Source organism: Pinus tabuliformis, chromosome 8 (genome assembly GCF_031772625.1).
Source record: "Pinus tabuliformis cultivar Carrire ecotype Pingquan chromosome 8, CPIR1, whole genome shotgun sequence".
In the NCBI taxonomy this organism is placed as follows: domain Eukaryota; kingdom Viridiplantae; phylum Streptophyta; class Pinopsida; order Pinales; family Pinaceae; genus Pinus; species Pinus tabuliformis.
In genome coordinates, this window is record NC_142294.1 from 689,662,336 (window position 1) to 689,734,424 (window position 72,089).

Consider the following 72,089-nt stretch of genomic DNA (forward strand, 5'->3'; position numbering starts at 1 on the left):
GTGCTCCAATACGCAACTGCCGGAGTTGCTGGATGCAAGCTAATGAATATCCAATCTATTCTGTTACCACAGATCTCTCTTGTTCTGAACAGCAGTTCGAATCACAACTGGCAATTAACAATATCCGGGATTTTGATGCGAGATTTTAGGAATCGCAATTTCCAAAATCCGGTGTTGTCCCTAAGAATCCGCGCAGTCTATTCTTAGTTATTCTCTGTGGAAAGAGATTCCATTCACAAAACTTCACAAACCATTGGTCATAACACAGATATTCTAACATATTTAAATTGAAACCACAGTTTGAACCAATTCAGGGAATTGTCAACGCATTAATCTACACACCATTTACACATTGGGTGCAAACACTATTTTTTTTTATTCATAAGCACTAATAAAACAAAGATTTGCTTTGATGCCTTTTCACCAAGAACGATCTCCGGTTTTCTTCAAAAACACAGTCTTCTTTATTAATCGGAGCTTTTCACCCATACAAACAACCACACCACACTTACTCTACCTCCCAAATCTCTTTTCTTATTATATTTTTTATGTATTTCCTCCACTAATTGCTCTAACAAACAACTAACATAATCTCCTCTTATTAAAGAAAATCTCAAATAAAACAATTACATTTATTACAATAATAACAAACTATATGAAGAATCGACCTCCTCATTAAAACTGAAATTGAACAAACAGTAATAAAATTCACCCTGTCAAACCACAACATGTGGACAATTTTCCACATTGCTGGTCAGTTCTAATGCTCCTGCATCAAACTCCTGGGGAAGAAAACTGATCTTGTAGTTGTTTGGAGTTGATCCCCATTCTCTGTAGCTCTGCTGACATCCTCTACTAGTTCCTCTTTCCACTTGGTCAAATACTGATCATGAGTCTGACTCCTGGTTCGCTTTAGCGCTTTCTTTTTCCTTTTTCCTACTTTGGGCTTTCGTCTATTATGGCATCTCTTTGTGGTTCTTCTTCTGGATTTTAGTATAGGTACCATTCTGCAATACATGACTAAATCACCTGTTTGGAATTCCTTTTTCCGCCTCCTCATATCTGCTCACTGCTTGTCTTTGCTACTGCAATCCTGCCATCTGCTTTTGACATCTCCCTCAAATACGCTTCTAGGAGTTAGCCAATTCACATCTACTTGGATTTTCTTCGGATCCAATTTCAGCTCTTCTTTAGAGACTGCATATTCCTTCAAATCTTCATTCTTCACCCTGATGGTGATTTTATATAAGGCTCGAGAATTTGGATTCATGCTCCATTCAACTTCTTCCTTCAGACTGAGTGCTATTGGCACAGCACATGGACTAAGGCTTCCACTGATTAGCCATTTATCCATCAACTCTTTCACTTGTGTTCTAGCTTCGACATTTTCCTGCATTACCCTGTAGGCTACTTTATTCGACAGACTGACTCCCGATATTAGATCATTATGTTCACTAATACTCCTGATGGGTAACAACTCATCCACAACAATATCAGCACAATCATTCAAGAAATTCTGAATTTCTTCAGGTAAATCTTCTAAATTTGTAGAAGTTAAAATTACCTTGGGTTTGCCAACACTAGTAAGATGCATCTCCTTACCCTTCTCATCTTCCTGCAACAAGATCTTCTCATTCATCAATGTAACATTGTTTCCAGGTGCTTCTTTATCAACTTCAGCTTTCAACGGCAGTAGTGTATGCTTATTCCCATCTTTTTCCAAAGTATAAGTATTTCTTCTGCCATCATGTATGGCATTTCGGTCAAACTGCCAAGGCCTCCCTAGCAATATGTGGCATATATCTATCGGCATTACATCACATGAAATGACATCATTATAAGTACCAATCTGAATTTCAACTTGACATTGTTCAGTTACAAAAATTTGATGGCCCTTTTGAAGCCACGATACTTTGTAGGGAGTGGGGTGTATTGTTCTCTCCAACTTCAATTTTTCCACCATCTTTATAGAAACCAGATTGTCAGTACTACCGCTATCAATTACCAATTTGCAACACTTACCCCTTGACTTACACATAGTTCTGAATAAAGTCTTTCTTTGAGCTAGTTCTTTGGCTTCCTTAGCTCCTTCCAATAATACCCTCTTCAGTAATAGGGATTCTCCGTCTTCTGGTGGTTCCTCTTTAGCTTCAGGTTGACGAATCTCCTCTTTGGCTTCAGCAACATTCACATTGCGCTCGTTTGTTGATCTCTGATGAGGACAATCCCATTGTATATGTCCCCAATCACCACATATGTAACATCGTACATCTCTTCCTCGCCCTTTGCCTCTGGCATGAATCTTCTGCGGCTAGAATCTCCTCTTTGTGGTGCTCTATTGCTCGCACTCCCTGTCTCATTTTGAGACTATTGAATTTTAGATTCAAATGTTCCCCCTTCTTTTGCCGGATTCTTACCTCTGTTCCTCTGGTTTTGTTTGCGTACCAGCTTTTCCTCTGCCTTCAAACTTGCTTGATAGGCATCTTAAACAGTTTTTAAACTTAACAGGCTAATCTCGTCTTGGATGTCATACCTTAGCCCATTAACATATCTGGCTACTTTCTCCAAATCATCTTCTACATGCCATGTTCTGATGCTTAACCTGTAAAATTCTTCAGTATATTCTTTAACAGACATTCCTTTTTGCCTCAGATTTTGCATCTACTTAAAAAGATTCAAATGATAGTCTTTAGGCAAAAACTTGGCTTTCAGTTTGCTTACCATTTTATCCCACTACTTGATCTTAGATTTCCCCTTTCTCGTTCTTGATGTTTGTAATTCGTCCCACCAGATGGTTGCATGGCCCTTCAGTCGAGTGACTGCAAATTTTACCTTCTTGTTCTCTTCAACCTCTTCATAATCGAAATACTGATCTATGGATCTGATCCAATCCATGAGCTCCTCGGCATTCAGACTCCCTTCATACATAGGAATCTCCATTTTGGGTTTGCTTCCAACCTTTTCCAGCATCTTGATGATTTTGACATTGTCATTCTCTTCTTCTACTTCCACATCTGCATCAAATTCTTCTAAAGAACTCTCAGCTCCCTCATCAGGCGCTCTTCTTTGGGCTGTCTCCATTGTCTCCATTCGTTCACACAATCTCCGCACTTCTTCTATCAAAACTTCATTTGGTTCTGGTCTCCCGCGACCAATTCCCCTTCTTGGAGGCATTCTCTGCAATACTTCACAATAGCTTAACAGGCTCTCATACCAAAAATGATGAACCTGAAACTCTGAGCGCACTCCACTTGTATTACAAGCAATAGCTTTTAGTATACATACAAATCAATCTTATTGACTTCTAAAATGCCGGAATGCTGATTTAAAAACTCTGTTTCAACTTAAACATAAAAACTGGATTCTTTTCTTGTTTCATACAGAGCGCAGCCATATAACTCTTTTTAAAACATATGACAGATCTAAACTTCTCACCCAGTCAATTGAATAACGCCTTTTTATATGAGTCAAAACCCAAAGTTTGCTTCATCTTAGCACACATATTTAAATAAAAGTCATAGAGTCTAAACACAACACGAACATAAACATGCAAAAGCACTATGTATTCATAAACACGACATTATTCCCAAAACACCAGCATGGCCCTCAAAATTTCACATAACTCTGTATGCACTTTCTTCCATCTGCAATGATTTGGAATCGCACTGTGTTAATCATTGATTTCTCCAGAAATGGTTATTTTCGAAACCCAACGCATAGATAGCCACCATATTCTGTCCAATATCGAATCCACTACATTTTTTAACTCGATATGGCAAAGTAAATTGCGTTTTCTGTGCTCCAATACGCAACTGTCGGAGTTGCTGGAAGCAAGCTAATGAATATCCGATCTATTCTCTTACCACAGATCTCTCTTGTTATAAACAGTAGTTTGAATTACAACTGACAATTAACAATATCCGGGATTTTGATGCGAGATTTTAGGAATCACAATTTCCAAAATCCGGTGTTGTCCCTAAGAATCTGCGCAGTCTATTCTTAGTTATTCTCTGTGGAAAGAGATTCCATTCACAAAACTTCACAAACCATTGGTCACAACACAGATATTCTATCATATTTAAATTGAAACCACAGTTGAACCAATTCAGGGAATTGTCAACACATTAATCTACACACCATTTACACATTGGGCGCAAACACTATTTTTTTTTCATAAGCACTAATAAAACATAGATTTGCTTTGATGCCTTTTCACCAAGAACGATCTCCGGTTTTCTTCAAAAACACAGTCTTCTTTATTAATCGGAGCTTTTCGCCCATACAAACAACCACACCACACTTACTCTACCTCCCAAATCTCTTTGCTTATTACATTTTTTTAATGTATTTCCTCCACTAATTGCTCTAACAAACAGCTAATGTAATCTCGTATTATTAAAGAAAATCTCAAATAAAACAGTTTCATTTATTACAATAATAACAAACTATATGAAGAATCGACCTCCTCAGTAAAACTGAAATTGAACAAACAGTAATAAAATTCACCCTGTCAAACCACAACATGTGGACGATTTTCCACATTGCTGGTCAGTTCCGATGCTCCTGCATCACTCTCAAGTAGTTTTTTAGCCCTTTTCCACATCTTTCTTATGTTATAGGACGGGTGCTCTTTATGGAATTCTAGGCACATCATGATTGGTAATGTTCACTCTCGCCCTTTCAAAATTCTGAATTCTAGCTAATGAAGGGGGATAAATTCTTAAAAAATGACCTTTACTTGCTGCCCTGTGCTGATTCCTTCTTATGTCCACCTCACAAATGTACCTAACTACTGAAGACATCTTTCTTACTTGGGTGATTGAACGGTGAGTTGCACCCATTGGATGCATGCGAAGCTTCTTGATTGGAATCTGGGCTCGCATTGCTACTAGCTGAGTAATACCCTCTCACAACTCCTCTACAAGAAACACATAATCTTTCTTAACTAAAACTAAGAAGGACAAGAGAAATATTATTGGTAAAGATAAAACAAATATCCACTTAAAGCTCATACTAATATTTCTTAATAAAACATGCTCAAAAGGTAGAATGATTGTTTCTTGTGTGTGAAAGACATCCATGTCTACCATGGAGAAATATTGTTTTTGCATGTAAAAGACCAAAACAATACTATCAAAACAGAAAACTAATGCATTGTGCTGTCAATTATCATGGATATGATATTAACGTCTAAGTTGCAATACAAGGTTCTTAAAAGGCAAGCAAACCATCTAATGCTGTAACTAAAATCACGTTTCCATCATCGATATTTCCTCACCTCATCTTCAACCAAAAGTGAAACTTGTATTAATTACTTGGACCATATTCCATGGCACCTAAATTTTGGAATTTGTGAGGAGGAAATACAAAGTCTTACAATCTACCAAAGTTTCAGTTAAAAAATCCAGTAGGGACTCGAAGATAGCTAGTTATCTTTCACTCAAGCATGTTCTTAGATGGAAAAGACGAGCTTGTAAGGTGTTCATAAGTTCAGAATTGTGTGGCTTAATTAGTGTTCTATGTGCTCAGACCCCAGCAAGGTGGCCTAGATTCCTCAGCTTGCTGATGACGTTGCTCCCTACAGCACAATCCGCAGGTGAAAGTGTTGTGGAATTGTTTGAGTTTTCTTCAATATGTTAAAGTCTGAAGATGCATGGCTGTATTTAACAGTAAAGGGATTCTCAAGTATAGTATGCAGGTTAATAACAGCTCGAGTGGTCTAAATAGAGGCACAAGAGCGAAGCTTCCACATTGACATATCACAAGGTTTTATACTTCAAAAATTGATAGAAATCCTTATCAAATTCCTGGAGGTGCCCAAAATATATTCAAGGCATGGTTTGTTGCGTTGCTTTTCTTTGCATTTTGATTGGTCCAACTTCAGTTCTATGTCAGCGTTTTGATGTTTCTATGTAATGCTTATTATATGTATTGAATGTAGATTCATGTGTGATGGAATACTATAAGAGGTCTAAATGTACAAACGACAAAGCTAATTAGCGATTCCAATCGGCTTAGAAAAGAACTTTTGGATTCCCTTCTACTCGAGAGTAATGAAAACAAGCAGCATTTCATATGGGCTTGCATATCACGTCTACACAGTCTAGGGAGCTACTTGTTGCTATACCTTGAGTAATGGCATAATTAGAAAAAAGTACCGATATGTTATACTTTCAAGACTACGGAACATAATATATAAGAAGCAATGTTAGGTTTTTAAAATGCAATATATAAATTTCTTACCATAAATAAATGCATACAAAGAGAGTATAATTTAAAAGAAAAAATATAATTGAAATTCTGAATATATATATATATATTTTCCAATTTTATATATATAACATTTTGAAATAATGAATTAAATTAATGTATATATCCCAAAGTATAAGATATATAAATGTGTAAGAAATATTTTTATATAGAAATAGAGAAAAAAAAGTTTGCTGAAATTATATTTTGAATTTTATTTGTACTTATGATCTTAATTAATTAATTAATATAATTATTAATAATTAAGTATAATTATAATTAATTATTAATTTTAATTTTAATTATTAATATATATATATATATATATATATATATATATATATATATATATATATATATATATATAGTTATTAATTATAATTACAATAATTAAGTAATTAATTGTTTACAAATTTTAATTGTTCTCATGATCTTAATTAATTAATTAGAATTAGAATTAATATTATATATATATATATGAATATTGATTATAATTATTATTATATAATATTGTAGTATATTAATTGTTATTATTCATAATTACAATAATGAAGTAATTAATTATTAGAAATTAATTAATTATTAAGTACTTAGTTATTATAAATTAATTAATTAAATAATTATTTTTTTAGAGAAATAATATTAATTATTATCTAATTAATTAATTTTTTAATTTATTATTATTATTAATAATTTAATATTTATAAATTATTAATAATTAATTATTAATAATTATTAATTTATAATTCATAGCTAACCATTATTTATTTGTTATGATTTATTTATTATTTATTAATTAATACTTATTATTCATTATTAATTTATTTAATTTACATTAATTAATAATGCTTTACTAATTTATAGAACTCTATTTCTATGTAGCATAATTACATTCAAGTTGGTTCTCCTCTCTGTGTTGGAAGTATTAAAAAAAAAATAGAAATATGTATGGTTTCGTGAGATGTAAATCTTTATACCGTAAATTATGGCTGTCTTATTGTGAAAAATTGAAAAAGAAAAAAAATGTTATTTTTGTTATAAGAGATATGTGATTGATGATCGTAAAGTGATGCGAACTCTAATATTTTTAAATATATAAACTAATTTATATGATATTATAAAATATATTAAATTAAAATAAACTAAATTTAGGAGAATTTTGTAATTTTTAAAATTGATTTTTATTTTATATCATTAGATAAAAAATTGTTTATCTTTTTCTAAAAATAAATGAATTGTAATTTAGATAGATAAATAAAATATTATAATGTATAAATTAAAATAAATATAAAATAGGTAGTCTTTAATTATTTTTTTATCAGTTTAAAAGGGTTATTGATAACTTTATATACAATGTGAATGTGGTTAAGGCATTTCTGGTGAAAAGTCATCAATAAAGCCATTAAATTTTTAATTAAATAATTTTTGTATATTAGATAAATATGATTAAAAAAATGTTTAATTTAATAAAGATTTAAAAAAATTTATCTATTTTGTTATATATATATATATATATATAAATTTTTATGAGATCGACTTCTGGATTAATCACATCATCAATTTTTGGTCGACGTTTCAAACCATCTTATGTGGTTCATATTTAGGATGTCAACCAATAATTGATGATATGATTAATCCAAAAAAGAATCTCGCAAACGATATGGATGACAAAAGTCTAAAATCAAGTATTATTTTTTTCCCAATTAACTTATTGATTTAATTTATATTGTAGTTTTTAAATTTATTTGGTATTGAAATTATTAAATAAAATAAATAGAAAGTCAAAATAAAATATAAAAATATAAAAATAAATATTCTCTCAATAAGGGAGGCCAACGATAGTTAAGCATGGCCAACTATGGTCCAACAATGTTTATTTAACTGTTTATAATATTTATCATCGCGTTTATATATGTTGGTTACAATATTTATCTTAGGTGTTATCATAGGATTTTCTCAATATGAGAATCAATCTTGGTCAACATTGGTGAAACATGGTTCACCATGGTCAATTCTAGTCAATCATGGTTTACCACTATCAATAATGGTTCAATGTGACATTATGACAATGATTATCTCAATATGAAAATCAAGCGTGATTCACCATGGTCAAGCATGATCAACCATGGTCCAACGTTACATTGTGACAAAGATTGTCTCAATATCAAAATCACTCATGGTCACATTCTAACGAAGATTGTGTCTTGGTCCAACGTCACATTATGACAACCATGGTCAACCATGGTCCAACGTCGCATTGTGACGAAGATTGTTTCGATATGAAAATCAACCATGGTCAAACATGGCCCAATGTCACATTTTGCAAAGCTTGTCTCAATATGGAAATCAATCATGGTCAGGTATGGTCCAACATCACATAATGATAAATATTGTGTCAATATGAAAATAGACCATGGCCAATAATGGCCAACCTTGTTTATTTTAGGGTTTAGAATATTTATCTTAAGGTTTATATACCTTGGGTTTATAATATTAAACCTTGCATTTTAATATTATTCCCTTTGGTTAAAACTCTCTTGGTGTTTTCAATATTAATATATTCCATTTATTAGTCCCCTCGGCTTATAATATCAATCCCCTAGGTTTATTAATCTGAGGGTTTATACTCCTAGGGTATAATATTATTCATAGGATTTATAATATTAATCCTAAGGTTTAATATAAATCTCTTAGGTTTATAATCATGGCCAACCATGGTCCAATGTCACATTGTGACAAACATTGTCTCAATACGAAAATCAATCATCTTTAAGTATCATCAACCATGGCCAATCATGGTCAACCATGGTCCAATGTAACATTATCACAAACATTGTCTCAATATGAAAATCAACCATGGTCAATCATGGTCAAGCATTGTCAAAGGTCAAATTATGACAAAGATTGTCTCAATATGTAAATCAATCATGGTCAGCCATGGGCAATATGAAAATCAACCATGGTCAACCATCATCGACCATGGTAAACCATCATCAACCACGGTCAACCATCATCAACCACGGTCAACCATGCTCAATCATTTTCAACCATGCTCAAATGTCACATTGTGATAAATACTATCTCAATAAGAAAATCACCAATGGTCAACCATGGTCAACCATGTTCAATAATCATGGTCACATTGTGATGAATATTGTCTCTTGGTCTAACATCACATTATGAAAACTATGGTCATGCATGGTCAACTATGGTCAACCATGGTCCAATGTCAGATTGTGACAAAGATTGTCTCAATATTAAAATCAAGCATGGTCAAATATGGTCAACCATAGCCCAAAGTTTCACTGTGTCAAATATTGTCTCAGTATGAAAACCAATCACAGTCAACCATGGTCCAACTTTGCATTATGACAAATATTGTGTCAATATGAAAATCAACCATGGTCAATGATGGTCAACCATGTTTATTTTAGGGTTTATAATATTTATCTTAGGGTTTATATACCTTGGGTTTATAATATTAAATCCATGGGTTTAATATTATTCCCTTGAATTTATAATATCAATCCCTAACACAACCATCAACAACCATGGTCTTTCATGGTTGACCACGGTCCAATGTCACATTGTGACAAAGATTGTCTCAACATGAAAATCAACCATCTTCAACCATGGTCATATGTTGCATTATGACAAACATTGTCTCAATATGAAGATAAATTATGGTAAATATGAAAATAAAACATGGTAAATCATGGTCAACCATGGTCTAATGCCACATTGTGACAAAGATGTGAAAATTTCTGAATCTACACATTAGAAATCCTATTGCAATCACTTTTTTTATCATCTCCTACTCCTTATTACATTCAACAAGCTATTCAATTTATAAATAGTGATGAAAAAAACTACACCATACCACAATGATATACAAATCATAAATTGAAAATATACGAGAAAAACACACAGGAGACACCATTATTTTGGACAACACATCCCCAAAAACACCCAAAGGGAGAAAATTAGTGCAACAAACAGAGAGTTTGTATTATTAAGAAAACAAAATCTGAGTACAACAGGTTTCCTCTCACACCAGCTAATCTTTCAGAGAAATCTTGGCAGCAAGAAATACATATGAGCATTTACCTCGTTCTCCAAGTCACAATTGATCACTCAGTGACCTATCTCCAACAGGCACTACGAAAATCCCATCGCAGTCCCTTCGTTGGCCAATGTCTTGCCTCTGGTAGACTGTGTCACTACTTTTGCCGGATTGATTTGCTCAGTGAAGTGTATTGTTTAACCTTCGTGGCTCAAAACGTTACTTTCTCAGTGAAATCTCGGACTATTGACAATTATCCTGTAGTGCCACTGCAAGAGACCCTCTTGGCCTACGTCAACTCTGTGTGAGCCCCTTCCTGGGCTGTGTAGGCCTTTGCACTACCTATTTGATGCTACCTCTATCTCTCAACATAATACTTGTTGGTTCGAGACTCCCTTCCATTCCAACTCTCTGATACTCCCCTTCTCACTACAACTTAGATCACCTATTCGATTTTCTCATCAAACTACACCCCAGAAAAATCAAGGTGACTCATCACTTGGTGTATCTATAACTGACCCTCAAGCCTCCTCTTATAGTTTTCCTTTTGACAAATCAATGACCAAGATTAAGTCCCTAATCAACGGCTAAGATTAAAACAGACTTGATCCTCATCACTTAAAATTTTCTCACCCATATTCTTATTAATACCCATTAATATTTTTATTTTCCCAAGTTTAGAATTAGGAACCCATTAAAAATATTAATTTTTTAATAACTCCTCATTCGTGTGGAATTTCTCGAAATTATTTCTGGTTCTTGGATATCTCATGTTTCCTAGCCCCTCCACAAAATTTCAAAGCTAGAGAATAATCGATTCTACCAAAAATCAACACTCCCTCTTAGCGAGGAATTTGCTCTAGCAATACTTCTCAATAGAAGTATTACACTAATCCACTGCATCGGTCCTCTGTGTTGCTGATGCTTAGTCTACTGCCCTTCATCCACTACATTGCTGCATCCTGTACTGCTGCACATGAAACTGCCACTGTCACTACTACATATGTACTACAACCACCTCTCAGTATGCTCCATCATGTTTCCCATAACACTGCCATTGCTAATGCTACACTAGAACTCACTTGCTAAAAAGTAAGCAACTAAAATGGCCAACCAAAAGCTGACATACTAGCCAGTGTGGATGCCTCGTGATGTTGAAGCTACCTCTACTACTAATTTATCCTGACCGTCTGCTTCTACTGCGCTGCTGCAAATTGCTTTGTGCCTTTTGCACTGCTACAACATCCACTATGTTGCCTCAGACTTTGGCACTCTAGCTTAGCCATTGTCACTCCATCACACCTCACTCCAACTAACACCTATCATTTTTCTACTCTTGTTAAGGGCTCTCGTAGCCATATGTGATCCAAGAATTGGGCACCACAAGGATCTTGCTCATTCATGTATTTTTATCAACTACAACTCCATGTTTCCCCACCTCTTCTCCAGAGGTGCATGAGCACTCCTAGCACATTCGTCATTCTCACCTTCACTGTCAACTTTCGCTGGAGCAGCCTTCGAGTTAGAAGCCTACTCCTTGCCCTTCTTTTGAGGGCACTAAGTTGCAAAATGTCCAAGTTCCCTGCAATTGAAGCATTTGACCTTGGAAATATCCTTTTTCTTCCCCTTTTGTTGCCCTTCCTGTCCCGATGATGCGAGAGTTGCATCCTCCTCCTCCTTTACCACTACTCCCTACCTTGGTCAGCCTCCTGAAGTTTTCCTGTCAAGGAGCTGCCCACATCTCCTCCCAATTGGGGAGAGAAGCTTTGCCCAAGACACTCTGGACAAATGTCTCGCAGTCTTCAGTAGCTACATTCAGGGTAGTCTTGACCATGAACATAGGATATGGTGTAGACCCCATAGAATTCAGTTGGTATCGAATCCCTTGCAACCTAAGGAGGAAGGGATCAATCTCTTCTCCCTTCTGCATCTCGTACTATCTCAGCCGATTCTCCAATAGCATCTTTCGTTGAACAAAATACCCCTGGTACAAGGTGGTCAATGCCTCCCACATCTCCCTTGTTGTTTCCTCCTTAGCAATGTGTCGAACCACATGATATTTGACCGCATCTAGAATCATGCACTTAGCCTTCGCCTGAGCCTCCTCATACTTCTTTAGCGGATCAGTGTCGACCAGAATAATAACTAATTTCAAGGCATAGTCCTTGATGCAATGTTTTTCTATGACTGCTAGGATCTTGGCTTTCCAGATGACAAAATTGGATGCTCCATCCAATCTGTCCTAATCCCTCAGTCTATTGACTGCCATCTTTCCTTTTAAAAAATAGGACTCGTTCTCTTCTCCCTCTCCTACTACTAATCTAGCAAGAATTGAATCTAGATTTCTTTGGCGCCAAAAATACTCTAAGGAACAAGCTCCTGTAGACTCCCTCCAAGTCCTTATTTCCTTCGCGGAAATCCTCCTTCCAAATGTCAAATCACTCGTATCCAGTCCTCATTTACTGTTGTAACCTAGACCTAGATTTCTGGCTAGAAATATATCAAGGCAGTGACTCCCTCTACCTTGAGTTTGTCTCCACAGACACTGTTCTGCACCAACAACAACAACGTCCCACCAGCTCCATTGATCGAATGTCCTTTACTCCTCCAGCCCTAGCAGCTGACTGAATTAAGCCTCTCAAGCTTTGTGCTAGCCAAGAGAGCTAACGCAGTCACTGTGTGAGATCCTATCGGGTACTGTGTCAACCTCTACAGGCTAGAAATGTTGACGTAGGCATTGCGTGAGCCTATGCGTCACTCCTTCAACTGCTCCTCTACCTCTAAAACAACAATGTCAATTGGGACAACTACTTCTCTAGAGAAAATTCACTGGATCTCCTGGTTAATGTGTTCAGTGTCCTATGATCTGTAATCCTCTGACACCATGTGAAAATTTCTGAATCTACACATCAGAAATCCTAATGTAATCACTGGTTTATCATCTCCTACTTGTTATTACATTCAACAAGTTATTTAACTTATAAATAGTGATGAAAAAAACTACTGCATACTACATTGAAATACAAATCATAAACTGAAATATATGAGACAAAAACACAAGGGACACTGTTATTTTTGGACAACATGTCCCGGAAAAAAACTCAATGCGGGAAAATTGGTGCAACAGATAGAGGGTTTGTACTATTAAGAAAGCAGAATATGAGTACAACGGGTTGCCTCTCACACCAGATAACCTTTCAGAGAAATTGCAACAACAAGAAATACATACGACAGTTTACCTTGTTCTCCTAGTCACAAATGATCACTAGCTGGCTTGACTTCCGTAAGCACTGTGAAAACCCTAGTGCAATCCCTTCGCGGGCCAACATCTTTCCTCTAGGAGACTACGTCACTCCTTCTACTGGATCAATTTGTTGAGTGAAGTATATCGTTCAACCTTCTCGGCTCAAAACCTTTCTTCCTCAACAAAATCTTGGACTATCGATGATTATCCTACATTGTCACTAGAAGAGACCCTCTTGTCTTGCGTCAACTCTGTGTGAGCCCCTTCATGGGTTGCGTAGGCCTCTGTGCTACCTCTCTAATGCTATTTTTGCCTCTCTGCTTGGTACTTGTTGGTTCGAGACTCCCTTCTTATCCAACGCTCTACTAGTGCTCCTCTCACTACAACTCAAATCACTTATTCGATCTCCTCAGCAGACCACACCACAAAAAAATCGAAATGATTGATCACTTGGTGTATCTCCAACTGATCCTCAATCCTCCTCTTATACTTTTCCTGTTGATAAATCATCAGCAGAGATTAAGTCCATAATCAACATATAAGATTAAAACACACTTGATCCTCATCACTTAGAATTTTCTCACCCATATTCTTATTAATACCCATTAATATTTTTATTTTCCTAAGTCTAGACTTAGGAACCTATTAAAAATATTAATTATTTTAATAACTCCTCATAGTGGTGGAATTTATCCAAAGGATTTTTGGGTCTTGGAGAACTCATGTGTCCTAGCCCCTCCACAAAATCTCAGAGCTAGAGCACATCTACTGCTACCCAAAATCAACAAAATATTGTCTCAATATGAAAATCACAATCATGGTCAACCATCATCAACCATTGTCAATTATGGTCAATGATCATCAATAACCATGGTCACATCATGACAAATATTGTGTCATGGTCAAATGTCACATTGTGACAACCATCGTCATCCATGGTCAACCTTGGTCAACCATGGTCCAACATCACACTGTGAAAAGGATTGTCTCAATATGAAAGTCAACGATGGTCAATCATGGTTAATGATCATCAATAACCATGGTCACATTATTATAAAGATTGTCTCATGGTTCAATGTCACATAGTGACAACCATGGTCATCCATGCTCAACCATCATCAGCCATGGTCCAACGTCGTGTTGTGACAAAGATTGTCTGAATATGAAAAGCATCCATGATTAACATGGTCCAACGTTGCATTGTGAGAAATATTGTCTCAATATAAAAATCGCCCATGGTCAACCATAGTTTTTTTAGGGTTTATAATATTTATCTTAGGGTTTATATACCTTGGGCTTGCAATATTAATCCTTTGGGTTTTGGGGATTTTAGTATTGATACCTTGTGTTGATTAGTGCCTTGGGTTTATAATATCAATCCCTTGGGTTTATTAATCTGATGGTTCATATTCTTAAGGTATACTATTATTGATAGGGTTTATAATATTAATCCTAGGGTTTAATATACATCCCTTAGGCTTATAATCCATTGAGTTTAAAATATAAATTTCTTGGGTTTATAATATTAGTCATAGGGTTTATATTATTAGGGTTTAACATTAAGTCTAGGGTTTACAATATTAATCCCTTGGGTTTAATAATTTTATAGTTTATATTCCTAATGTTTAATGTTAAGCAATTGGGTTTTTAACATTAATCTATTGGGCTTTTAATTTTATAATTTTAGGGTTTAATATTCATCCTAAGGTTTAATGCTTTTCCCTTAGGTTTTTAATATTAATCCATCGGTTTTATTAATTCTCTAGATTTATAATATTTATAATATTTATTTAATATTTTTAAATTATTTAATTTAAAATGAATTATTACTATTTAATTATTTTTATAATTATTATAATTATTATAGTTAAATATAATATTTATTTAATTATTTAACATTTTTAAATTATTAAAAAAATTACTATTTAATTTAAAATTACTTATTATTATTTAATTATTTTTATAATTATTACAATTATTTATTATAATTTTTAAAATTAAATAAATACTATTATGTAGATTTTTTAATATAAATAAATTTATATTTAAATTAATTACTTTATATTCATTATTTTTTATTAATATATAATTAAATTATTAATAAAAAATATTTTTAATAACAATATTTATTTAATTTAATTATTTAATATTTTTATATTATTTAATTTAAATATATTTATTATTATTTAATTATTTATTAATATTCAATATTTATTAATAACAATAATCCTAGTAGTAATAATTATTTGGTGATAACAATAATTGGTTTAAAATGATTGTGACAAATTTTAAAATAATAATAATATGTTTTATTGCAATTTTTTTTTAATATTATTTTTAATATTATATTTATTTATGGTTTGTATAGTGGATACAAATCAAGCTTTCGGTTTATATCAACGACATCTAATTAATTAAATATAGTTGTGCTAATAAGTTAAATATAATATATATAGAGATAAAAAAATGTGTTGGAAGAATAGTTATGTTAAAAGGCTTCAAGGCAGCCAGTCTCTGCCTTAGCAGTCACAATCTTGAACAATGATAAAATAGAAATACGCGAAATGGCATTGGGGCATCATACATAATAGATAACATTATGTTACATAAACTGTTCAGAATTAATGATAGCATTAATTAGTGTGAATTTGAAAATTTCATCATTTGTTTATACTTATCCTAATTCAGCTTCATATTTTTCATATTTTCCTTGGTAGGAAACCAAAAAAAACTAATTCATCAATAAAAAGAGTCAATATAATTAATTGGTCAAAGAAATATGATGATGACATAATATGTCACAAAACATAATTTATAAGTTTTATACTATATCAATTTACATGTAAAACTAATAGTAAATCTCCAACCAGTTACTATAGTCCTTGAGAACGCCGAGCGCAGGGACCAGGGACTAATAAAGGGATTTGCATAACGATAAAATATTTATTATAAAATGTAACGTATACATTTTATTAGATATAAATGGTTGATAATGATAAATGGTCAAGTTGAAGCGAATGCTATGATTTAGCGTAGGTACCGTGACAATTATTGCAAAGGTGAGGCAACTCACGTTCTCATACCAATGTCCTTGATTTTTTAAGATTTGTACAGGTTGAATTGAAAAAAATTTATACCTGTATTTTGGAGATGTATAAAGATTTTTTCCAAAATGAATATAAATTAAAATTAAAAATTAAAAATATTGATTTAAATAGTAGTATTATAGAAAATTGGGGAATTTAATTGCATCGATTAATATTTTATTATTTTTATTTACGTAAAGAATTTTAAAATTATAATAAACAAAATCAATATATTTATAGATATTGAAATTGGGTTAATGTAATGCGTATCACAAAGTTAAGAAGTGCTAATGAAAATAAAAAACTATATGTTGAAAAAATTAGAAGATATTTAATAAAAATAGATATATACTTTTATTAAAAATATGTTTTGGAAAAAATTGGTAGATGAATTTTGTAGAATAATTTTTAATATTTTATAGAAAAAAATTAATATCGTATAAATATACATATTATAAATTTATAATAAAAGAAAATTATATATTAAATTATCTTAAAATTTTATTATAAAAAATAGTATATTAAAACAACTATAATGTATATATTATAATATCTTCTTTAATCATAAAATTTCTTACTTAAATTTATAAACTCTTTTAATATTCTCCATTGTTTTTTTATAGGACACTTATACTTTTATTTTTTCATGTTAATTTTTTAATTGGCATTGTATTTTATTAACAATTTATCTTTCATGCATGTTTACTTACACTAATATTTTCTTTTGTTGGTAAGTGGTGTGAGTCATTTCAGTCCTTAGATAACTGCGTGCTTAATATTTGGTTAGAGAAACGATTCAGGGACAATTAAGACGTCAAAGTCACGTGAGATGTCTATATCTTTAACCTTTAACTTGAAAACCCATGGCCCATCGGCATTTAAGCCATAAAAATCACCTACAATTCACACTAGCCACATAATTTCAAATTGGTAACCTTCACGTCAAATAATGCCCTACCAATACACCCCATCACCGTGTATTCTACTCCCCATAAATATTATTGCTATTAATGTATCTATTTAAAAATGATCTTGTGATTTGTGATTTTTTATTTTTAAATTATCATCTTTATATATTAATAAAATATATAAAATAATAATAATAATTATATTTCTTTTTAGAAATTTAAATAATTATTAGCTAAAAACCTTTAGATTTATCAAAATCATTCCTAATCAATTTTTAATATAAATCAACTTTAAGTATCCCAACTCCTTTTCACTACAACTGAATCGTAAACCTCAATCATTATAGGAAGCACAACCTTAACAATGATATATACATATGAAATTTTTAATATAAATAATAAAATATAAAAGATTATATTTAGTAAAATATCCTATGTAATTTAATATATTATAAAATAAAATAACTATGAAAAAAAATTTATTCCCGACAAGAATATGATATAATATTTTAGGGAACTAGAGCCATATAATTTGATACACTTTACAATAAAGCTCGATACATGTGAGAAAGTGATGTACATACTTTATAAAAGTATGCTTTATTTTATAGGGTGATCCTCTTGATTTCCCTTGGCATAAATGTAAATTCATATAATATAATTAATAAAAGGGTTATGTCATTTGATTAATAAAAAATCAAAAAGCTGGTATACCGAATGAAATGCAATATATAATTTAATACATTATGAAGTAAGTAAAACTACAACATAAAAAGCTGTGTCGGAATAAATGGTTTATAATATTTTACGGAGACTCGACATATAATAGATTATTCACTAAAATTTAATATAAAGTTGTAATAGAAAAAGGTTGTCTGATGTATAGTGTTTTATAAGAACAAGAGACGAGGAAATACCCTGACTACATTAACCTTGGATGTTGAACAATTCTCATGGCACTTAGATCCTTCTCGGCCGCTTGTACCTACCAATAATTATTTCATTCACTATTAAAGTTCAAATAATACAGCAAGGAACAACTGAATTTATTATTAATTTTTTTCTACCTCATTAAATTTCATATAAGATTGTATTTAGTAAAATGAACACTGTAATATGTTTAGTAGAAGTTTTATAGTGATAATAAAGATATGCATAAATAAATAATACAAAAAAATTCAGAAATGTATATACATAATTATATGAGAAATTTCTGTAAATTTTCAAACTCGCCAAATTTTATTAATAATATTTATTGTGGTACAAATTAGTTGGAGAAATTGAACTTGGGATTGCACAAGGCAAGCTATAAGCACCAGGGGATGAGTATGAGAAAGCCAAAGCGCTGCAATAATCAACACCTCCAGAAACCTATGTTGTTGCTTCAAAACGATAATGCTGCCTAACTTTGCCCCCTGATTTTTCCACTCTAGAGGGCCTAGAAAATTCTCTAAAATTAGGAGAGTGCTCCTTGCCCAAAACCCAAAAAAACCGATAAAGGGTTTCCCTTAGTTCCAACTTTTGAAATTTAACCCTTCACAGCTTCGCCCTCCAACAAATTCGAATTCTGTTACTCTGGTTACTCCTGTCAATATCTTCTCTCCAAGATCTAGAAATCCTCCTAAATTTTCCCTCTCAATGATTTCCCAGCAACCCAACTCCAAACTCCCCCAGATGAGGCTACCCCAAAAGAGTCTCACTCCAGTGATTGTGCAATCATGGAGGAGATGATGCAGTCTTGTGTATGATAAAGTGACAGTTGCGTGTAGGTTGGTCCTCTTGGCTATAGCTGCCCTCCACACTCATGAAAATGATCAAATAACGCTCTTGTAGCTTCTCTGGTCAATTCCCCAACAACGCAGCTCCACAAACAACTAGTGAATCCTCCCCCTATGTAGTGGTGGCTCCCAGACTGCGTGCTTTACTCCATAAATGCGTGGGACCTATAGTTGATGCCTATTCCAGTCTCAGTGATGAAGGAAAGCCTTCCTGGGGTTGTACTCGAAGTCCATCGGGAAAAGGTTGAGCTTCTCTCCTTGGGAAGCTCCTGTGCTAAACAACACAATATTGGCTCAGTTGAACAACTAAGCCAAATTTGATTTTCAAATAGACAAAAGACCCTATTACTCCCTCATTCCTTCCTTTAATAATTGTTGGCCATGCCTTCGTTGTGGGTCCCTCCACCAATTCGATTTGCGTCAAGGAATTCAAATTCTTTCTTCCCCAAGTGTGTAAATTATGTGGGCTCCATATTGCACTATCAATTTAATATTTCATTTTCTCTAATGTTGGTGGCCTCCATCTCTCCAAAAATTAAGTGGGGACTCCCTCCACCGACTTTCCGTAAGTTTACATAGCAAAATATTTCCCAAAACCCAATTGCAAAAATAGAAATTCATCTTAGCAAAATTAATTTAATTGGGGACATTACAGACACCACGGACCAAATTCGGTGGTTTGAGGTTATAAAAAAACAACAGTCTGTTGATGTATGCATGTTGATATGTAGACAATTTGAGTTTGTAAAAGACTCTTCAAATATTGAGAGTGGAAAAAGTCTCAATCGTTGAATTTATAGAATCTGCAATGGAGTTAAAAATGTATGCAATTTGCAATATAGAATTGCAAATCTACAATAGAGTTAAATATGTATGCAATCTGCAATAGTGAATGATGTTTGTAAAAGAGGATCAAAGCTAAGTTGTGATATTTTTAGAAATAAATCATATTTAGAATGATAATTTTTTTTTGTATAAGACTTGTCAAATTTCTAGAGTGGAGAAATCCATAATGGTTGAATATTGACTTTATAGAATCTATATTCGAGATAAGAATCTTTTGAATCTGCAATCATGAATATTCAAGAGATGAATAGGTATTTTATAAATTATAATAGCAATTTATTTAGGTAAACACATTAAATCACACAATAGTGCATCAATCACATAAATCATTCAACATATGATATTTACATCAAAACCCATAAGGAAAAAAAACCACGTATCTTCCTTGAATTGTAATGTAAATGCAAACACCAACTTCAATTTACATAAGATTATAATTAAATACAAACATCAACTTCAATTTACATAATATTGTAATGTAAATGCAAACACAAACTTCAATATACATAAGATATTCTAAGAACCAACTCCTTTTTTTTCCAAGTCCATTTTTTTGCAATCACGCATTTGCTTGAAGAACCAACTACCACTATTTGCAAACACCATCCTTTTGGAGGCACAAAGCACCTGAACATCATAGAAACTAACTGAAAGGAGACTCCAATCTTTCAATCTATAAGCACCAACTTGCTACAACCACTAAGATCCCTCTTTCATACACATTTAGATTTAGATCTATAAATCTTTAATTAAAATATCATAGTGACACCAATGTTTATACTAAGATTACCTTCCTTTTCAAATATTTTCCAAATCAATTTTGCACTACTCATGTGACCTAGGTGTTGACCATTGGCATAAAGAGAACTCACGACTTGTCAGCCTACCGTTCGTTCAATGGTATAATGACCCACCCCACGTTTACCCACTTTCACAAGCTCTCCAAGGTAAACATGAGCTCAATGCTACTATGACATGACATGACTTCCAAATTCCAGTTATGAAACTCAGTCCTACAAACTAAAATCTAAATTCCATCCCTTAGGGACTACAAATCACTTAGAGGTCTAAGAACAACCCTATTTGATAAATCCCAAATCATAAACTGTTTTTCACTGGCCCAACTCCCTAACCGCACCCTTCACACCTCATGCATGTGGTTATGAGACCCCAACCACACCCATGATCCTATCTCCCAATGATTATGACCCAAAATCCCATGTTCTATGCATGTAGTTGCAATATCTATGCCACTTTTTTAGGCAAGGTTCCATACCACTGCAAAAAATTGTTTGTACATTTACAGAAACATAAATAGATAACAAGACTAAACATTCAAAACTTGAACTAGATATTGACCAAAACATGACTAGTACATGATAGACATTTTGGAAAACATATGATAAACATATAGGGTATAGGTCATAAATGCATATGTGATTCTAACCTTATGAACTTATTCTGAGAGTCACCAAGGGGCTATATGCCCTATCAAGCTAGCTGCGACAACACTTTTTAGCTTATGCATTTTTCGACCCTTCAAATACTTGAGAAATATAGAACAAGAGCCATAGCTAGAGCACATCAAACAACCATGCATATAACCAACATATAACCAGAATAGGGACCATGGAAAATATGCCATAAAATCAACATAATAACAAGTGCTCATAGATCACAATAAGGAAATAACTCGTATTAACATATGAAAATTCCAACCAAGTCAGGGACTTCCACGTACCAACCAACCATAGATTGAGTTGAACCAAATATTTTCTTTAGCTAATCACCTACGTTCCTTATTACAAGCATGAATGTGGGATCTCATGGGATAAACCAAGACATAATCAAAAAGGGAATCTAGAGGTTAAACCACCTCCATCCTCAAGTTACCATGATCTCACCTAAACCAGTTTCGACATTACAAAACCGTCCAAGCTTGGATGTCTCATAATTCCTACACCGTATCTTGAGGATTTTTCTTGTCTCCACCCATCTATCAAGGGATTCCCAAAGAAAACCATCTCCACCCCCAACCCTTGGGATTTTCCTGAGTCCACATCACATAGTTCGAAAACCTTTGAGAAATCCAAAGCTCATCCGAGAATGAAATCCATCACACCATGGTTATCCAGGAAATGGCAAGGCATGGATGAAACTATTGTCAAACCAGGAAAAGCCCATGCCAATGGTAGAAAATGAACGAAATAAATAAATTAATGTACCATGCATTCAAATCCTCGCAAGGAAATCACACATGAAACCTTTTTCCCACAAAATCATCCTACTAAAGCTACTGATCCAACCTTCTCTTTGTGGTCCCTTTCTTTAAACCTCTTCTTTCATTTTCCTTCCTTCTCCAAATCCAAGTGAATATTAGAGTGCTCTAAGAACACTCTAAGAGTGCTAGAATATATGAGAGTGTAAGGAGAGAAGCAAGACTAAATTGACCAAAGCTAAGCCAAAAGTTGTGTACTATTTATCTTATGCCTTTTCATTATTGGTATCTCATTTTTCTTCATCTTTCCTCTAATTTTATTTGCATGCATATTTGTGTCACTTCATCTCACTTTTCTTCTATTTTCGTTATTTCTCATAAATAATGCCAATTTTTGCTTCCTTTCCTTTGTCAATGCCTTTTCCAATTTTTGTAGCCATTAATAAACTACAAATGATTCCCACTACAATGTTTTCCCAACATTAAGATTAGAATATGTGTCCCTTGACCTTGGTCTTATCATATTGCCTTTAATATCCTTTGTTACATGAAACTTTAACCCAAGGTTGTTACAAACCCCTCCCCTTAGGGGAACACCATAATCAATTTTATATGAAACATATGACCAACAAACCATTGAGAACAAAACATATTTCCTATAAAGATCTATAACATAACTCGATGTAGTATTTACAATGACATCTTGATGAAAAACAAATAAAAATACTACTTATTGGAGCTTTATAACACAACTCATTGTGGTATTTACAATAACAACCACAAATGCATATATACCCAAAACTCATTTTCTTCAACTAGAAAATAATGAACGATACAAAGCCTGCATCTAATAAGCCATCTCCATGTAGCTTCATCGGGCACAAATTGCTACCACTACACTTTAACTTTCTCTATTGCTCGGTGCTAGAGCATGAGTTATTTCCACTGCAAAATGCATTAAGGTTTTGGCTATAACTCTCCTTCTGGTTTCACTTGTAGTACAGACTAATCAATCACATGATCAACATACTGCACATATATATTCAGAAATGAAACATGGAAAACATCATGGAATTTCATTGTTGGTGGCAGTGCAAGCATGTAGGCCACTGGTCTAATCCTCTCAAGGATCTCGAAAGACCCAAAATATTGAGGTTCCAACATGGCACATGATCCAATCCTCAAGGAGCTCCTATTGGGCTTAACACATAAATAAACATGCTCCCAAACCTAAAAATCCTTGAATGCTCCATGTTGATCTGCATAATTCTTATGCTTATCCTATGTTGCTTTTAAGTTCCTCTTAATAACCTGCATCTCCAGCTCCATCTATGCCAACATATCGTGTCCAATCAACACCTTGTTTACTGCATCACTCGAGCTAATTGGAGTATTAAAATTTTTCCCATAAAGAGCCTCAAATGGACTCATCCTCAAGGATTCCTAATACCCATTATTATATGGAAACTCTACCAATGGAAATAATCCTCCCACCTCCTGAAGAATTATGTTAGCCCTCCTGGTCTATGCATCTATTTACAGATGATAAGTTGTATTGAAGGCTAACTTTGTCCCCAAGCCTACAAATAAATCCTTCCAAAACCTAGAAGTGAACTTGGTATATCTATTTGATATGATCTTATTAGGAGCACCATGCAATCTCACTATCTCCCTAATGAAGATGTAAGCTACCTCACTGGATGAATTAGTAGACTTCACTACAATGAAGTGAGTTACCTTGCTCAACCTATCAACCATAAAAATTATGGAATCATGATGCTTCAATGTCCTTGATAAACCTGTAATGAAGTCCATGGAAATAACCTCCCATTTCTATTCTAGAATCAGAATGCACTGCAATAAGCCAACTTGATGCTTACACACAACTTTCACCTACTATCAACCCAAACATCTAGGAAAAAAACTTGGCCACCTCTTTCTTCATGTTTGGCCAATAATAGAATTTTTTAATGGCTGTTCAAGTTTGACGATATGTTGGGTGGCAAAGATATGGATTGACATGAAATTCCCTCAATATGAGCTTCCTCAACTCATTTTTATCTCTCACATAAATCTTGTTCCTAAGTATAACCAAGTTGTTTTCTATGAAGTGATACTCCTCATCTCTATCACCTTCAGCATGTTCTTGCAACATCTGCATCAATTGTTGGTACTTGTCATCATGTTTCCCTGTCTGCAAGATCCGCTTCTGTAAATATATCACATAAGAGATCACAACTAAAATATGATTTATATGTATCTTTCTACTGAGATCATCTACAACCCGATTCTCCTTTCCCTTGATGTATCTAATATTAAAGTCAAATTCCTTGAGGATAACCAAACCTCGAGCTTGTATGACATTCATATTATTTTGGTTAAAAAGGTACCTCAATCCACTAGGATCACTCATCAAAATAAACCTCCTGCTAAGACGATAATGCCTCCACATCTTAAATGCATGAATGATAGCTCCCAACTCAAGGCAATAAGTTACATAATTCCACTCATGCTAATTTAGCTTCCTTGACTCATAACATACTACATGTCCTTCCCTCATCATGAGTCCACCAAGTCCTTTCTTGCAATCATCTGTATAGAATATACACATCTTATTAGGATCTGCAATCCTCAAAATTGCAGCATTTGTAAGAAAATGCTTCAACTACTCAAAAATTGCTACACATTGTTTAGTGCATTCAAACTTCTTCCTTTTCTCTGCAAAGATGTGATAGGATAGACAATCCTTCAGAAGTTCCTAATGAACCACCTGTAATAACCTATTAGTCGCACAAATGGTCTGACCTCATCCACATTTCCAAGATTTCGCCACTCGATGATAACTCTAATATTTTTTGGGTCCACTGTTATGCCTTCCCTTAAAACAACATGACCCAAGTAATGAATCTAAGACTGAAGGAAACTGCACGTTCTAAGAATGGAATACAATTGATGCTCTCTCAACAATATCAACACTACTGCTAGGTGCTTTGCATGCTCAACCTCATTATTGGATTATATCAATATATCATCAATAAACAATAACACAAATTTTTCCATGTAAGGACGTAACACATTATTGATAAAGTAGATAGAGGTGGACGGAGCATCAGTAAGACCAAAAGGAACCACCACAAACTCATAATGCTCGTAATTGGAACATAATGTGGTCATGTAGATATCTTGTTCTTTTATGTGCACCTGATGATATCCTGATCTCGAATCAATATTTGAAAACACTACTTCTCCCTTAAATTGATCAAACAAGTCATCGATCCATGACAATGGGTAGTTGTTCCTGATGATTACCCTTTTCAACTATTTGTAATCAATACACAATCTCAGTGTCATCCTTCTTCTTTAAAAACAACATTGATGCACCCCAAGGTGACACACTTTGCCTTATGTATCTTTTATCAAACATATTTTAAGCTCCAACCTCAATTCCACCAACTCTAGAGTGCTCATCATGTAGGGTTCCTTTGATGTTGGTGTTGCTCTTGGTACCAACTCAATAGATAAATACACTTCTCTATGAGATGGTAACTCTATATTATTTTCATGAAGAACATCCTAAAAATGTTGCAAAAAATGATACTTCTTCAAGACTTCCTCATCCTTAATGTGCTTTCCATTGTCACTAGAAATATGCACTATAAACAGTACACATCCCTTCCTACAACTGCACTTAACTTGCATGACTGTAACCATTGTTACTGATGTAGGATTCTTCTTTCCCTACAATATTCTCATTTCTCCATCATCGTCCAGGAATTCAATGGCCTTCTCATAACAATTTAGCTTGGTCCTATGAGTAAATTTCCAATCCATGCCCCAAAATCACGTTATATGAACCCAAGGGAAGAACATTTAGATACATATTGATGTAGGAATATCATTAACCTAAAACACACAAACTCTCATTCAATGATGAACTCTTCTCTTGGTCCTTGCAGCCAACTGCACCAAAAAATATTTTGAATGCACTTATTTACTCAAACGACACTAGTCCACAAGGTCAAGAAAAACATAATTATAATTATATCCAAGAGTAATCAAAATGGAAAAGGGTCAATCATAAATATTACCTTCCATTTCAATAATGTATTCCTAATGATCTATTTTCATGTTACTAAGTGTTGCATAAATCCGAGGTATGCTTTGACCAACATCCCCAACTATGTGTGCCTCCTGGGCACTATAGAGCTAAGGCCTACCACCCTGGTACAATGGAAAATCCTTCTTTCAATGATCCTTGCAACAAATACAACATTGCAATGGTCACTTACCTTTATTCTATTACTCTTTAGGTTGAGATCCATGTCCTTTCTCAGTTCCATTAAACTTCTTATAAGGAGCCACATTTTCTTCCTCACATGCATCCTGATATCTTCCCTGCTTCTGAGGCCATTTTCCTTTAGCATTCTCATTCCCTTTCCAGCAAGGTTTGTTCTTAGGCTTGTGCTTTGACTACTCATAATGTTTCTTCAATTTTTGAATGGCTTCCTCCAATGACCGAGGCTCATCAAACTCATTCTGGCATCTGAATGTTATTGGAAACCCACTAATGAACCTTTGAATCTTTTCCTTCTCATCCTTAAGGTAAGGTACATACCTTCACAACTCTAGCAACCTACTAGTATAATCATCATCTTTCATAGAACCCATCTTGATTTCATAAAATTCCTTGTCCATGTCATCATAGTATCTCTCAGACATGTATCTCTCAAACTCATTCCAAATAAGCCTCTCTTCTCTAATTATTCTGACAGTCTTCACATTCTCCCACCATATATATGGTTTCCCTTCGAGACTAAAGTGGTTATCTTGTCTTTCATGTTCTTTAAATTGTCATGCAAACTAAAAAAAATCTTCATCTGAAGAATCCATTCTTCTGCATCCTCTGATTTATTCATCTCTCCATCAAAAGTACAAGGCTTTACTTTCTTAAACACTTTTTTCATGGACTCACTCCTTGTATGGTGTTGGAAGTGATGAAGATCTCTTGGAAGAGAAACTAGAGTAAAACCCATACATAAAAGTCCTCCTATCAGGTGTATCCAAGAATATACCACTCTTCACTGTATCCTCCATATCTTACCTATGTCTCCTCTAAGATATGCTACAATCTTCCCCATTAGTCTTCTCCTCTTGCATTTCTACATGATTGTTCCCCATCTATCATTTCTTCTACGACTATGAATTACTTTTATAATCATTGTATTAATCTCTACCTACCTTTCATAATCTCTTGAAAATTTTTCATGTGCCTCAATCAACCTGTTATTATCTTCTTTGCAACTTCTGATCTGTGCCCTTAAACGCCTCAATGCATCTACTAGATCAAAAGAACACTCTTCTCCTTTCTTCTCAACTAGCTTTTCCCAATAGATGGAATTTCCATCAACCTTGTAAGGGGAGTCATGTGAAGTGTATTCAACCATTATGCTCTTCATTTTTTGCCTTTTCTTTCCTGCAAACATGTCATGTTAGATAAACCAAATAAAAACATAATCAAAATCATAACTTAGTGAAGTTCACGGGAGGCTATGACTTGTGCAAAAAACAATCCAGGTTAGCATCATACATGTACCTACATCATGGAATCAACACATCAAAATCATGCGTGATGACATAACACTGCACCAAAAACCACATGCATGATAACCATAACTATTAGAATGCATGTATAATAATACACATTTAGCCCATTTAGTCAAAGTGTTTGAACATGAAATTTTTGATACAGATTTGTAACTTCTAAGATTTGATACTAATTTTTAATTTGCCACCACACATTTACACACTTTCACAAGCTCTCGAGGGTAAACGTGAGTTATGTTCTACTATTTCATGACCCAACCTCCAAGTTCCAGTTATGGAAGTGGGGGCCAAAAACTAAAAGCTTAGTGTTATCCCTTTGGGACTACAGATCACTCATGTGTCTGAGAACCATGCCAGGTGATCAATCCATGAGCTGGAGCTCTTTTTCATTGACCTAACTCTACAACCGTACCCTTGACACCTCATGCATGTGGTTATGAGGCCCTAATCGCACCCACAAACTTATCTCCAAAAAGATTATGACCTAAAATACCATGTTCTATGCATGTGGTCATGAGATCTATGCCAATTTATCATAAAAGCCTCTAGACCACTGCCCAAAACTGCTTGTAAGTTTCCAAAAAATGTAAATAAGGTGATAACAAAGTGAACCATTCAAAACTTGAACAAGATCTTGGCTACAACACGACTAGTACATGATAGAAATTTCGTCAAACATATCATAAACATATAAGATATACTTCATGAATGTGTATCTAATCCTAAGCTTCTGAACTTCTTTGAGAGTCACCAAGGAGACTATTTTCCCTCTCAAGCTAGCTACGACATCACTTGTTAGGCCATGAATTCATCAACCATTCATATACTTATCAAATCTTGAATGAAAGTCATAGCTAGAGAACATCAAAGAATCATGCATATAACTAGCATATAACTAGAATAGGAACCATGACAACTTTTCTATAAAATCAAGATAATAACAATTGCAAGTTCTGATAGATCACAATAGGAAAATATCTATTATTAACATATGAAAATTCCAACCAAGTTTGGGACTTCCATGTACCACTTGACCATAGATTGGGCTGAACCAAATTCTTCCTTAATCCAATCACCCGCACACCATATTCCAAGCATGAATGTGGGATTTCATTGGATAAACAAAGATATAATCAAATCGGGAATCCAAAGGTTAAACCACCTCCACCCTCAAGCAACCTTGATCTCACCTAAACTGGTCCCGAGATCACAAAATCAATCCAAGATTGGATATCTTAGAATTCCTTCACCATTCCTTGAGGAATTTTCCTATCTCTACCCACCTGTTGATGGCTTCTTACAGAAAACAATCTCCATCACCAACTCTTGGGATTTTCCTAAGACCACCTCACCCGGTTCCAAAACCTTTTGATAATCCAAAGCTTAGTCAAGAACGTATCCCATAATGCCATGACAATATAAGAAATGAAAAGGAAAGGCTCAAACCACTATCAAACCAGGAATAACTCATGCCAATATCACCAAAAGAACCAAATAAACAAATGCATGTACCATGCATTCATTTCCCAACAAGGAAATCACAACTGCAACCTTTTACCTACAAAATCTGTTTGTTGAAGTTGTTGATCCAATTTATCTTTGCATTCCCTTTCTTTCCTCTTCTTTCCTTTGCCTTCCTTCTCCAAATCCAAGTGAGTGCTAGACTTCTCCAATAATTCTCTAAAAGTGTTATGTGTATGACAATGCATGGAGGGAACCAAGTCTAGGCTAACAAAATATAAGCAAAATTTTGTGTATTATTTAGTTGTTTCCTCTTTATTATTGATGTCTCCTTTTTCTTTACATTCCTTCACTTTTCCTCTAATTTCCCTTGCATGCATAATTTTGTCTCCTCATCACCCGTTTCTCCTATTTTCCTTATTTTTCATATTTAAATGTCATTTTTTTCCTCTTTTCCTTTGCTAATGCCTTTGCCAATTTCCATAGCCATTAATAAACTACAAGTGATGCCCACTACAATGTTTACCCAAAATTCAACTTGGAATACATGTGCCATGACCTTGGTCTTATTATTTTTCCTTTAATATCCTTTATTACATGAAACAATAACCCAAGGCTATTACAGATGGTTACAACAACACCAAACCAGACAGTCCAATAGAAAGACATGTATCGTGTCATTGATCCAGTCCTATTAAGTGTAGGATATTTCCTATATCTCGGCCACCTCTCATCGACCAAGTTCACTAAGGTTTACAACTCCTTCCATCTTGGAGATCTGATGGAAAAAAATATTCAATTAATGATAATCTTATTCAATGTTAAATGTTGTTGATTATTTCTTGTCTACTACCTACCACTTGGTGAGCCCTGGTATTGCACCAAGAGTATTGCAACTCCCAAGAGCTCCTTAAGGCATGAAATGATTTGAAATAATAACAAGAAATAAATAGATAAGAGGGGCTAAAGCCTCTTGGTTGGGCCCAAACCCAAGGGTTTCAACCCTCTAAAACTAGCTTAGATGCATATTAATGGAAAAAAATTTATTAACATAAAATAGTAGTCCCATAAATCACATGAAAGTTAAGAATAACAATTTCAAGCACTAGGCTTAGTAGCTACTCTTATACAAATCATAAACTCAAATCCTGATGACAATTTTAGCTGGTTTATTTATACAAAAAGATAGTTGATGTCAGCTCCCTTGGAGATAAGAATGATTCCCTCCAAGATCTCGAGAATCTTTTATCTGGTTCTCCTTGATCTTCAAATGGATGTGGATTCCTTCAACTAGTAGTGAATTAGAGCCATGAGTGAGAATCCTATGATCCTAAGACGATTTAGTGATTTAAGGAGGTGGACAAACCCCCTAAATTCTCTCTCGGTTGTCACCATCAGGCCCGTGCATAGTAAATGCCTTAAAAATTCCTATTTTTCTTGAAATTTAGTCACATTAGGCCTCACAATATGGAAAAAACCTTTTAATATTCTTACTGATCATATTATGACTAAAAGTGTGAATTAACGTGAGAAAGTGATAGTTTTTAGGTTGGAGGATAGCATAATGAAATTCAAAATATACATATTAATGGGAGCCATCACCTCTCATTATCCAAGTTCATTGTGGTGCGTAAATACCTTGGCATTTTGAAAAACAGATACATCGTATGATGGTGAACTTGGTCATTAATTATGGTAGATTGTTACATGTTTGTCACTCATCACTTATTGGCCAAATTCACAGTTTCCTACAAAACCCTTCAAATCGTGTAGTTTGATATGGGACCCACCTTGCCACATCACTTGTTGTCATTTGTAACACATCAATTACCGTCGCCCATAGGATTTTTCCACATGTCTTCCTACAAACCGTAGTTGCCACATGTCATTCTCTAATTGTCCATTTGGCTTGTCAAAAGTGTCAAATCCACATGCCACATGCCAATTTCCAATTCTCCATTTGGTCCGTGAAAAGTGTCGAATCCACTTGCCACATGTCCTCCCTAGAAGCTTACATGTTAGTTGTCTTGTGGTTTCCATGTCATCCATTCCACCTAATGTCCATGAAATCTGGAGTACACCTATGCTTTCCCATTGCCCATTAGCCAAGTTCATTATTATTTGCAAAACTCACATTTCGAATGGTATGATAGGCACCTAGGCACTCACTCCCAACCTCCTTATGATTGAGATATATAACCAACAACTTCCCAGTTTACCACTCATCTAATAAATTGTTGCTATCATGGGGGGAACCCTTCCCAGTTTTAGTATGGAGAAAAGGGGGTTCCCATAGCAAATCACAAGTTTCTACATAATTGACGATAAACCATGATGGTTTCCACTATGAGGGGGTATAACCCTATTAACTTATGGATGGAAGTGAGCTCCCTGCTATTGGAGATATGCCATTATTGATTTACTTGATGATGTATCTTTCTATTGCTTATTTTACCTATTCAGTCCACCAACCATGACTGGCACATGCTACCCATTTGTCACCACGTTATCACCTAGGCCCCATCAACCTGCCAATTGTGTGTGGGGTCCACCTGTAATGTTCTGATGCTCGATGGAAACTAAGCTAATGCTTACTGGTTGGCTCTCTGTAACCAAGGGCACTAACCACGATACTATCTTGTCGACCTGCCACTTATCAACTCTCCCTCCCAAGATTTCCTTTTGGTGGTGACTCCCGATCTAATGAGGATTCTCTGATCCAATGACGGGCCTACCACTGGTTGGACTTCAACTCTCCCTCCTAATCTTGTGCATTGAACAGCTCGTAACCCTGCACACCCCTCACATCAATACCAAAATTTCAGCATACTCTCCTCCCCGATAAGAAAAACAAGACCAAAGGTTTCAAGAAATAATTTCATTTTCTATATTTTATCACCAAATAGCTTTCTATGAACTTTACTAACCTACCTCTACAAAATGCGATCATGACATTTCCATTATCTCCGAATAATATTCAAATTTATTTGCAAAGCTCAGATTTAAGCATTCCCAACTGTTTGGTCAAATATTAAATATGCTAGTGTATTTACAATCTATTGAAAATTTAAATTTAAAAATGGAAACACTCACAATGTACCTTGGAGGTTCCAAATGCAATTATCGCAATCCTATGAGTGGCTGTATTATTTAAAATCATAAAACTTATCAATATATAACACTTGGGCATAGTAAATAACGGGCAATTTTTTTTTTATATGGTAGATTTTGATGATATTTCAAAATTAAATACATAATTGCAAGGTTAGTTATTTGAATTCAATGGTATCTCTATAATATTTGAAATTTTCCTGAAATATGCACTAAATTCAACACATTCAAACATTGCAATAATAAATAGTTTTCGCATGTGTTTAATCTTCCAAATAAGAAAGCAAATATGTTTAATTGATGCTTACGTTTCCTCAAACAAACCTTTTTTTTGTCCAGTCTCGCGTAATATGTATCTCTGTTTTTTTTTTAATTATTTCAAACATCATACACTAATAAATTTGAGCATTCTTACACTGAGAAATTAAATTCATCTTCATGGTTGTTACAAATTCTACGCATTTAAATATTAAGGTGTGTCCAGTCTCGAGTAATATGAATATCTTTTTTGGTAATCATTTCAAATATCATGCACTAATAAATCTGAGCATTCTTACATTGACAAAACAGATTCATCGTAAGGGTTATTGCAAATTCTATGCTGTTAAATACTAAACATTTAAATTTTGTAAAATTAATAATTATTTACATTTAAAATCAATATAAGTTTAGGTATTGAAATTTATTCGAGTAAAATACCCTTTGAAACACATAATGCCAAGTATATCTTAACTTTGGATACTCGTAAATGGGACTAATTGGTTTAACAGCCTTGTAGGCCACATACAGCCGTAAGAAAACAAAAAATTGTTAAGCTAACATAGTGTTGTGAGACCATGACAATTTTAATAATACGTACATACATCACAGAAATTATAACTACTAAATATCCTTTCCTCATTAACAATAGACTTTGTCACATGCTCAAGACAAACAATGATAATAGTGATACCAAGAAAATATCAATAATAATATCATGTAAATAATAGTAATATTGAAATGCAAATTTTATTAATAATTATTTAAATTACATTTAATATAAATTTAATTATTGCTATTTATTTATTTGAATAAAATATTTTTTTGAAACACATTGCGTCAAGTATATCTTATATGTGGACACTTTGGGATTCGATTAACTTTGTGCCTTCATATATCATGGTTTAGATGAATATTTTTCTACATTTACATAAATAATATAACTTAAACATAGAATTTTGCTATAATAATAAAAATTTAATTTTTGAGTTGTTTTATATAACATATATATATGGAGTTAATATCAGCTTTGACATATTTGGTTAGAAATTAGGGTTTCCACATTAAAGTTTTTTATTAGTATTTTTAAATACATTTTAATATTATTTAATTTTCTATATTGAAATATTTTATTTATGATGTATATAAATTTTTGTAATTATTATTAATATTTTAATATTATATATTAATTTTATGTTAAAAATTTAAGCAATTTTATTATTGTTATTAGGAAAGAATTGAGTCTTTTTACTTTCAATTACTTCTTCACTTTATATATATATATATATATATAATCTTAAAATATATATTCAAATATGAAAATATAAGGAATATATTAATAAGAGTGTGTTTGTTTTTTTTTAAATTTGATATAAGATTATCTTATTTTATATAGAGATATTTTATTTATAATTGAAAGTGACAATGAAATCTTTTTATCATATCTAATTCGTATTGGGTTGTAATATCAACAACCATGATAATTTTAAAAGTTGATATAAAACTATCTTTTTACTCCCTCCTAAGACATGAGTCTAGCAATCTATTTTTTTTAACTACCTATTAGTGGAGTTTTGACCAATAAATTCTCTCTTTATAAAAAGTATATGTAACTTTAATAAAAAAAAAGTATATATATTTTTAACATTATTAAAAAAACCTATAAAGTATATATATTTTTAACATTATTAAAAAAACCAATTCACTATAATTGTAGTATTTTCACCTTCATGACAAGTGCAATGGAGAATTATGAAAATAGTCATTGTTTTAGCCGTATTATATCTCATATATTGGAAATGCTTTTCTCGAAAGTACCAAAACTTTATTAATGTAATTGTTTTTTGTTTCATTATCAATTGTTTAATTTTAATAGCCAACCTTTATTTATGAATTGAATAATCTATCACATCTCCATTGAGGAATTCATTATGAATTTTCTAATTTTAATAACCCACATTTATTTATCAATTCAATAATGGATAACATCTCCATTGAGCAATTCGTGTCCCGTTGTTCAAATATTGAGTAATTTCTTCAGACTATCAGAAAAGAAATCAAAGAGTTCGTTGCAAGGCTCAGATAGTCCATGACCGTGACTGAAATCTGTCCAGAAGCATTCTTGTAATCATAGCATTTTGATTTTATATCCAAGAAATAACCATCTTTCGATTCTGGATTTTGTTTTTCCTATTATCAGTTATGCTCTCTAGTTGCTGGTTTTGGATGAAGGGTTGGATGAAGGGATTTCTCATAGAAATAATATGTTTTATCTAAATGATAAATTTGAATCATATTTGGAATTATTCTGAAAATTACAATCGAAATAAAAATGATTGAATAGTAATTTGTTTTGCATTTCGGGTGAAAAAACGATAAATTTTGCTTTATTTGAAATATTTTATGAAATTTACAATCTAAAGCTATTTTAAATATTCCAGAAATCTATGGAGAAAAGTACAGTTGAATGGTAATCTGTTTATGAAATGACCGGTGATCTTTTCTTGTTTGGAAAGTAATTGGTCGGAGTTTATGACAACTAGCACCAGGTAAAGATTATAAAAGTTAACAGGAAGGAACAAGATAAATGGCGAAGAAAGGAAAACGAGTTCATTGTCTGTGTAATTATTTGTTGAAAGACCACATGCATCGATGCAATAAACATAAAACATGCAAAATAATAATATGCACCTCAAGAAACCCTTATTCTCTCAGACCAGGAGGCCATAAACAATGTGCCCTCGCAATCGCACTCTGTTGACGGTTATAGTTCTTGGTGACAGCAGGCAGGATTCTCCCATCCACATTTGCATTGACCATTTCCTTTTCCAAGGGAAAAAATAATTGATGGTCTACTTCTCTGTGTTTGGCAGGGTTGTGATAACTTCTTTGATGAATCTCTATCCACTGTTTGACAAGAACTCTGACCTGAATTTTCAATTTGTTCAATATCCAAGCTATTTCATTTCGGTGGTTTAATCTCTTAAACTGAACTCACTCCATAGATATGTACTTAACAGTTTAAGCAATCAATATTGGTGCCCCCTTTATGACTAAAGACGTTGTGGTGGATGACAGAACTGTAACATTGCAGGTAGATGGATTCACACGTACTTACAATTCTATTCTAGATATGAAAAGTTACTTATATTACAACATATTCTAATATGTGAATTTTAGAAAACTGTTATCATTCTTAATTAGATGGTAAATTTTGAGAATATTTGAAATTTTGCATCACATTTTCACATTCTTATTTATATTGTCTATTCCGAAAATATTTGAAACTTTGATATAAAGCGTTGAAATCAAATCGTGTCCAAATAATCAAAATAGGTTTAGCAAAATATTTCATTAGAGTAGTAGTAACCACTCTTTAGACTTTGCTTTAGACTATAGAATTTTTTGGGAAAAGTCCTCATGGCTGGGGACTTCTACTGTACTCTTCTGCTTTTTTTCTCAACACTATATTCACTAGAGTGCAGAGGGAGTGGAATGTGCCATGTATATAATATATTCAGTTTCAAAAAATCACCATCGTTTAAGTATCACCGAAGGCTTATTTGAAGAATAGTGGACAACACTCCATATTAATGCTCATCGTTTTGTCATATATGATGAGGGCTACGAGATATGTAGTCTTTAATTTTAAAGCGATTCATTTAACGCTTAACTATTTAACTTATTCTATTTATAAGGTGTAATACAGGTTAACTTTTTAAGTATTTTTGAAATAATGCTTTATTTCAAATTTTATATATATAATATTTCAATATAAAGGTTATGAAAATATACATTTTTATTTACCTTTCCAAATAAATATTCTCAAATTTATATTATAATAAAATAATTTAAAAGAAATATGATAAAAGAAGTTCGAATTAACTAATTCATACTTTATTTGATTTGAATAATTTATGTTATATATTTTAAGAGCATTAAAATATTATAGCCTTTCATTTAATTGATTTTCAAATAATATATATTTATGAAAAAATTTAATAATTTTTTATTAAAAGATTTTAGTAAAATAAAATATAATTATATTTTAAAAATTGAATTTAAAATATTTATATATATATATATATATATATATATATATATATATATTTATTATTATCAAAACTGTTTAGAAAATTAATCATCAACATGTAATTATAGAAATACAGATTTTAATAGATATTTTTACTGTTTGTTTGAAAATTTAGTTATGATAGGTTTTTTCACCATGTATGAAAAATAATTAAAAAAATTATTTTATTTTTGTTTCTGTCTCTATATATAACATTCATTCTTTTTCATATTCTTATTGTCTCTTTATATCTGACATTTATAATAGATATACACTTTCTTTATAGCTCCTTTATATACATATTAACATTTCTTTCATCCCTCCCTAACATCTTATTCTAGGGAAATTCTTAAATAACATTAAGCATTAATATGCTTATTGATTGATGATTTAATATAATTACATACTCAATGAAAATATAGTTTTCATTTCTCTAAAAGAATTTTTTGTTTTTGTTTTCATGGTTTTCATTTATATAAAGAAATTTATTTTATATAGTTAATATAGTTTCTTAAATTGAAAGTTATCTTTATAAGTCAATGTTGGCTAGGTTAAAATGAACAAAGAAGAAATCAAGTCTTGGAAAATCAGACTAAAAGAGCAGGACTTCGCCAATTGGATTCAAAAGAGTAACTGCTATTCCCTGTTTTTTGATGGGGCTTCCAAATCGAATCCTGGGATAGCTGGAGCAGGGGGACTGATCACAAACCCCAAAGGGGAATGCATCCTCCACTACGAGTGGAGTCTTGGGGAGGTCTCGAACAACAGAGCCGAAGCTCTGGCTTTGTTCCAAGGTCTAACCCAGTTAGGCAAAATGGGAATTAAAAAAGCTCAGGTATTTGGGGATTCCTCAATCGTAATCCGATTAATGGCGCAGCAGCAAAACTCCCCCAACATTCTGCTTCAACAAGTAAATAAACGAAACCATATCCTTCATCATATGATGGATGACATCAAATATTTCCATATCCTTTGAAATCTCAACAAAAAGGCGGATGAACACGCCAACAACGCGTGTGGAAGACCCGCAACACCAGGGAATCGATCCAATATCTGCCATGATCTCAATGGATATCTCCCGCTTCAAGATTAAATCTGGTGTCAGGCCTGATAATTGTCCTTTTTATTGGGCCGGCAACTGGACTGTCATCAGCATAGGGATAATACATGGACGCGACGACTGCAGAAGACACAGCAATCAGGTTAACTTCATCATGCCCGCCGGCATATCTTTCCCCAGATTTGTATCTCTGAGACTCTTGGACTCTTTTCAGATTCGCCAGCAGACTCCCCTTCAGCCTCCCGTGACTAGTCATTCTTGCTCCCGCCTAATTTATCCCCAGCTCTACTATATAATTAACATCCCCCTTCCCTTCTCTGGCACTATCTTACTCTCTTTCGTGAATCCTTCTCTTTCCCGCTGTAAGCCTTTCTTGTCCCCTGGTTCTTGCAGAAAGCTCCTTCTACTCTGTCTTAATCTCAGCGATTGCTTGGGTTCGAATGTCTGGAGTATAGCAAGCAGGTGCTCCTCTCAGCTGATCTGGATCTATGTTGCGCTTCTCATCCATAGCGCCCCAAAGTCCGCTTCTCTGTATACTTCCTCTGCTTTATGTGCTCTCTGGTCTCTTCTAATCTTAACTCCCGCTGCCCTTTTTATCACCCCCGCTCTGTTTGATTGCCGCGTTTTTACCATTCTTCTCTCTCCTTCCTGTTTCTTTACTCCCTTATCAATCCCAATGGACCGAAGTGAAGACTGCCTGCATTGTTCAGACTTGCAAGCTGAACTCGAAGAAGTTAGAGCCCAGCAACGCATTCTGGAGAATCAACAAAAGATCCTCGAAACAAGGCTGGAAGACCAGAACCGCATTCTGAATGAGAAATACAGAGCTGAAATAGATCTGTTTTTGCACAGGGTGTCTTCATTGCATGAACAGTTTCGTCATTTAGCAAATCGCTGCAGCCATGCAGAAGAATCAATTTCAATTCTGCAATGGATGATGGATAAACGAAACAAAGCGGCACCCAGCTCCTCAAGTGCCAAACAACCTGAAGCGGACCCAAAGCCGGAGGAATCTACTGCAAGACAAATTAGCCATATCGAAATCGACTAAAATGGTCTTTAAATGTAAATTTTGGTTATCTCAGTTCGTAAGAATCTATAGCAGCTATAGTAGTTTTAGAATCAGAACAAGCAGAAAAAGGGTAATAGAGAGAGTCTCATTTTGTAACTCTATTGACCCAGGCTGTTTCTGGCATTTATTGTATCTTCGGAGATCTGACTCCCCTATTTTATTTCAGACCTTAATATAGCACCCGACTTTGTAAAAAAAAAAAATGTTGGCTAGGTTAAAACATTATAGTGAAAATAAAAATTTGGAACTAAGAAATTCTTTTTGAAATGTCTCGTGCATACCCATCCTCTTTACATAGTCTATCATTATATTGTGCTTTTTGATTTGCCTAACCTATTTTTCTTAGAAGTAAGAATTTTCCTCTATTACTAGTGAGATTACTATAAATTTACCTATGATATATTTATATGTTACAATTTGCAATTGATCCAATAATATTGAGGAATAATATATAGAAATAATTAAGCATATATTTAACAATTAAGAAACATTATATCAAGTAAGATTCAATCCATTTATAATGCTATTCATTTTCTAACTATAAACTTAATACTTTTTAAAATTTTATTTTTATAAAAAAATTACAAAATTTAATTTTAATTCATTTTCACAAACTAATTAAAAATATACCTAATCTCATAAATTATTTTACATTATTTAAAAATTATATACAAATTTATATTACATTACAACCTAAAATGAAAAGTCACTTTGAAACATAAAAAAGATACTTTAATTTTGAATACCACAAACATATTAATTTTCCTAATATCAATTATTTTAACATTCTTTTTCTTCTAATCTATTTAGCCTTTAATGTAATCAACTTATTAATTTATTTAAACATTCTCTTTAACATTTTTTGACTAACTCCCGGATGCGGGTGCTCTCCACGCGTAGAAGACCAGTGGCTCGTCACATGGACAGGTGTCAGCCCGGACGAGCCACGCAGTACCTGGCCGTTGGTTTCATTAAGACGCCGGAAGGTGAACTCAAGCGAGGTTTGATGCAAGTCTTGTCTGCATTCATTGTTTACCTGCAACTTGGAGTGATGGCGCTTCATAAGCTCGATACCCCTGCCGCTTTCCGGTATTCCCTCGAAGTGTCGGGGCAAACGCTAGCATAGAAGGAACATTCTCTGGTTCTGTGGCGGATTTCTCAGAGGAATTCCTGCTTGGTCGTGAATTGGACAATGCAGCGTGAACGGCTCAGAATGAGTAGCCGCCGAGGAAGTTCACGGGGTCGTGCCTCAACTCACCGGCCTGCCATCTCGCCCTCCTCCTCAGTGGAAGCAACCTCCAACCAGAACCGAAGCCAAGGCAGACTAGCAGGCCGTGGCAATGTGCATGGGCAGGGAGAAATAATGGACTGCGGCCATACAGAGCATCCTACAGTCAGATACAGAATTCCTTGCACTATGGCGAATACTACTCTCATCGTTTCTGTTTCTGTTGAACATTGTAGCAATTTCAGAGGACAATTGGAAGACCCGCATGGTAACCCTCCTCAGGTTCAATGGACGGCACCCATAGTAGATATGCAGGTGCCAGTTGTTGATATGCAACGCCCTACAAGAGAAAGCATACCCCAGTTACTCAGGCTGCCTGCGCAGGCCCCAGTGAACCGGCTCAGAGGACTCTGCTCTCCGACTCGGAAGAATCTCAGAAATTCAAATGCAAAGTGGAGGATGAGCCATACACCACAGACGATGAATAACTCCGCCAACAGTTCGCTCTTCGCTGCCTGGAAAGGAAAGCTTCTCTCTGTGTCTGTTCGTCTTTTCTGTTCTCTGTGTCTGTTCGTCTTTATGTTGGTCCATATGTTCTCTGTGTCGGAAATATGCAAAGTCAAGGGTCGCAATGTTAGTAATGTTCGTCATACAATCCAATTTTTGTACCTGTTCCACTCTAGATATGTCCAAATATGAGAAAATGCCAATCTCTCTGGAGACGCAGGGCCACGACCCTGTCGTAAAACTGCTGTAATTTTTAACTTTTTGTAATATAATAGCATAGCCTGACTTAGAAAAAAAAAAACATTTTTTTGACTAACTTATTAATTTTTTGAAAGAATAACTTCGGTGTAAATCACATGTAGACAAACATTTGTCGACGCGTTTCGAACCAACTAGTGTGGTTCATCGTCAGAAACAGATCCAGCTTAGCATGATAAATAGTATGAGCAGAGTCTCCAACAGTTAAATTGACTAACGGCTAATTTTGACCTTAGGACCTAGGTCAAATTATTATTTATTAATTTAATATTATTATTATTATTATTATTATTTTTCTTATTATTATTTATGGAAAATAAGTTAAATTAGGTAAAAATACATAAATAATTTTAATGGTTGGTTTAAAAAAGGATATATATATATATATAAGTTATAATATTAGGTTATTAAGATAAAAGCTAGGATTAATAATTTCAATGGTTAGTTTGAAAAGATAATTTATTTATTTATTCAAATTATTTAATAATTATTATTAATATTATACATACATATATATATTAATTAAAATCATAATATTAGGTTGTTAAGTGACAAGTATTTTCATTCAATAATAATTTAATGATTAGTTTATTTTTATTATTATTATTTATTGAAATCAGTTAAAAAATAAAAATAAAATAATTTTAAAAGTTGGTGAAAGAAGTAATTTATTTATTTATTTAAATTATTTATTAATATATATATATATATATATATATATATATATATATATATATATATATATATAGTTATAATATTAAGATAAAAGTTAGGATTAATAAGTAAAATAATTTTAATGGTTAGATTAAAAAGATAACTTATTTATTTATTTAAATTATTTAATAATTATTATTAATATATATATATATATATATATAAAATATTAGGTTGAGAATAGTAATTTTTAGTAAAAAAGTAATTTAATAATTTATTTATTAATAATCAAATATATATATAAATATATATATATGATAATACAAAAATTTTAAAGTTAGGATAAATTAAATTAAATAATTTAATGATTAGTTTAAAAAGATAGTTTATTTATTTAATTAAATTATTTATTAAATATTGTTAATATCATATATATATATATATTAATATTAGGATGTTAAAATAAATACATAAATAAATAAATAAATAATATAATAATAATAAAAATAAAAATAAAATTATATATATATATATATATATATATATATATATATATATATAGAGCACAAAAGCAAGGAGGGGGCAGAAAAACCGACTAAGAAGAGAGTGTTAGAATCCAGCACCCACTGATTTTCCAACCATCATCTCTATTGAGATTGTTCGGCCTCTTTTCAATCTCAATAGCTTCCCTCAATTTACGATGGTGGAACTGAGCAACTTTGGCAACAACCTTAGCCTCCTCAATACACACTTGATGCTTGGTCTTTTCCACATGCTCAACTAATGCTAAAGACTTGGATCTCTCATGTCTTAGGTCGGTCGCATGTTCGCAGATCCTTTGATGGATGGAGCGTCCTGTTTCCCCAATATAGGGGGTCCCACAAGAACAAGGGATCAAGTAGACACCCTTCATGTCCTTAGGGTTAACGAAATCTTTCACCGATCGCAGGGAATTGCGAATGGTGTTGAGGGGCCTAAAGGATGAGGGAATATCATACCTTTTAAGGATCCAAACAATCTTGTCCGTGGTTCCTTGAACATAGAGAAGATGGACACCTAGACGACGCTCTTTTGGCTATTTCTTAATTAATGCGTTTTTTGAGGCTTTATGGAAAGCCTTCTGACCCAAGCATCTACTATATCCATTCTCCACAAAGACATTAAGGAGATGGGATCTCTCCTTATCAAAGCTCTCACAATCAGAGATCCTAAGGGCATGAGTAGTGAGGGTGTTAAGAACAGCCAACTTTTGAGCAGGGAAATGATGGGAATCGGCATGAAAATACTGCTCAGTATGCGTTTTCTTACGGAACATAGAGTGGGAGAGAAAGCCATCCTTATTCCGAGATATAAGAATATCAAGGAAAGGGAGGCAGCCATTTACCTCTTTTTCCATGGTGAACTTGATGGCCAAGGATCGATTGTTGAGGTGATTAAAGAAACGATCCATCTCCTCAGGGCCATGGGGCCAGATGAAATTAGTTTCATCCACATACCTTTTCCAAAGCTTAGGAAGAAGACGAGCTGAGGATAAAGCTTTGGCTTCGAAATCTTCCATAAAAAGATTCGCAACAATAGGGGAAAGAGGGGAACGCATGCAACACCACAAGTCTGCTCAAAGAATTCACCCTCAAAACAGAAGACCGTGGAAGTGAGACAGATCTCCACCAGATGTGCGATATCGAGATCTGTTAGGCGATAGATCACTTCCAAGGCCTCCTTTATAGGGATGCAAATAATTTATATTGTCCCAATATAAATTATTTGAACATTCTCTTTAACATTCGTTAACCAAATTATTAATTATCCTAATATAAATTATCTGAACATTCTCTTTATTCCTTTCTTCCAGTAGACTTCAATGTATATTTGAAATCTAAAATAGGTAGCGTGCCATGACAATTTATCTACAAGGAAGTGGGTAAAAGAAAAAGGAGAACATTGCAATATGGATAAGTTATTTGTAATTAGTTTTGAAGTTCTCATAGTTAGACTCAAGTAGGTTATAAATATGAGATTCCTAAGACATTGATATTTGATGTTCATCTTTGTAAGTGGAAAAAAATTAATAATACTTAGATATTTTTATTTCATTTTCATTTAACTTAATATAATATAATAACTTAAATATAATATAACTTTTTTATTAGTTTAAAAAAAAAATAATAAAAATAAATTTTCTTTTCACTTACTACTGGTTAGTTGAGCTTTCACAAAATATATATATGTATATATATATATATATATACATAATTCCACTGGTTCATATTTTGAAGCTCGTATTTAATGAAATATTTTATGCCATCATCCAGGCTTGTGCACACGTTTACCGAGTGGATGAGAGCTTTGTTAATATATTTGTTTCTTACTTCGTTATTAGTTTTCTAATTTTAATAACTAACATTTATTTATGAATTGAATAATGGCGATATATTTGTTTCTTATTTGATTATTAGTTCTCTAATTTTAATAACTAACATTTATTTATGAATTGAATAATGGCGATTGAGGAATTCATGTTCCATTGTTCAAATATTTACTAATTCGTTCGGACTACATGAAAATGAATCAAAGAGTGGGTTGCACCTCTGAGATAGTTTGAGATAGTCGATAGCGATGATCATATCATTTCAATTTTATATTTGGGAATATATAATCTTTTGATTTTGGATTTTGTTTGATAAGTTTAATTTGTAATGTATAATTCTAGTTCTTATTCTCTAAAGTAATATATTTTTGCATTTTGTGTAAGTCAATTAAAATTTATTACGACAAAGTGTGATATTTCGAGATTTTGTGAATATTTTATTTGCTGCAGAACAAATAGAAGTGTTTTGGGTATTTGATTGTGTTGTAATAAAACAATTGTTTTTTTTTTTTAATTTAAGAATCGGTTGAGAAACAGTTGCTTGTTCTAACTGATTTCTGAAAGGATTTATTCTAAGGATCAAGAGAATAAGGGTATCTGAGATTTAGAGGAAAGGGACTGTGCTAAAGAGTCAGGTAGTATTGGAACGGTTATGTCTAGTTAAGACTAGATAGCACTCACACTGAAAATTCTCATAGAAGGAGTTCCTGAATCACAGGAATAGTTCGGGCAGAGATTGTTGGATTAATAGTATCAAGGTAGGGAGGAAGAGCAAACTAGAAGCCAAAATTCTGACATGGAATAATCTGGAAATGACGGTCTAGATAAGTGGAAGAAATTTCTTTTTTTACTAGATAATTCTTAGAAATTGATAGATAATTTTATATATTTGATGTAGGTCCTATTCTTTGTCAAATAAGGTTTTCTTACCAAAATTAGTATGCAGATGTGTTAATATGCTTACTTGCTAGATAATTCAGTAAATAAATTGTCTAGATAAATCTCAAAAACTTGTGCAGGACAGAATGCTTATAAAACATTACAAAATAGAGATAAGAAAATCATTACTGAGGACCAAAGTGAAAGCATTATTAGTTATCAACAGGAAAAGAATAACCATCTCGATAATTTATCAACCCTAGATATTTCATTAAACAAATATATAGGATGTAATACAAAAGGAAAGTCAAGGAATGACAACATCAAGATAGGCCCTCACATCATCATGCATATTATATAATTGTGAAAAAACAGAGTTAAAGGGGAAGGCCAACCCACAAACTACCAAATCCGAGAAATACTCTATAATTCTAGAAATGAAAATAATAGTCATATCTACCATTACAGCGAAAGGTTTTCCTTAGACATTGTAATAGACTTAATTCAATTACATTATTAAACAAGTGTGAAAAGAAAGTTAAAAAGTTGAACAAGAAGAATGAAGATTTCTGTTGCTCTCAGAATTAGCAACTCATGCAACGTATGAGCAAAATTGGGGCTTGAAATTAACAGTTGAAGCTATACACAGTGTAAACACTAAACCCAAAGAGTCCATAAAATTGTATAGTGGAGCTCGTGCCTCTTATAGTTTTAGAATAATGAAAGAACAAGAGTAGCTAACAACAAGATAATTTACATTTAAATCAGAACAATTACAACAAGTTTCGCTAGGCAGGAGGCTAGGGTTTGTAGAGTTCAAACCCTCGTTGAAAACCCTTCTAGATAAAAAAATCCTTGAAGAAATAACTACAACCCTCTATCTGAAGTAATGCTATTCAGGCGGCCAGAGGCCATTAAAGCCTCTTAAAAATTACAGACCAAGGGCTGAGAAGGCCAAGAAAACAAATTACAAAAAAAGAGCCGGGAAGGCCAAGAAAACTTGAAAAGGAGTCATGTCTATTGACTTCCTCCTACTAAAAGCAAAACGGGATGAACCCCTTAATTTTTCCTCATAGAAAGTGAAGGACCCTTAAGGCATTATTACCTAGAGATTGTCACAAAATAAAATCCAGGTGAGAGCTCCATCCAAACGTCACCACAACTGCCTCCTAAACTTGTCACTTCAATCATGGACATGGATGAGAATCCCTTAAAAGATTTACAAATAAATTGACATTTATATTAGCAACATAGAATAGTATGAAAGGTCCTTACCTAGCTAGGCCAGACTGAGGAGGCCTTCTGTTGTTAATGGTAGTCACATGAGGCCACACCTATTAAAGAAAGTAAAAAAAAAAAAAAATTAGCCCCCCGTGTACAATATAATGGTTAAAGCTTGTAGCCTGTAACAAAAAATAAGTAGGAATTTTTCTTGATACCTTTGTAAGCACTCCGCCCTACAACAAGCTCCAGAAATCCAGTTCGTATGGAGGAACAAAGGAGGAGGTTAACTCCCACAACGAATGTGGTTACCATGGCCAACAGAGGAGAAATGAGAAATAGTAAGCCACTATCTGAAGGCATTGGGACTGAGGCATTCATCACCAACATTCGTTTCTAGATCTGCACCGAGACCATTGATCTGGGAGGAAATCCCGAGAGGCAAATGTAGTAGTACCACAGTAAAAACAACCGTGAGGGATTAGTGAGACCTAGGCCAATACAACCACGGTCATTAAGGAGACAAGCATGTACAAAAGTAAATCAACGTGATAGCTAGAGACATTAACCCTCTTGTCTTATAAAACTGTGTAAGGCTCAATATAAGAACCTTACAGTGGTAGGACATATGCCACCTTAATAAATCGATAGAATATTGCTATAACCTTTGTAAAATTTGACAGTCACCCTCTCGGGTTGAAATTTAAAGTTATGATCTGAATCCAATAGTTGTATAATTATTACTCTGTGGATTACTTAAAAGTCAAACAACGAGATTTTTTGGTTATAATGCATTATCTAGTTAACTACGTTGTATTATAGTTTAGGTAAAGTAATTTTTTTTTTTTTTATTGACTATTACCAATTACTGGATGTGTGACATATGGTATTAGAGTGACTCAGGTTGCTAAACTGAGACATCTAGAATTAAGTAAGAACAATACTTTGTGATATGCATGTAGGAAGAAGAAAGTTGATAGTATGAGGAGAACTAGAAGTCTACAACATAGGTCTCTAATGGGAACTAGACCTGCATCATTTCAATAGGGAAACCCTAAAGTGTGGGTGTATCTAGGCGACGAGCCAAGAAATGCCAATCCAGATATTATGGTGACAGTACAAGAATTAAAGGATGAAATGGCTCGATTGGGAGCAAAAAATGAGAAATTGATGCAGGAACAAGAGAAACTTATGAAGAGTCTATCATATAGAAAGAATCATCCGTCGCTAGTTCCCAGCCCAAAATGTGAGAATATAATAGGGGAGCAAGAGTCTTAGACTAAGAATTTGGAAACAGAGGGTGGTGAAGTAAATCATGAAGAAGAATCAGATAATGTGTCAAATCACGAGACACAAAAAAGACAAAATGTGGAACTTCAAGGAGAGTTCCGGAAAATTAAGCCTCGTCTATTTGATGGGGAATAGAAGAGGCAACAGAAGCATGCTCATCAACATGAATAAATACTTCCAGTTTTATGAATACGACCATAATCTGAAGGCTTGCTTGGCCATCTTCCAGTTTCGGGGGAAAGCTATGTTATGGTGGGAGGTAGTAAAGACATTATGTGGAGTTAGCAAACAAATTATAACCCGGGAAAAGTTTCAAAGATATTTTAAGGAAAAATGTCTAACAGAAAGGTTTTATGATGAAAAGGCAAAGGAGTTTTATGATCTTCGATTAGGCCAAATTATCGTGGATGAATTCATAACCAAATTCACATCATTAGTTCGGTATGTCCCTTACATATGTGAGGAAAATGGAAAGGTGCAACAATTTATCAGTAGTCTTCCACTGTTCATGAAAGAATGGTTGGACTTTAACAATCCAAAAACCATGGACGAGGTCATTTGTAAGGCACGAATTTGTTACCAGCGGAACAAACCAAAGGGTGACCCAAACAAAAGGTGGACTAACAAAAAGGGGAGTAAATTTGTTTCCAATTACAAGGGAAATAAAGATCCAAGAAATAAAGGAGTATTTAAAGGTAAAACTACCAGGAATGTGAATAAGAATCAACATAGATTTAAAGTACTGGGTGAAACCAAAATGAATGAACAAGATAGCAGAACTAAAGCAGAAACAACTAACAAACCAGCTGTACAATGTTGGGGATGTGGAGGCCCACATTACGTCAAAAGTTGCCCACATCATAGAGGAGCCGATCAAATTTCACATATACAAAAAGCATCTACCGTGGGAGAGGTAGCAAGAAGCATTCCTAAGATTAATGCTGCCCTTGAAGACCATCAAGTAGAATTTCAGCCAACCATGGTTGAATTTGACTGTAAAGTTTTTGACTGCCCTCTCTCCATTTTAATTGATCCTGGGGCTACCTTAAGTTATATCAGCCCAAAGATTGTGGAACAATGTAAATTATAAACTGCTAAATTTAAAAATCCCTGGTTAGTACAACTAGCCACAGGGGCCAAAAGAAGAGTTTTGGAAAAAATAAATAATTTCCCTTTATTGATAGCTAATTAGTCTATTATGGAAGATATGAACATATTACCATTAGGGTCCTACAATATTCTTATAGGCATGGACTATTTGGAAAAGCACTGGTCACTTATTAACTGTAAAACTAAAACCATCAATTATCAAGATGAGAAAGGTGAAGGACAAGAAATGCAAGGTATTCAGAAACCTCTATAGATAAGACGTATACAACATCCCAGTTAGCAAAGTGCATCAAAAAGGGAAACCAGATTTATGCAATACAAGTAGGATTCGTTAGTTCTAAGGATAAGTCTCACTCTTTTGAAAACATACTAGTGGTACAAAATTTCCCAAATATATTACCTGAGGAGATCTCGGGTCTACCCCTGAAAAGAGACATCAAGTTCACCATTGAGTTAATTCACGGAGCTATTCGAGTCTCCCGAGCCTTGTACCACATGAGTATTCTGGAGCTGACTAAATTAAAAATGTAGCTACAAGAGCTACTAGATAAAAAATAAATCCGACCGAGTGTGTCCCATTGGGGAGCCCCAGTTCTCTTTGTTAAGAGAAAGGATGGAACCTTGCATATGTGCATGGATTACCATCAGTTAAACAAGCCTACCATTAAGAATAAGTATCCTCTGCCCCGTATTGATGAGTTGTTTGACTAGGTAAAGGGGGAAACTGTATTCTCAAAGATCGACCTCCATTATGGGTGTTGGAGAGGTAAATCCCCTCTGCGGACAGAGGCGATCCCACTAGCCCAAAATGGGTCTAGCAACAATCAAACAATACTATCATGCAGGTTCCTAATTGCAAATTAAAGGGGGACTACGAGAACCTACTTGGATTCCAACACTAGTGTTGTAGGAGAGTGGATGCTCCCGTTCCTTTGCTCCGGTCGGTCACGATCCTCACGATCTCTGTGAATGGACACCTACACATGCTAAGAACGATACGAATACAAGCATAAAACCCAATAGATGCAATTATATATCGGTCAGAAAAGATATAATTCAATCATCATTATAATGAACAACAAGAATGGAACCATAATGATAGTCATCTATTATTGATAATCAACAAAGGAGTATACAACCAAAGTTCTGACGTCAAATCCTCCTTTGGCTGGGTGATCAGCTACACATGTCTTGCAAAGCTTCTCGGGATCAGGAACAAGCCTCTCTCTCTCTTTGACTATGAATACAAAGAAGACTCAACAACAATCTCTTAGACTTCTGACAATATCATTCTCCCTATACTCAAAACTAGCTTGTCAAATGCACCAGAACAAGCTTTTATAGATGGAGGAGGAGAAAGAGATACAATGAATCCATACATTCATGGGATAAGCATTATCCTCGAAAAGCTATTGTGGATGATGATTCTCGACCTCCATGAGATTGACATTATCCCTGAAAAGCCACATGAGTCGAAAGGAAAAAACTCTCGGGTGTGCGTTTGTGAACAAAGTTTTCCAAACTTGGTTGGCGCGGGTAATACTCTGAGACAAAGCGCCAATAAGCACGCTCTCTTTGGAGAATTTCCTTCATTGGCGCGGGTGATACACTGTGGATCCACGCTAATGGAAAAAGGGGACTTTTTAAGGATATTTTGCAGGAGATGTCTTCAAGGCATATGAAGTCCATACTTAGGGTAACATAATGCAAGTGTTTTCAAGTTATGTCACTGCTCACAAGTCTCGGAATGAGTCCTCCAAAGTGCGGGAAAGGGGTAACAGGGACGGTGACCAATGGTGATAAATTACTGTATAACAGATGCCCCCTAAAGCATGAGACCCGAGAGAGAGAGGGGTGAAATGCTTTACAAGAACACATGCAGTTGCCGCCGGAGAATCTGCATAGAGAGATACAACTGATAGCTCAAGTACATGATATATATGGTATGGTCGCAGCCATCCATAACAAAGTACATAATAATCTAGATCCATGGTATAGGCGCAGCCATCCGGTTAGGATCGATGAATATGCTCAGGTATGGTCACAACCATCCAGTGAATGAGTCATGTAACAAGAATCCACAAAATCACAGCCTGGATTCCAACAGACAAAATCCAAGGTCTTGCGCTCCATCTCGACCCGAAAAAAAGTACAAGTTCAAGCATGCGAATACATGAGCTGAAGTCGAACATGCATGAACATCGTCTGATTACCAGTCAATAATGAAAACTATTAACAGACGCGAGATGTACCACCAATAATGACAATGGCCCTCAAGGTACTATAGGTACAATCTACAGCGTGCGAATTAGTGAGCTGGCGTCGAACACCCGTAGAATCATTCGATTGGAGACCAATGATGAAAACCTCACGTCGAACATGAAGAACCTGCCATTGAGGCATGCAGACTCCAAGGCACCGGAAGGGAGTCTCTAGATCAGCTTCTTGGATAATGAGTTGAAGTCGACAGGAAGTGACCTTGATCGAAGGTGGGCCATAGTGTTTCCCACATCATCGACACGAGAAAGAGAAAGAATATTGTGGTGGATCAAAATTGTGTGAGCTATCAAAAAGAGGTTGTTACTCTGCAGAGGTCAACTTCTCTTGAACATATCGGTGGCATGACAGTGGAGTTGGCAGTATTTGACATCAATGGATCAGAGGTCATGGTGATGAGGCAATGAGCAGGTGAGAGGTCAAACAATATTACCCAAATCCACAGAGGCAAGTGAAAAATGAGATGAGATATCCCCACCCAGACACGAAAGCAAACAAGTGCCATGTTCAAGAGTGACATACTGCCGACACGACAATAATTATGGTTCCATTTTTCCCCCACCAATTCTGGTGAGTACCCCAATTATTTTTATTTACAAGCTTGATGGGGATAGCATATGCTTGTAACGTCATCTTGACGGACTCCAGTGTCATTAAGTTTTAACGAGTCTGACAAAGGAAAAACTCAGCGTCTTTTCATGTTTAAAGAGTTTGAAAAGACTGCGGAAAAGAAAACTCCAAAGGTGTCCTTTATCGTAAAGTTGTGTCTCTCGAGCCCGAAGAAGTATAAAACAATGCTCAAAAGAACCGCTCGACCATTACGATTGAGGAGTACTTTTCATAAGTAGTGATTTCGACCTGAAAAAGTAAAAAAGTGATCGAAACCATGTTGTTTCGAAACCGTTAACGAACCTGAAACGACAAAGGTCCGATGATCTTTTTGTTTTTACACAGTCGGAAAAGAGTTTAAAGATGACTGCCTCTTATTTACGTTTAATGAGTCAAGAGGGATAACTCGACGATCTTTTCATCTTTAAACGGTCGGAAAAGAGCTGAAAGTAGACCTCCATTTTTATTCTCTTTAACGAGTCAAAAAGGGAAAAGTACTCAGCAATCTTTTCATCTTTTACGAGTCTGAAAAGAGCTTAAAGGAGACTCATCCTAGAGGAACGAGTGGTATAAATGGTAGCAACTGGTTCTGGTAATGGTGGAACTGCTCAAAACATATAATGGTTAAGAGGCTGGCTAATAAAACCATTCATCGTTGTGGTTCCTCAGGAAAGGATAAACAACCAAGTGAAAGCATATGATCAGCCAAAGAGATGGTGGCGATGGAATGAAACAACCAAGGCTCATCTAACAGAATTTAGCAGATAAAAGGCAATCACGAGATGTAAATCAGGTATGGGTTCATTTTTACACAAGCTTGAACCATGGAGAACTCTGCTTAGATTCGGTTTCATGTTTACACAAGCTTGAAACGAAAAACTATGCTTGTTATAAGTTCGCATGCCCCCAGCATAATGACGCAAAATGAGGTACATGCTCCCCAAGCTTCATTGCATTCAACAAAGTGGATGGAATGAAGGTTCACTCTCGAGATCTATGAAATACTTGACTTGTATTTACGAGATCTTAATCAAAGAATCGATTTGGAAAGGAGGAGATGTTTCATTTTTTAATGAGGTTGACCTAGGAAAAGAACTATCCTCATAACCCTTATTTCATTTTTTAATGAGCTTGACACAAGATCAGGAACTATGCTTGGCACCTAGTTTCATTTTTTAAGGACCTTGACATAGGAAAACGAACTATGCTCCGCCCGAACTTCATCATAATGAACAGGAAATCGGGGCTTCCAAGAGTGCCACTCCAGTTGGAAGGGTAACATCTCGGAAGTCAGGACCCAATGCCCCGAGGACACTATGCACGATGGCGGCATCACTGGATCTAGGCACGGGATAAGTGGCCACGTAGTTGATCTGTGGTGGGGCAGATGCAACTGGTGGATGAAAACCAGGAGGGGATGATGACTGCGCAGGAAGGACCCGTGGACGAACGAACGATAATTGATCGATAGTCACAATTCTTCCATCGTGTGGAAAGAAAACCACACGGAAACGTGAAGAGACAAGGGCCCCCATGGCATAAACATAGTCATGGCCAAGGAAAAGACTGAAATCTAAAGCACCTTGGGTAACCGATACGTCTATATAGACGGTTTTGCCTCCAAAAGTAATAGGAAACTTTGGAAGGATCCCTAATGGTTGACTAGTTCCTCCATCAAAAGTCGTGAGATTCGGTGCGACTGGCACAAGCTGTGGGGAACCCAAAGCTTGCCAAGTAGTGGCAGGCATAAGACTGACAGATGCACCCTCATCCAAAATAGTGCCGGGTATTGCCTTATCATAGGCGTGTACCGTGACCCAGAAAGGTACATGGGATGGGAGGTAGGAGGTAGTCAAACAACTCCAGTTGAAGGAAACGACTGAACTACTTGGTGGGGGAATCGTATGATTGCCCCCCTGCTCTAAAGGGACCGAAGCAGGACTCTCGGGAGCAGCTGGTATAAGAGAGTCATTTCCGGACTCAGGAGAATATGAGGAGACGAGAAGAACATGGGAATTATGCTCTTCTGAAACAGAGTGATCGGGTGGTGAACTTGAGTCCAAACTCTTTCCGACCAATGGTTGATCTGCAATAGGCTTGGCAGAGCCAGGTTCAGAAAGAGGAGGCTGGACAAGAGAGGAATCTTGGTCAATCTCTTTGTCAGCAGGGGAACGATCTACGGCTACAGAGAAACATTGATAACCAACGGGAAGTTGGGGTGAGGGAGTTGTAAGACTTTCCAAGACAACAGAGGCTTTATCCATGAGTGGACAAAGGTGAAGGGGATGATTGCCTTCACAAAGTCTATAGGGGATTCAAATCTTCTCTTTTCCCTTAACATTTCTAGCTGATAGTGTAGCATCACTGTGAGCTTCACAGGACAATGAGGGGCGGGCCGAATCGCAAGACCATACTTCTAAGACCTTGGGAATGCCAGGACAATCGCGAAGAAGATGGTCCTCCTTGCACAACCTACAAGGAAATTTGACCTTCCGCGGAGGAGCAGAAGGTGGCTCGACTTGAGTTGTACTTTTAACTTCTCGCTTAGGAGTATTCTTCTTCTTCGTCTTCTTCTTCTTCTTCTTAGCCACCTGGTTACTTGAATCCAGACTTTCGCCATGCGAAGTAGAAGATGAGGACGCAAAAACAGGCGAAGAAGGGGAGAGGTCCACCTTGGGATCAACATGATGATTTTCGGGTGGAGGAGACGGTGGAACAGGAGTCATCACACTCGGGACCACCGAGGTTGAAAACAACCATACAGGCAAACCGATGGTTAACCCAGGCAAAGACAAAGTTGCCATATACGGAGCACCGACATTTCCAAAAGAAGGAAATGGACTAGGGTTTCCATCCGGGGGAACACCTTGACTGGTAGACTCGGGGAAGGTTGCCATTGAAAATGAGAAAGAACCCTACTCAAGCTAACGCAAACAAGATCTAACCAGGTAAATGTGAATCGTGGCCGAATAAATTTTAAGACAAAAGAATTGAACTTGACCTTTTCATGTTTTAAGAGTCGAGAAAAGGACAAAAAGATGACTCTAGTCTCCTTCGAATGTTTAATGAGCCTGAAGTGACAAGTGCTCAGATGGACCTTTTCTTTTAGGGAGTCCGAAAAGGAACGAAAGTGACTACTCTGGAGAACTAGGCAAAAGGTCTACCAAACAATCCGTAAAACTGCTTATACACCTTGGCAATTAGATGAAAACCAAGGACTTCCCGTACGGCAGTCAATCTTCCCGAATGCTGTGTTTAGTGCATTACGGCTTGTAAGGCGGCAGACACGGCTTCCTATGGATAAAGGATGATAACCTAGTGGGGTCTCCCCATATACTCGATGGTACGTGGGAGCTCAAATCCGTGCTAGACCACTATTGCGTCACGAAAGGAGGAATCACCCAACCTTGAGTGAAACAAAAGTGACTAGGTTTAACGATGTCGGAGCACGTCTCTAGCCTAGACCTCTAAATGTGTGCGTTATGTTCCAATGCGTTGTTAGATTCATTCAGTTCATTTTACGGTTGATCTTGGATTAGGTTTCGATTTTCAGGCCTTACCGTATGTAATTTCTCATAATTTCCTCAATGCAAGATATATGCCAAAATGTATCATTTTATTCGATGAATGCTAGCTACAGAAGAGTTGAGAGCTTTCACACAAACAAAATGACCATAAAACAATCAACAATAACTCTAATGCAGCTAATGGCAATTAAGAAAACTTTTCTCTAAAGTTACTAATCGCTAATAACAACGAAAAGCTCTAATTTCCATTAACTAATGCAAAGCAAAAGAGATTGTTCGTTTTCTTTTCAATGGCAATAGTGCACTAAACAAATTTTGAGAGATAATAACAAAGAGTAAAAGAGACAAATTTCACTCAATGAAAACACAATCAAGTCCCTGAAACACCAAGGGAATCTTCCAAACCAAGAAAAATCACAAAGACCTCAATGAGCTATGTGATCTAAGCCCAAACGAAGCCAAGTGAAATCCAAGCGGAAAAGAAGTAAATCGCTTGAATAACAGGACAAAAAGCTTAACAATCACTGAACAAGTGCAAGAGAGTAACCAAAAAGTTGACTGGACCAACAGAAGACCAAAACTCCTAAGGAAGGCGCGATGCACAAAGCCACTAGATGCCCTAGGGCCAAAATGTGAAATCGGTAGAAAAAAAACAAACACCCAAAGGGTAAAGGCCAAAAACCAATCAAACAAGACTCTAACACATTCAAGTGATTGAGAGGAAGCATCCAGACACAAAAACCAAGCTTGGAAGGCTCAAAACAAGCAAACTCTAAAAGGTTCCCTGGGCTGGTGCGACTTTCAGGCTAAAAGTAGCGCCAATTGAGGATTGGCGCGGGATGTACATTGACAAGTGGCGCCAATGGCACGACTTTCATGCAAAAAAGAGCACCAATTGAGTTTGCTATGCTAAAATAAAAAACAAGCAATCCAAGACTAGGCCAGCAGTACCTAGACAGACCAAGAAGCAAGAGACAACCAAGGAATCATCCCAGAAAGCTATCCAAGCAATCAAAACAAGAGAAACCAAAGAGGCAAGACAAACTCCAAGTTGTTTAGTTCGTAAACCAAACCGAAGATTGACTGAAGTGGCGTTGATCTACTTCGCTAATGCAAAGCAATAGCGTTTCGAAGGCTACTGGCCGTACTTCAGGCTCCGTCCAAAGTTTACAAATCAAACAACAAATAGCTTCCCCAGTGGAGTCGCCAAATTGTTGGAGAGGTAAATCCCCTCTGCGAATAGAGGCGATCCCACTAGCCCAAAATGGGTCTAGCAACAATCAAACAATACTATCATGCAGGTTCCTAATTGCAAATTAAAGGGGGATTACGAGAACCTACTTGGATTCCAACACTAGTGTTGTAGAGAGTTTACGCTCCTGTTCCTTTGCTCCGACCGGTCACGATCCTCACGATCTCCGTGAATGGACACCTGCACGTGCAAAGAACGATACGAATACAAGCATAAAACCCAATAAATGCAATTATATATCGGTCAGAAAAGATATAATTCAATCATCATTATAATGAATAGTAAGAATGGAACCATAATGATAGTCATCTATTATTGATAATCAACAAAGGAGTATACAACCGAAGTTCTGACGTCAAATCCTCCTTTGGCTGGGTGATCAGCTACACATGTCTTGCAAAGCTTGTCGGGATCAGGAACAAGCCTCTCTCTCTCTTTGACTATGAATACAAAGAAGACTCAACAACAATCTCTTAGACTTCTGACAGTATCATTCTTCCTATACTCAAAACTAGCTTGTCAAATGCACCAGAACAAGATTTTATAGATGGAGGAGGAGGAAGAGATACAATGAATCCATACATTCATGGGATAAGCATTATCCTAGAAAAGCTATTGTGGATGATGATTCTCGACCTCCATGAGATTGACATTATCCCTAAAAAGCCACATGAGTCGAAAGGAAAAAACTCTCGGGCGTGCGTTTGTGAACAAACTTTTCCAAACTTGGTTGGCGTGGGTAATACTCTGAGACAGAGCACCAATAAGCGCGCTCTCTTTGGAGAATTTCCTTCATTGGCGTGGGTGATACACTGTGGATCTGCGCTAATGGAAAAAGGGGACTTTTTAAGGATATTTTGCAGGAGTCTTCAAGGCATATGAAGTCCATACTTAGGGTAACATAATGCAAGTGTTTTCAAGTTATGTCACTGATCACAAGTCCCGGAATGAGTCCTCCAAAGTGTGGGAAAGGGGTAACAGGGATGGTGACCAATGGTGACAAATTACTGTGTAACAATGGGTATCATCAGATGCGAATAAAATAGGAGGATATAGAAAAAAGAACTTTCAGGACTCGTTATGGACATTACGAGTTCATAGTTCTACCTTTTGGATTAACTAATGCCCCAACAACATTCATGTATCTCATGAACAATATTTTTCATCAATACTTAGACAAGTTCGTATTAATCTTTATATATGACATACTCATCTACTCTGGGAGCTTAGAAGAACATAAGGAGAACCTCCATATTGTTCTACAAGTCTTAAGAGAGTACTAGTTGTATGCCAAGTATAGCAAGTGTGATTTTTTTACGAAGCAAATCTAGTACTTGGGACATGTCATCACCAAGGATGGAATCATGGTAGATCCAAAGAAAATTAGAACCATCATGGAATGGCTAGTACCTAAAGATGTAGCTGACATAAGATCCTTTACGGGTCTAGCCACATTATAGATGTTTTGTGGAAGGTTTCTCTAGAGTGGCTTATCGTATTAATTCTCTTCACAAGAAAGGGAAAGCCTTTAGATGAACCCCAACTATCAGCAGAGCTTTGATCAACTCAAACATCTACTTACCACTGAGCATTTCTGATCCCAATAAAGAATGCACAGTTTGTACAGATGCTAGTTAGTAGGGTGTAGGCATATGATTTGGAACTGACAGTGGTGATTCGCGCCTTAAAAATGTGGTGACATTAATTAATGGGTAAGAAATTCCTGCTAATGGCTGATCATCATAGTCTAAAAAACTATTTCAGGTAGCCCACCTTGAATGCAAGACAAGCTCGTTGGGCAGACTTCCTAAGTGAATTTGATTTTGAAATAAAACATTTAAAGGGTAAAGAAAAATGGGTTGTGGACGCCTTGAGCTGCAAGGTGCATTGTTTATATGAAATTTCTTTCAGTGAATTGAACAAATTTTTATGAATAAATCTATGAATGTGCCATGCAAGATTTAGCATACAAACAATTATGGCAATGAGAAAAAAGTTCGAACATCCATGAACATCAATCAAGATATGAGGTAAATTCAAATGAATAGTTGATTTATAAGAAAAGGCTATATGTACCTAACCAAAAACCACTCAAGAATTTAATCTTAGATGAATTTCATAAGATTCCTTATGCATGCCACCCTTGATACCAAAAAATGATTTCTGATTTAAGAAAATAATTTTTCTGGCCTGGTATGAAGAAGGAAGTAGCAAAATATTTTCCAGACACCTAGAGTGTCAGCAAATAAACACTGAACACCAACACCTAGTAGGATTACTTCATCCTCTGCTGATTCCGGAATGGAAATGGGAAACCATATCCATCGATTTCATTACTGGACTACCAAAGTCCAGGAAGAAAAGTGACTCCATCATGGTGGTGGTAGACAAACTAAGCAAATTTGCCCATTTCATACCAGTTCAGTCAACTTATAAAGCAGTGCAGATTAATAACATTTATATGCACAACATATTTAAATTGCATGGGATCCCCAAGCTTATCATCTCCGACTGTGATTTGGAATTTGCATCTGCCTTTTGGAAAGCTCTTTTTGAAGGATTGGGTACACAACTACACTTCAACACCACCTACCATCCTCAAACAAATGGATAAACTGAGCAAGTAAATCAGGTAGTTGAAGATATGTTGCGAACTTACGTGATGCAACAACCAACAAAATGGGAGGACTACGTGAACTTGGTAGAATTTTCCTATAACAATGGGTACCATACATCATTGAAGATGATCCCCTTCGAATTGTTGTATGGCCGAAAATGCAGGACACCCCTAAGTTGGAGTGGATTGGAAGACAAGTTGATGTTAGGACCTGATATGTTGAACAAAATGGATGGAATGGTGAAAAAGGTACGAGCTAATTCGAAAGTCGCTGAAGACCAGCAAAAGAAATTTTCTGATCGGAATCAAAGCTTCCAGGAATTCCAAGTGGGAGACCATGTTTATATTAGAGTTCGAGCAAAGGAGAGCACCTTGCAATGGACTGGATGCGCTAAACTAGCAACCCGATTTTGCGGGCCCTTCCAAATTTTAGCTCAAATTGGTCTAGTAGCTTACCAGCTGGCCTCATCCAACCATATTCGTGTGCACAATGTCTTTCATGTTTCTTTACTTAAGAAATACATTTATGATCTTAAACATGTTATCAATTGGCAAGACATTCAGGTAGGATATTTATGAAAAATTCCATTATTAAAGGTTTATTAAACAAGCTAAATGATATCTGGTATTATTTTGTTGATATGTGTATGTCGAACTGGAAGACGAGTTCTTGGTAGAACCTTAGGGTATACTCGATCAGAGAGAAATAACGCTGCAGAAATGAGTTATCACCCAGGTTAAAGTGCAATGACAACACTTCGGTCCAGACGAGGCCACCTGGCAAGACAAGCAAGTTATGAAGGAAAGCTTTCTGAGATTGTTTTAGAAGGAAAACATTGGGATGATGCTACATCTTAGGGGGGTAAGATGTGATATCCATAGATATTGTGAATATTTTATTTTACTACAGAAAAATAGACTATTTAATTTTATCTATACAAGTTATTGTTTTGGGTATTTGTTTGTGTTGTAATAAAACAACAGTTATTGATAAATGTTTTTTTTACTTATGAATCAGTTGAGAAACAGTTTCTTGTTCCAAGTGAATTCTGAAAGGATTTATTCCAAGGATCAAGAGGATAATGGTATCTAAGATCCAAAGGAAAGAGTTTGCGCTGAAGAGTCAAGCAGTATTGGAATGATTATCTCTAGTTAACACCAGATAGCACTCAGACTGGAATTTCTCATAGAAGGAGTTCCTGAATCATAGGAACATCTTGGGGGGAGATTGTTGGATTAATAGTTTCAAGTTTCGGAGGAAGAGCAAACTAGAAGCCAAAATTTTTGTGCAGAATAATCTGGAAACAATGGTCTAAATAAGTGGAATAATTTTCTTTGTTTACTAGATAATTTTTAGAGATTGATAGATAATTTTATATATTTGATGTAAGTCCTATTTTTTGTCAGATAAGGTTTGTTTACCAAAATCAGTATGTAGATGTGCTAACATGCTTACTTGCTAGATAATTCAGTAGATCAACTATCTAGATAAATCTTGAAAACTTGTCGGAGACATAATGTTTATAAAACATTACAAAACAAAGATAAGCAAATCATTACGTAATATAACTGTAAGCATTGTATTAATATTTCCTTCTGGAGATATCGAGGACCAGAATGAAAGCATTATTAGTTATCAACAGGAAAAGAATAACCATCTTGACATCTATCAACCCTAGGTATTTCATTAAACAAATATATAGGGTGTAATAAAAAGGGAAAATGAAGGAACGAAAACATCAAGATAAGCCCTCACATCGTCATGCATATTATATATATGTGAAAAAACAGACTTAAAGCAGGGGCAAGCCAACCCACAAACTACCAAATCTGAGAAATACTCTATAATTCTAGAAATGAAAATAACAATCATATCTACCATTACGACAAGATATTTTCCTCAAACATTATAATAAAATTAATTCATTACAGGATTAAACAAGTGCGAAAAGCAAGTTAGAAACAAGAAGAAAAAAGATTTTCCTTGCTCTTAGAATTATCAACTCATGCAATTTATGACCAAAATTGGGGCTTCAAATTAACATTTAAGCTATACACAGCGGTAAACTCTAAATCGAGATAGTCCATAAAACAGTACAACGGAGGTCATGTCTCTTATAGCTTTTGAATAATGAAAGAACAAGAGTAGCTAATAGTAAGATAATTTTCTTTTAAATTATAATGATTATAACAAGTTTCTCCAGATAGGAGGTTATGGTTTGTAGAGTTCAAACCCTCATTGAAAACCCTTCTAGATAAAACCTCCGTAAAGAAATAACTACAACCCTCTACCTAAAGTAATGCTATTCAGGTGGCCAGAGGCCATTAAGGCCTTTTAAAAATTATAGACCAAGGGCCGAGAAGGCCATGAAAACTTGAAAAGTAGTAATGTATATCGACTTCTTTCAACTAAAACAAAAACGGGATGAACCCCTTAATTTTTCCTCACAGTAAGTTAAAGACCCTTAAGGCATTATTACCCAGAGGCTGCCACAAGATAGAATCCAGGTGAGAGCTCCATCCGACCATCACGACAACTACCTCCTGAACCTATCACTTCAATCATGGATGGGAATGAGAATTCCTTAAAATCTTTACAAATAAACTCACATTTATATTAGTGGAATAGACAAGTATGAAAGGTCATTACCTAGCTAGGCTAGACTGAGGAGGCCTTTTGTTGTTGATGGTAGCCACATGAGGTTGCACCTATTAAATAAAGTAAAAAAAATGATTATGTTATCTCCCTGTGTAGAATATAGCAGTTAAAGCTCGAAGCCTATAACCAAAAACAAGTAGGATTTTTTCCTGATACCTGTGTAAGCACTCCACCCTGCAACAAGCTCTAGAAATCTAGTTCATATGGAGGAATAAAGGAGGAGGTTAACTCCCACACCGAACATGGTTACCATGGCAAACAGAAGAGAAATGAGAAATAGTAAGCCACTATCGGAAGGCATAGGGGCTGAAGCATTCATCAACACTGTTCGTTTCTGGATCTGCATCGAGACCGTCAATCTGGGAGGAAATCTCGAGAGGTAGATGTAGCAGTACCACAATAAAAGCAATTGCAAGGGAGTACTGACACCTAGGCCGATACAAACACAATCATTAAGGCGACAAGGATGCACATAAGTAAATCTGCGTGACAATGAGAGACATTAACTGTCACGCCCCTACACCTGCTGTAGTCTTCCAACCGCTTATAGCGAGGTGCGGCACCACCGAACACTTTATTCTCACCAATACTTATGTTCGTGGACTACGCCTACTTTCACTTTAACATTACTTAGCTTGTGTTTCGCAACCAAGTAAACGTACATTTATCCTTTATACCAATGAATCCCATACTCATTCATTATCCATAGCAATTATAACAAGAACAACAACAATTGCAACAGTATAAAGGGGAGGGGCTAATCCCCGTAATGTGAGTCTGCCGAATCAATATATTATATAATCATCATTTTTACAATGTATAGACTAAGTCCTTGGGAAACCCCAAATTTACACTTAGCCAAATTTTCACAACTTTGGCAAACTCGGTTGCCCAGCTCGTCGGCACCTCCGCACGGTCGCCGCACGACTCATCAACCCGTCGTTCACCTTGTCGCACGTCTTCGCCGGTTCACCCTTCGTTTGGTCGGAAACGCCCAAACCGTGTATCCCTACCCACGCAGTCCCGCTTGCCAACTCTTGACAAATGCCCAAATCGTGTGCACAACACATGGTACCGTCTGCCCAACTCAACGACCTCCGGTTCCAACCTCCGTTTCACCTTCGTGCGCACTTGCACGGTGGGCGGGCGCTCACCCGAGTCGCCAAGACACCCATGCCAAGTTGCCACACAAACGCCTCCGCACAATCACCTCGGGCACGCCTTGCCCAGCACATCCACCTCTCACCAAGAGCGTCTTTCACCAAGCGTGAACCCACTAGAGGAGCACATGAGCTATGCGCTCATCCTCCTCAAAACTGCGCACTAAGGACTCTCTTTCAAGAGCGTAGATGAAGTGCAAAGTTGGATGGATACTTTGAATGCTCTACGCTCAAGTATAACTATGAACCTTAGTGCGTGGGTGGGCTGCCCAGCTGACCACCCATACACCCCTACGCACACCCCTTTGCAACGTTTCAATGCCCACTTCCAAGTCGGCCTGCCCGCCATCGCAAGTCGGCTTTAAGCCAAGCACTCCACGCTCCAATCGCCATATAAGTGCATCGCACTTCTATTATTGTCGCATGGTTTCGTCGCATTTCTTCTGCACGCCCGGTTCATCGCACCCACCCGTCGCACCATCGCACGCCCATCGCGGGCCCATGCACGGTCACCCGGCGCCCAACTGCACTGCAGCTCCAAGGACCTTACATCCTCCTCCACCTGAAATCGTTGTCGTCCTCGACAACATACCATCTTGGTAGCCATCCACCAAGATCATCAATATCCATGATGTCAACTCCTCCACATACTGCAACCATCATTGCAACATATGTAGAACCACCATCTCCACCATGTCTCACCTCGGCAACCATCCGTTACCAAGATAACCATACCAAGGTATACACCTCATCGGTATGCCATCCATCAGAGATCATCTCAATCCATGATCATCAACCCCTTTGCCACAATCTCCATTGCAACATCTCGTGTTGACCTCATCATGTGTCACCATGTGAACTGCTGCCATGATACTCCAACACAATGCTAACACATCTCTGCACATTGAGCTCCCTCATGTTTGAACTAGTCGGATGGCCAGTCCAACTATCACGCTCAATCATGAGAATGAACATCCTCATGCCACCATAAGTTGTTTCTCAAAACATCCCGTCACATCCTCAACTCAATCAAGAACCCATCTCCATACAAATGTAAGCCATGCTCAGGTCCATGAAGTAGTCCTCATCTCATCTGCCACATGTTGTCCAAGTAGTTGAGTCTTGGCTCAACCCATGCCCAAGTGTTGCCACCAAGGCATCATCATCGTTGTAACTCCATCACTCCAAAGTGTCTCATATCGATCATCCACATCAAGTCACTCTTCCAAGCCATGCCCATACATGTACTTTGAAAGTATGCATGCCATACCGCATCAAAGTCTCTTGACCTCAGCTCCTCAATGCATTAGAGCCTCCAAGTCCACCATATATGAAGTCCCTAAAAGTCACAACCTCATGTCATCATGAGCTCCATAATCAGCTCACAAATCCAAGCAAGTCCATGGTCTTGTTGTACAAGAGTGCACAACCTCTCCATCAACACATAAGTAATAAGTCTCCATGTCACACTAGCAGATCCATCCGCACAACATACCTGCCTCGGCACTCTTCTTTGGATGTCCATGACACCTCTACAAGTGCTCCCACACAATGTCTCTGCATAAGACTGCCATGCTCCATGTCTCCAACCTGATGTTCATGACTAAGTTGCCCATGTAGTCCAACCAAGTAGACCCATCACAACAATCGGTCATCCTCATCCAAGTCTACAATCTTCGGTTTAGTGAAATCGGTCACCCAACCATATCATCATGTCATGAGTCACTCCATCATAGTTCCTACACCAAAGTGTCCACCAAGACTATCTCTTGGTCTCGGCCATGAGAAGTCCACCCAAGCATCATCATCATACCTCAAGTGTGTGCCCTCCTCAATATGCCCATGAGTCATGCCGGGCACTTAGCCAATCTTCAATATGGCTAAAGCATGACCCATTCCTCCACAACGATCATCATGTTCCTCCCTTGTCAAGGTCCTTTGTACCTTCTACCATAAGGTCACAAACAACCCCAACAAGTCTTGCAACAATCAACAATCCTTGTTCTTCATCATCATCATGAGGCTCTTCCTCATTCATCCATGTCTGCAAACCGCACGATCCTTGTCCAACTTGATCATCCTCAAGTTCATCCTCCATCGTTGTCATGTCTGCAACATCTTCAAGCATCATGGCTTCCTCTTCCTTGATAGCACAATCTGCAACTTCACCTTGTCCCATTGTCCAACCAAGTTGAAGAAGTTCATCTTCAACATTCTTTTCCAAGACTGCAAGCTTCTCTCGAATTCGGGGATTCTCTTCCTTCAACCTCTTCAACCTGTATAAGGTAAGCAAGAGCTTCCCTTCGCATTCTTTCAAACCTGCCATGCCTTGTCGTTCAGCTTGGTCCAAGCACTAAGCTTCACCAAGTTCCCTGCAACCATGAACTGGCCCTTGTTCCACTTGTATGTGAAACCAGCTTCCTTCACCTGCAAGTACCTGCTTCCACTGTCATCAATTGTCAAGCTTCTTCAACCCTGAATCAGCCTGCTCTGATACCAACTGTCATGCCCCTACACCTGCAGTAGTCTTCCAACCGCTTATAGCGAGGCGTGGCACCACCGAACACTTTCTTTTCACCAATACTTATTTTCGTGGACTACGCCTACTTTCACTTTAACATTACTTAGCTTGTGTTTCGTAACCAAGTAAACGTACATTTATCCTTTATACCAATGAAGCCCATACTCATTCATTATCCATAGCAATTATAACAAGAACAACAACAATTGCAATAGTATAAAGGGGAGGGGCAACTCCCCGTAATGTGAGTCTGCCCGAATCAATATATTATATAATCATCATTTTTACAATGTACAGACTAAGTCCTTGGGAAACCCTAAATTTACACTTAGTGAAATTTTCACAACTTCGGCAAACTCGGTTGCCCAGCTCGTCGGCACCTCCACACGGTCGCTGCATGACTCACCAACCCGTCGTTCACCTTGTCGCACGTCTTCACCGGTTCGCCCTTCGTTTGGTCGCAAACGTTGAAATCGTGTATCCCTGCCCACACGCAGTCCCGCTTGCCAACTCTTGACAAACGCCCAAATCGTGTGCACAACACGTAGTACTGTCTGCACAACTCAACGACCTCCGGTTCCAACCTCTGTTTCACCTTCGTGCACACATGCACGGTGGGCGGACGCTCACCCGAGTCGCCAAGACACCCACGCCAAGTCACCACACAAACGCCTCCGCACAATCACCTCGGGCATGCCTTACCCAGCACATCCACCTCTCACCAAGAGCGTCTTTCACCAAGCTCGAACCCACTAGAGGAGCGCATGAGCTATGCACTCATCCTCCTCAAAACTGCGCACTAAGGACTCTCTTTCAAGAGCGTAGATGAAGTGCGAAGTTGGATGGATACTTTGAACGCTCTATGCTCAAGTATAAATATGAACCTTAGTGCGTGGGTGGGCTACCCAGCTGACCGCCCATACACCCCTACGCACACCCCTTTGCAACGTTTCAACACCCACTTCCAAGTCGGCCTGCCTGCCATCGCAACTCGGCTTTAAGCCAAGCGCTCCATGCTCCAATCGCCATATAAGTGCATCACACTTCTATTATTGTCGCATGGTTTCATCGCATTTCTTCTGCATGCCCGGTTCGTCACACCCGCCAGTCACACCATCGCACGCTCGTCGCACGCCTGTACACGGTCACCCGGCCCCAACCGCACCGCAGCTCCGAGGACCTTACATTTCTCATCTTATAAAATTGTGTAAGGCTCAATATACGAACCTTATAGTGGAAGGTCAAATGTCACCTTAATAAATCGATAGAATATTGCTATAACCTTTGTAAGATCTGGCAATGACCCTTTTGAGTCGAAATTTAAAGTTATGATTCGAATCCAAGAGTTGTATAATTATTACTCTATGTATTATTTACAAGTCAAACAATGCGATTTTTTGGTTATGATGTATTATCTAGTTAACCATGTTGTATTATAGTTTGGGTAAAGTAAATTTTATTTTTTTATATGGACTATTACCAATTAGTGGATGTGTGACATAAAGTCATAAAATTTTGATTTATGGGACCTTATAGATAAATTTAATTAAATGATTTCCTAATCATTTTGTTCATGCTAATAATTAAGCAATAATTTTAGGCAAATTTGTGTGGTAAAGACTACACTGTCTTGCATTACTTGTTCTAAGTGAACATAGAAATACTTGATTTATAACTGAGAGTAAGAATAAAATAATTTTAACATATGTCATTCTTATTAAGTTATAATATTTAAAATAAGACTATGCTTTATAATACATTTTAAGTAAAATAACCCATTTAATTAATTTTTTCTTTTAATTCATTTTTATTTTAAAAAAGACAGAGATCAAATCTACCAAAAAAAATCACATATTTCCCTATATGCTTTTGAGAAAATACTACATAAATGACATGAACCTATAAATACTATAAATATAAACTTTATTACATACTTAATACACAAAGCAATGATACGCTAATATAGTATAGTGAGACCAAGAGAATATCAATAATAATACATACATATATGAAATTATAAATGTTAAATATGCTTTCCTCGTGAGGGATGGACTTTGCTAACCTTACAGCAGTGAAATGAAGACCATATTCATAGACGATATAAATTAATAAATATTAAATATATTTTCCTCGTTAACAATGGTCTTTGCCATGTGCTAAAATCTACCACACATAAGCTCAGCTCCTATACATAAGTTTATTTGAAAGAGATAGCCCCTAATATTGGGCACATCACATAATACCAATTTATATTTGGACTCCATGATTGTCTTTCGGCACCTTTGGACTATTTGATTTGGACTCCATGATTGTCTGCTACGTACACATTTTCCGACGGGACACATAAAAGCAAAGAATAATAAGTTAGTGCAGTGGGACACGACAGTCCACAATAGTACATATATGATATGCAATTCTTATCAACACTATATATATATATCATTTCCTCGGAAGAGGAACTCCTATGGAAAAAACCAGAGTCATCGCATTTAGTCGCGGAAACAAATACTCAAAATATGTTCAAATATGGCACTCATTGAATAATTGGAGTGGAGTATGCTTTAAAATTATTTATTTATTTTTTAAGTAAAGGTTAGTTTATCTAGAATCTAATAAAATAATTAATGGCCAGGGTTAGTTTATCTAGAATTTAATAAAATAATTAATGACTAAATATTTATAGGTATTTGGGAGTGAAAATTTGTCTTTTATGAATTATTAGTCCCTGCCCGGACTATAGCGTTCGATCGAACGTTTGACCGTCTATTAATCCATCCGTTGACTGTTTTTTTTTATGTTTTCTTGTGTTTTAACCAAAGTTTAATCGTAGCAATTTTGTTCACTTAAATTTTATCCAAAGTTTTAACTCTGAAAGCGCATTGTACCTCTTATTGCAGGCTTCACGTGGCCTGATGCAAGAAAATTGTGGCAATACTATTTTAACCAAAGTTCTGTCATTTTATATACCATGTCATTTTATATACCATTTCCAATTTGTATTTTATCCAAAGTCTGGAAAATTATGGTGACAAACATGAAACTTAGGTGCATGCAAAGTTTATTATATAGCTGCCACCTCTCACGCAACTGGCTACCACTGTCTGCCACCGTCTGCCACCTCTCAAGTAGCTCGCTACCACATTAAGGTACCTTCCTAATTTCTGAAGGAAAGGTGATTCTGTAAGGCAAATTGATCGACACAATTTCCATTGCTTATCTCTAGTTTCCACCGTCTTCAATCAAAACTTCATGCTCGAAATGAGTTTCCTTCCTTCCCACTTTCCCTCATCTCCATTTCCAGGATCTGCCCGAGAAATTAAGTAAACGACCGCAATATTTAACTGTAACTTGGAAGAATTCCCGCTTCTGCGACTATCTTGGTCCCAGCCACTTTCCGGGTTGTTTCGATCTGTTCCGTGAGCGCACTTGGCTTTAGGAAGCTTCATATGTGCCGGCTTTAGGTAAATTTGGTTGAATAAATCAACTCTTCGGCTTCAGATTGAGGAAACTTAGTTTTACACGCAAAAAACTCGCTATATTATCTTGTTATTTTAGTTGTAGAGGAAAGTTCCAGTTTACATCGCAAGGAAAGGAACCGTTGATATTTAAAGGAATTGCGAAAAATTTACTGTGTTAGAGCGAGGAGTCATTCTTTTGTGAGCTTTTAAACTTTTCCGAACTGGTCTTATTCAAAATAGTGCTGATCGGACTTTCTTGTTTTCTGTTTTTAAAGTCTGAATGAAATTATATACATATGATAAAATTGTAAAGTTTGCGAAAAAAAATGTTGTTTGTGGGTCTTCCATGCCCTCCATGCCGTCAAATTTGAAGTTCATTGTAAGTTTCCTGAATTTTTCAAGATGGTAAACGTTTTCGGCGAGGGATTATTTTATGTTGTTTCCGAGCTCCTGCTGTCTTAGCCCTTTGTGAAGTGTATATCTGATGTAAATTGCATTATAGCGTGGATTCTCGATTTTGAAAGAGACTTTCTAAGGCATTGAACCGGGAATCATAACAGGAGCTTCACTGCAACTCCGCTTACTTTGTATATCAGTGGAAGGGTTTGGACGGAGAAAGTTCTCTTCCGCTGCCTTCAGAGCGTAATATTCTAGAAGGTAGGCTCTCAGAAGTTGCCTCGGTGGAATTTTCAATCTTGAGCAGGGTTCTGTGCTTCTGTTTTGAGCGGATTTGCCTTCTGTGTATTTTTAAATATCGGAAATCCGAGGATTTGTTACAAAACATCATCCTGAACGCACGAGGCCTCTTGCATCGAGTGTTAATGGGATTTGCATGTTATCTGTAAATGTGCTGAGTTGTACTTACAACCTGGTATATATCACCGCATTTTGTTTTCCTAATTTTGTTTCTTTTTCATTGGTATGAGATCGGCGAGAAATGGTGGGATTTTCTGTTATCAATTTGTTTTTAGTAGCAAGGCCGGGTTTTGCAGCAAACTTTTGTCCTTTACTTCCGAAGCTTGATCCACTTCTTATTATATATATATATGTTTAAAAGCTACAATGTTTAGCTTGGCAAGTCTTAAAGATATTTTTTCTTCACAAGATCAAAAAGTTTCAAATAAGTTGTATTTAATTTGGTTAATGAACATGTCTAAAAACTGTTTCTCCAGGAACCGTTTTCTTTATGTTGCAATTTTAATGTCAATATTCTAATTTATTATGTTGGTAATCCTTTTATAATGTTGCCATTTTTCAGATCCAATTTCCTGGGATTCTGTTTATGTTTTCTGAGGCAAGTTTATCTTCAATTCAGTAGAGTTTGTGGAGAATATTATGTGCCATACCTGCGAAACCTTGCAAAAACTCAAAATCTAGGCAATGGGAGGCAGACATTCAAAAAGTATTCGCCCGAGGCGTTACAATTCTTCTTCGTATGGCCCTTCACCAGCATGGGATTCTTCATCCTATGGTCCTTCACCAGCAGTTCCATCGGAAACTTATGCACAACCAACACAACCAGCGACTAAACAGAAGTTGCAAAGGAGATACTCCCGAATCGCTGACAATTACAATTCACTTGATGAGGTATTCTTACTCTCCTAAGTTTTTGCATACCATATATGTTGTTAAAAATTAAGTGTTTACTACTTTGCACTTCGGTTTTTGGATGCCATACATGTTAAAAATTAAGGGTTTACTATGCATTTTCAGGATGGGTTGTTGTCATTTCTTTGTGATGGATTTGAAGTCATATGGTTTTTTCTTATTATTAATCAGATATGTGCCTTAGATTATATAACTTATTCGTTTCACCGGTTTTCATATTTATTAAAGCTTAGTAAACATTTAAATCCAGTGGAATACTTAATTTGAATTGAAAAATAATGCTCATTGTTGAGATCATATTCAGTAGTATTAATTCAAGACAATTAAGTAATTTATTTAGGTCAACAAACAACGCAACAATTTTGGTCAAAGGTTTAGTCAGATTGTAATGCTCTAAAGAACTGGCTTTGCATGGGTTTCGATGTACCTGATTATGATATTTGAGTAATTAGCTTGTATTATCGCATGTATTTCAGTGTGAATTGGCTTGATAAGTTATGGTTATAAGCGCTATGGGGAGAATCCTCTGATTTGTTTCTATTTTTATCTTTTTTGTAGGTGACTGCAGCTCTTGCACAAGATGGCCTCGAATCTTCCAATTTGATTGTAGGGATTGACTTCACTAAGAGCAATGAGTGGACAGGTAAGTTCTATTATCCATGATCCTGAAGTTTTTAATGTCATAATTTTCATGCAAGTTAAAATTTTAAAATAGCCAATCTGCCTCTATCTAAATGTGGCCCGCTATGTTTATTTGCTCAAGAACTGTTAGTGTGTTTCTGTAGGCAGCTCATATATATTGAATACAACTTCAATCAGTTTTTTAGTTTAAGTTGATAATTCTGCAGGCTTTTTACTTTTCAATCCAAATCAAATTAAAGTCACCACTTCAACATTTTGTTATGGATTTTAGGTGCAATGTCTTTTAATCGCCGAAGCTTGCACCACATTGGAGACACTCCAAACCCTTATGAACAAGCGATTTCGATAATTGGGAGGACCTTATCTGTATTTGACGAAGACAACTTGATCCCTTGTTTTGGTTTTGGGGATGGCAAGTTTTGATCTCTATTTCGATTGAAAATCTTGTTTGAATTTGGCTCAATTTATTTTTCTTATGTTGGTTAACATGAATTCATAACATATGCAGCAATATGGTTATTGCTAATAACGTGTTGTTTCTTTCACAGCTTTGACACATGATCAAAGTGTGTTTAGTTTCTATCTAGATGATAGGTTATGCAATGGATTTGAAGAAGCGTTGAGACGCTACAGGGAGATAGTCCCACATCTTCGACTGGCTGGTTGGTTAATGAAACTTTGACATTCCACCTGAAGATATGAAGATTAATTACCTTTAGCATTATAAGCCTTAAGCTAGGAAAGAGTGTTTGACTAGTTTACTTGATATGTGTATATGTTGCGTATGTCCTGTGTTTTCTTATACATTTCTTGTATGTTCTTTTCTTATTTAGGGCCAACATCTTTTGCCCCAATTATTGAAGCAGCAATCCGTATTGTGGAACAGAGTGGTGGGCAGTACCATGTTCTCTTGATAATTGCAGATGGACAGGTTGCAAATCTTCTCTATATGGATTGGTTATTAAAATGAATTGTTAGTTTTGATGAAGGGACTGCCTTGTCTGTTGTCTGTTTAGTCAAAATTTTTAGCATTTCTTGATTTATTTATACCACATACCTTGAGAGCAATGGGTGTTATTATTGTTTTACAGGCATTGTTGTTGCATCTGTACAGTGAGCAAAGTTTTGATCCTTATTTTGAATCTTAATGAGAGTCTTCAAGTCCTCTTAGGCACAATTTTTTTTTATGGTCATTAGTATTGTTTTGGTTCTAA

The 72,089-nt window shown here is 35.7% G+C and overlaps 2 protein-coding genes and 1 long non-coding RNA gene across 3 annotated transcripts in view; all 3 read left to right on the top strand.

The window, feature by feature from the left end:
* The first annotated feature begins 37,454 nt into the window (after nucleotides 1-37,454).
* On the top strand, nucleotides 37,455-37,874 carry LOC149237465 (uncharacterized). The gene has a single exon (XM_089369280.1). It carries the CDS (start codon nucleotides 37,455-37,457, stop codon nucleotides 37,872-37,874), a length of 420 nt encoding a protein of 139 aa, XP_089225406.1.
* A 30,510-nt stretch (nucleotides 37,875-68,384) lies between these two features.
* LOC149237466 (uncharacterized) lies at nucleotides 68,385-70,164 on the top strand. Its single transcript, XR_016245272.1, has 3 exons — nucleotides 68,385-68,628; nucleotides 69,186-69,496; nucleotides 69,884-70,164. It is a non-coding gene; the product is annotated as an uncharacterized LOC149237466 (long non-coding RNA).
* A 534-nt stretch (nucleotides 70,165-70,698) lies between these two features.
* LOC149237467 (E3 ubiquitin-protein ligase RGLG2-like) overlaps nucleotides 70,699-72,089 on the top strand; it is a 2,089-nt gene continuing 698 nt past the window's right edge. The window contains exons 1-5 of the mRNA XM_089369281.1: nucleotides 70,699-70,710; nucleotides 70,792-70,876; nucleotides 71,147-71,287; nucleotides 71,424-71,537; nucleotides 71,709-71,806. Coding sequence (XP_089225407.1) covers nucleotides 70,699-70,710; nucleotides 70,792-70,876; nucleotides 71,147-71,287; nucleotides 71,424-71,537; nucleotides 71,709-71,806 — 450 coding nt within the window. The remainder of the gene's footprint in view (nucleotides 70,711-70,791; nucleotides 70,877-71,146; nucleotides 71,288-71,423; nucleotides 71,538-71,708; nucleotides 71,807-72,089) is intronic.

Bases quoted from the DNA above. Each gene is read 5' to 3' on its own strand.
- LOC149237465 (XM_089369280.1), top strand. From the start codon at position 37,455: ATGAACAAAGAAGAAATCAAGTCTTGGAAAATCAGACTAAAAGAGCAG.